This window comes from Somniosus microcephalus, chromosome 25 (genome assembly GCF_052327205.1).
Source record: "Somniosus microcephalus isolate GS21.2 chromosome 25, FLI_Smic_1.0, whole genome shotgun sequence".
Lineage (NCBI taxonomy): Eukaryota > Metazoa > Chordata > Chondrichthyes > Squaliformes > Somniosidae > Somniosus > Somniosus microcephalus.
The window spans coordinates 34,412,255-34,484,343 of NC_141011.1; the positions used below are offsets into that span (position 1 = coordinate 34,412,255).

Here is a 72,089-nt window from a genome sequence, read left to right on the forward strand (position 1 = left end):
GTAGCATTTCTGGCCTTGGGATACTGCTGTCTGGCTTTGGGACACTGCTGCGGTGGTTGGGCTGTTGTTGGGCTGTGGCTGGGGTGGCACGGTGCTATGGGGCTGTCCTACCGTGTCCCAGGTTGTCGTTCCCCGCGGCGTCCACGGTGCAGAGGAGTAGGCATCCATGCCCCGGTAGGCTGCGTCCAGCGTTAGTGCGATTTCGGAGGCTTTGTCGAGGGTGAGGTCACTCTGCTCCAGCAGTCGCTGTCGGGTGTAGTTGGACCTGTGGCCCGCTACGAAGGCATCCCGGATCAGTTCCTCCGTGTACTTAGTGGGCGTTACCACCTTACACCCACAGGCCCGGCCAAGCACGGACAGTGCTTGGAGGTATTCTTCAGTCGATTCCCCAGGTTGTTGCTTGCGACTCCCCAGGAGGTGCCTGGCGTAAACTTCGTTCACAGGGCGCGTGTACTGGGTCTTGAGGAGCTGGAGGGCGGCTGTGTATGAGGTCGCGTCCCGGATGACTGAGTACACTCGGTGGTTCACCTTGGAGATCAGGACAGACAGTTTGTTCGCATCCGTTACGACCGCAGTGGAGGCAGTCAGGAATGCCTCGAAGCACATGAGCCAGTGAGCAAACTTGGTGGAAGCGTCTGCTTCCCGACTGTCCAGGTCCAGGCATGCTGGTGTGAGGATCTTCTCCATTATAAAAAATTTAGTTAATAAAATTGATGCGCCATCAATTACTCAAAAGACTGAGGTTAAGCGAGTAACAACCAGGCTTTTATTAACTAAAGAATGAAGGTCTAGTCTCGAGTGGTCGACCCGTCCAGAATACTAAGGGACTGGGAGGTAGTCACTTATATACCTGGAATAGTGGGAGGAGTCAGCCGAGGCATGTCCAGACCTGTACCTAGTGGAATACACATACACATACAGACAGGTATAACAGTGGTTTACCACAGACACTAGGTGATGTTAGGGTGTTATGGTGCAGTTAATGGACACGAGGTGATGTTAGGGTGTTATGGAGCAGTTAATGGACGCTAGGTGATGTTAGGGTGTTATGGTGCAGTTAATGGACACGAGGTGATGTTATGATGCTGATAATGGACGCTAGGTGATTTACAATGTAATGGTGCTGATTATGGACACTAGGTGATGTTATGGTGCAGATAATGGACACTCAGTGTTGCTATGTTGGAGGAGCAAGTGAAGCCCTGAGGAAATTTCCGGCATAGTTGAGTGTTACAAGTTTAAGGTCTGCTGTAGATACCTCCTTGGTTCAGTGGCATCAGTTGCTCCTGTAAGTAATCCCACGTCCTTTATCCTTCTTCTTAGGCAGTCCCTCGGAACCGAGGATGACTTGCTTCCACATTAAAAATGAGCACGCAGGTGACCGATTAGTCCAATGCGGGACCTACAGTCTCTGTCACAGGTGGGGCAGACGGTGGTTGAAGGGGCGGGTGGGTGGGGTGCTTGGGTTGACGTGCACTCCTTGTGCTGCCTGCGCTTGGCTTCCGCTTGCTCCCAGCGAAGAGACTCGAGGTGTTCGGCGCCTTCCTGGATGCTTCTCCTCCACTTTGTGCGGTCTTGGGCCAGGGATTCCCAGGTGTCAGTGGGGATGTTACACTTTTTCAAGGAGGCTTTGAGGGTGTCCTTGAAGCGTTTCCTCTGCCCACCTGGGGCTCTCTTGCCGTGCCGGAGCTCCGAGTAGAGCGCTTGTTTTGGGAGTCTCGCATCGGGCATGAGGACAATGTGACCCGTCCATCGGAGCTGATTGAGCGTGGTCAGAGCTTCGATGCTGGGGATGTTGGCCTGAGCAAGAACACTGACGTTGGTGCGCCTATCCTGCCAATGGATTTGCAGGATCTTGCGGAGGCAGCGTTGGCGGTACCTCTCCAGTGCTTTGAGGTGCCTGCTGTACATGGTCCATGTCTCTGAGGCATACAGCAGGGCAGGTGTCACTGCTGCCCTGTAGACCATGAGCTTAGTGCCGGGTTTGAGGTCCTGGTCTTCAAACACTCTCTTCCTCAGGCGACCGAAGGCTGCACTGGCACACTGAAGGCGGTGTTGGACTTCATCATTGACGTTTGCCCTTGTTGACAGTAGGCTCCCGAGGTATGGAAAGTGGTCCACGTTGTCCAAGGCCTTATCGTGGATTTTGATAATCGAGGGGCAGCACTGCGTGGTGGGGGCAGGTTGGTAGAGGACCTTTGTCTTACGGATGTTTAGTGTAAGGCCTATGCTCTCGTATGCTTCGATGAAGGTGTTTACGAGAGAGGTACTCATCAAGGACAGGGAAGCAGTCAGTGCCCGCTGGAAGGAGCACTTCGAAGATCTCCTTAACCACGACTCTGTCTTCGACACAAGTGTCCTCAACTCCGTCCCACAGCATGCTACCCGCCACCATCTCCGCACAACCCCAGCCCGGCATGAAGTTGAAAAGGCCATCCAACAACTGAAGAACAACAAGGCCTCAGGAGCAGATGGCATCCCCGCCGAGGCACTAAAGCATGGCGGAGAAGCACTACTGGCGCGAATTCACGAACTCATTTCTCTTATCTGGAAGGAGGAGAGCATGCCAGGGGATCTCAGAGATGCCGTAATTGTGACCATCTTCAAGAAAGGTGACAAGTCCGATTGCAGTAATTACAGAGGAGTTTCCCTGCTATCTGCCACAGGGAAAGTCATCGCAAGAATCCTCCTCAATCGCCTTCTCCCAGTGGCCGAAGAGCTCCTCCCAGAGTCGCAATGTAGATTCCGCCCACTAAGGGGCACAATGGACATGATCTTCACCGCACGTCAATTACAAGAGAAATGCAGGGAACAGCACCAATCGCTGTACATGGCCTTCTTTGATCTCACAAAGGCCTTCGACACTGTCAACCGTGAGGGATTATGGAGTGTCCTCTTCAAATTTGGCTGCCCTCAAAAGTTTGTCACTATCCTCCGCCTGCTTCACGACGACATGCAAGCCGTGATCCTGACCAACGGTTCCACCACAGACCCAATTCACGTACGAACTGGGGTCAAGCAAGGCTGTGTTATTGCACCAACGCTCTTCTCAATCTTCCTTGCTGCAATGCTCCATCTCACCCTCAGTAAGCTCCCCACTGGAGCGGAGCTAATTTACAGAACAAACGGGAAACTGTTCAACCTCCGTCGCCTCCAGTCCAGATCCAAGGGCATCCCATCCTCTGTCGTCGAATTATAGTATGCAGACGATGCTTGTGTCTGCGCTCACTCGGAGGTCAAACTCCAAACCATCGTAACCACGTCCTTTATATTCTGCAGTTGACTCCCACGGCCCAGTATCTACTTGTAGCTATGTATCTCCATTGAAATACGAATTGGACACCGTAAACTTGCTCGTGTCCCCACTTGTGCTTTTTCAATCCTACGATGGGGTGAACTAATGAATACATTGGAGAGATGAGGTCGATGACAAATCATTGAGTTGGTTTATTTTGCTGAATACATGTAACTGAACAAAAGGACCATACCTAGTTATTTTTAAACTTCTCCTGCAGCGCTTCCTGTAACAATACTAAACAAAGAACCATGCTACGGTTTTCCGAAAAATAGGTAGCATATTCACTTTTAGTTTTATTTCCTTGAACTCAGCTTCTAGGTTGGACAAACCAACCTGCTGTAGCTTAACTCCAAGCTCAGGCCTAGCCCTGCCTTCTCAGCCTATGTTAGCCCTGACTGAAACTCAACGTGATTTTTTCCCCTCTCCTTTTTGTCAATTCTGATTGCAGGAAGCACTAGACAACCCTGGAAACTACCCCTGCTGAGCTTAAATTAATCCAATCACCTCAACCAGGACAGGCATGAATGATCACAGAAAAATGTCCAAACCAACTTGTATTGTCTGAAGCATGCTGGTTCGGACACCCCAATTGAATTCTAATCTACATCTCCCAACCCTGCTACCCTGTGACTACAATCCCTTGAGAGCGAAGATTAGCACAGTAATAGCACTTTTAACATATTACGCCAAGGTCCTGATCCCGGAGACATAGTCAGAAATCCTGAAAGTGAGAGTGACATTTAGATGGCATGGCGCAGATAAACGTTTATAAACAAAGCAAAATGGAAAGCGGGAAGATTTATGATATCAATACCTCACTGACAAGAAGCAACCCATATGACGCCACTTGCTTAGCAACATGAAAACACCCAGTAACCTGATTGGGTAAGCAACATGACGCGCGCACCTACCAGACCAACTTGTTTCTTCAAAGAACACCTGTCAGTCGGGATTCCTGTGGATTGTAAATGAATGAAAAGAAAAGGCTGGAACCAGGCTAATGGCATCCTGAGGGTGCCTTGTTTCAATCTATTTATAGGTTACTGGTGGAGGGAGGGTGGGGGTGACATGTTTGACAAGCTTGTGATGCTGCTTTGATGCTTAGGGCTTACAGCAAAGATGCAGTACAGAGCGAGGGGGTGTAGCATGGTGGTGAGGCAGAGCAGGAAGGGCACACCCTCAGGCCTACCTCTCGGCTCTCTTTATACCTTCGCTCCACACGTAATTTATCGGGGTTCCTCCAAGAACGTGTGAGCCCAGCGGGAGCCAGATTCTATGCGATTGCTGATGTGAATGAGGACTGTTGTCATGGAATAACCAAAGATCAGTAATTTGGAGGGCTGGAATACGCATCATCCAAGTGCGGGTGACACATTATTGAAGCACTGCTTCCCAGCACTAGAGGCTTCTGTGCATTGTCACTCCTTCAGGGTCCTGTTGCCTAAACTTATTGCTTTTTTCTGATAAATATCAGGTGTACAAGCAAAACAAACTGGGTAAATCACGATTTCCAATAGGAGGATCGAGGATCCAGCTGCACCCAGTAAATAGATTTTAAATTCAGTTGGGATAGTGGTCCCAATAAATTACATTAGGGTCATAAGGAAATGCAACAGATCAAACGCTAGTGAACAAACAGCTTGCATTTGTAGAGCACCCTTAACATAGCTAAGAATTACTGTACAAGGTGCTGCACAGGACTACGGTGGGGATAGGCTCCACGTAGGAGGTTAGGAATAGAATTAAGTGAGGTGATCAAGGGCATGGTTAAAGGAATGGCTTTTGATGAGACTCTTGAGGGTAGAGAGAAAGCAAGGAGGAATGGGAGTTACAGAGACTGAGGCTGAAGACCGGAAACCCCAATCTTGGAGCAGAGGGAAGGATGGCCAGTGTTGGGTGACTAAAGGGTGTGAGCTGAGACAAAGGGGTGGAGGAGAAGAGCGTGTGTGTGTCTGTATGAGTGTGTGTATGTGTATGAGTGTGTGAGTCTAGCTGTGTATGTGTGTGGAACATAGGGACAGGAGTAGGCCATTCAGCCCCTTGAGCCTGTTCTACCCTGAATTAGATCATGGCTGATCTGTTTCTTAACCCCATTTACCCGCCTTGCTTCCATATCCCTTCATGCCCTTATCTAACAAAAATCTAATTTAGAAATTTTCAATTGACCTAGCCTCAACAGCTTTTTAGGGAAGAGCTTTCCAAATTTCCACTATCCTTTGTGTGAAGTCCTTCCTGACATCACCCATAGCTCTAATTTTAAAGTTATACCCCCTTGTCCTGGACTCCCCCACCAGAGGAAATAGTTTCTCTATCTACCCTATCAAATCCTTTATTCAGCTTAAGCACCTCAATTAGATCCCCCCTCAATCTTCTATACTCGAATGAGTACAAGCCTAATCCATGCAACCTGCCCTCATAATTTAATCCTTTTAGCCCCATCATTCTGGTGATTCTGCGCTGCACTCGCTCCAAGGCCAATAAAAAGGATGCGACTGCTGCCAACAAACCAGAAGCGGACTGCGCTTGCGTGCTGCTGGTTCGTCACGGGAGCGGGTTTGATAAAATAAAATTTTAAATGCTGGGAGGGAGCGGGCTGTGAGGAAAAATGCCAGGAGGGAGCGGGCTGTGAGGAAAAATGCCAGGAGGGAGCGGGCTGAGGAAAAATGCCAGGAGGGAGCGGGCTGTGAGGGAAAAATGCCAGGAGGGAGCGGGCTGTGAGGAAAAATGCCAGGAGGGAGCGGGCTGAGGAAAAATGCCAGGAGGGAGCGGGCTGTGAGGAAAAATGCCAGGAGGGAGCGAGCGGAGGAAAAATGCCAGGAGGGAGTGGGCTGTGAGGAAAAATGCCAGGAGGGAGCGGGCTGTGAGGAAAAATGCCAGGAGGGAGCGGGCTGAGGAAAAATGCTCTGTGGAAAGAAAAAGCTTCTGGACAAAAAAAGCTTCCGGTTCCAGACTAATGCGGATGCTGGAAACCTGAAATAAAAACAGAAAATGCTGGAAATACTCAGCAGGTCAGGCAGCAACCGTGGAGAGAGAAACAGAGTTTCTGCACAGCTTCCGGTCATTGGCAGCAGTCATTCTGTAAAAAGACAGACTTCTAGATCCATCTTTTGTTCCTTTATTTGTCCCATTACCATCTCCTTTTGCCTCGCACCATCATCCTTTTTGTCTTTTAATCTCGGCCTTCCACCTGATCACAGACCTTCCCTTTTGTTTTTTCTTCCCTTTCCCTGCCCCTGCACTTGCTTAAAACCTGTTCCATTTCCAGCTTTTTTCAGTTCTAACGAAAGGTCATCGACCTGAAACATTAACTCTGTTTCTCTCTGCACAGTTGCTGCCTGACCTGCTGAGTATTTCCAGCATTTTCTGTTTTTATTTCAGATTTCCAGCATCTGCAGTATTTTGCTTGAAAGGCTTGAATTTATATATAGCCTTTCACAACCTCAGGATGTCCCAACATGCTTTACAACCAATGAAGTGCTGTTTTTGAAGTGTAGCAACTGTAGTAATGTAGGAAAGCATGCAGAATGTAGGGAGTTACCCTTTCCTGAGGTGCAGTACCCAAAACTGAACACAGTACCCATGATGGTGCCTAACCAGAGCTTTATACAACAGTAACAGAACTTCCACTGCTTTATATTCCAGCCCCCTCAAGATACAGGCTAACATTCTATAGTCTTTTTAATTATTTTTTGTACCTGTCCACTAGTTTTTAGTGATTGCTGTACATGGACCCCTAAATCTCTCTGCTCCTCCATAGTTCCTAGCTTCTCAACATTTAGAAACTACTCTGATCTATCTTTCTTGGGTACAAATTAGATGACCTCACTCTTCCCCACACTGAACTCCATCTGGCACAGTTTTGGCCACTTAATCTATCAATGTCCCTTTGCAACTTTCTGCTCCCATCTACATTACTAACTGTGCCAACTAACTTAGTGTTGTCAGCAAACTTGGATATATGGCTCTCTATTCCTTCATCTAAATCATTGATAAATATATTGAAAAGCTGAGGCCTTAGTACAGATTCCTAGGGAACACCAAAGTCACATCCTGCCAATTTGAGTACATACCCATTATCCCTACTCTCAGCCTCCTCCCTTCTAACCAATTCCCTACCCATGTCAATAGGTTACCTCCATTTCCACACGTTTTAATTTTTGCCAACAGTATCTTGGGGGGAAAATTTGGTTGCTTGGCGCCTCCCGTTAGCGCCCAGGCGCCGCGCTGCCAACACCTCCCGTGAAATTCAGCGGTGCTTCGCCACCGGTGACGATGTCATCTTTTCCACCTTCTTAAATAATGGAGTGACATTGGCAATTTTCCAATCCAAGGGGACAATTACTGAATCAGGTCTTTGACAAATCTCCATCTTCAGTCTAATTATTTTCTCCTATTATTTTTTAACTTATTAAATTTAGTAAGTTCCTCCCCTTGATTTATTTTTTAGTTTCCCTTGTATCTCTGGCACTTTATCCTCTTCAGCTACTGTGAAGACCGATACAAAGTAATTATTTAGCATGTCTGCCATTTCCTTATTTTCAATTAAAATATCACCTGTGCCTGTCTCTAAGGGGCCCACAATACTCTTAGCCACCCTCTTTCTCTTAATATACTTGGAAAGACTTTTTGTGTATGAGTTTGTGTGTCTGCAAGTATATAGGAGTGTGTGTCTTTTGAGTGTCTGTGTGTGTATGTCCAGATCCTGCTACACTTGATTCCAGTTACAGGGCCGGATATTAAAACCCAGCTCTTTGTTGAGCCGGTTACATCTCAGCACCTTACAATGACTGTTGGTTTTAGATAGGGCTGCAATGGCGATGCTGCTCTGTTTTCCTGTGAATTACATAACACTTCCTGTAACTTTTGCGTCTGACCCTGTCCCAGCACAGTGGAACTTTTTGGGACTTGGTTGCTGAACAATTACAGGCTGTTACTGATCAGTGCCATCAATGATGGGCTGTATCAAGAGGTTTATTCATGTGCATCAACTTCTGCCAGTGAAACATTGGACCAATGGCACTGCACTCTCCTAAAGCTTAGCAGGACTCTGTGTCCTCCCTCAGTTCCCTCACAGCTCAACAGGTGAAAACAGCAAGTAGGTAGACTACACATAGCAGGAAGGGCCTAGGTTGGTTCACCGGCCTGTGCTGGCAGCAGTGGAAGCTACAGTTGGCCTCAGTGCTCCAAGGCTGTGTAGGGGAAGGGTGGGTAATCAGGCAGAGCTCATTCCCATCATTATCCAGTATCAGCTGAATGAAAAGGGCAGGGAATTGGGATTAGAGTAGACAGCTCCACTTGAAGAGCAAATGCTGTCCTCTGCTGTAATTTCTGATGATTCTTTGAGTGTGCTTGTGTGGATGTTGGGTGAGGTAGATTCCGCTGTGATGCCCATCATGGTTGAACCTGCTGTCCAGCATGTTGAGGGATGGCTACTTAGGAGAGGGCCCAGAGGGGAGTCTGTGATGCAACAGTCATGTTGCCATATTCTCCACTCCGTGAGCTCCCAGGCCTGGGCCTTGATAGGTGGGGTGGAAGAAGAGGGTGAGAGTTGGACTTAGACACAAGAGGAAGTGAGAGGGCATCTCACAGCTGGTTCCCTGCTTCATAGGGACCACAGGCAGTGGCCAGTTGGGTATTGCTACCTGTACTCTGGAGGTAGAGAATGGACAAGTAGAACAGGCTGAGCAAAGCCAAACAAACAGAGGAAATATTCTCTTGTATACAAACAATAGATCTCTGGTAATATTGCTCATGGTAAGGCAGATGAAAGGCTGTTCTGGGGGGCAGGAGTGTAATGCACAATGTATTATTCTGCTGCTATGTGCAATTGGACAGTAATATAAATGCAAGTTGTTGTTGTTGCTGCTTCCAAGGTGAAGCTGTGTCCCTCTTTAAGACTTGATTGTTAAGTAAACACAGCCTTGGTCAATTAGGGATTAATTGCTTGGTGAATGAACAGTGTAGATTGGAAATGGAGAAGGTGGGGTTGATAGATATGGTGAGTAGGTGGGGTTGAGGGCAAAAGTGATAGAGTTTAGCTATGAAAAAGGGACAGGTTTATGGGCCCATGGGCATTTAGTTACTAACAATTTCTTATATTCTGAAGATATCTTCAATTTCACAGGTGCAGTAAACATCCCTGGATTTTGTTACATACTCTCCTCAGGACTGCACTCAGCCTGACCTTGTCAAATTACATTCCTTCACCAAGAGAGCAACTCATCTCCCTCCCAGTACACACTGGGTAAAAGGGAACAATTCATTATTGTCCAGTACTGTATGGCTCGTGTGTGTGCTTAATGTCTCAGTTCCTGTACATCTGTAGACACCAAGTAAAAGGGAACAATTCACTCCTGTTGGACACTGTGCAGGTTGTCTGTGTTAAAGGGCCCACCCTGGCACACAACATCTGTAACACATTAGAGCACTTGCTCTCACCACCAATTAGACTATAAGAGAACAGAAATTTTATAACACATCCCAGGGGAGATACTTATCCTGCATCACTGCGGGTCAAGTCTCGAGGTTGAACAGTGCGTAGCTGAATTGTTTATCGTGCATCGGATTTACGTTAGTAAGATTGTTGCAGTAGCAATGAGAGATTACTGCCAAATTTTGTTGGGAGAGTCAAATCCTTTATAGGCAGGTAATCGAAAGCACTGATTAAACACAGCACACAAAATTTAAAATAAGACATTAGGGAAGGTTTTTAAAAAAAAATAAATGTAATTAATGATATCCCAATAATACTGCACAGACCACAGACAAACATCGTTCTGCAGCTTTTCAACAAATATTATAGAAACAAGATACATTACAGCCAGTGAGGATACAAGAGCAGAAATATAGGCCTTCATTTATGTTACATGCAGTTAATTAAGTCACTAACACACAAAACTATTCTCACACACAAGCAACTGCACTGATTCTTCATGTAGGTCCCGAGTCATTATCATGTAAACTAGTCTGCAGGTCAGTACCGAGTTTCTCTCCGTGCTGCCCTTCACTCACCCAATTTTGTTCTATTTTAGTAGCCAACTGTTTACCCAAGTGTCTCCTAGTTTCCCAGTTAACTCCTCAATAATTGCCCATGCCTGTACAGGGGGAGCCGTTTGATTTCTGAGACAGTCTGTGGCTGAAGATGCCTTGCATCCCACTGCCAGTTGACAGGGAGTTTTATGTTGGGATGGGAAGGCTCGACACTATCTCAGTCACCGCTTCGGAATGGTTTCTCGGCTTGACTCCCTCCCAACCCCACCCCACTCCAGCTGATGGAGTGACGCAAAGTGCCGACTCGAGGGAGTCCAAGGCTCGGATCATCTACAGGCTCAAGGGCAGCACATGAGCCAAAGATACAAACTTTGAGTAAACCATATCCCTTCCCAAACAGCACTCAATAGTGATGGCAGGAACTCCTGGGAAGTAGTTGCTGGCTACTATAGAGCTCAGTGCCTCTGGGTAGGGAGCCAGGGATCCTGCACCTGATCACTAGGAATACGTATGCAAGGGCAGGATTGGGCTGAACTGTGATGCCCTTCCAGATCAAATGTCCACCATCACATGAAGAATGGCCACTTGGGTAAGGTATCTGGGGGCAGCTGGAGGAACAGACATTCCAATAGTCTCCTGCCCCAAAGGGCCTCCGCTGCAGTAACTCCTGTTAAACAGCTGCTGACTGTCTGCTGCCTGTTACGGGTTTTTATTAAAAGCTGCAGGTCAAATTGAGAGAGTGTATATTAAAGGTGTAGAATTGGTAAGGTGTAGAATTGGTAAGCTACTAGTGCTAATGAGCAGCGAAAGACAAATTGTGAGCGGACACCCACCACGACAAGCCCATTCTCCAGTCCCACATTCATGGCTGTATCACTTCAATTCCACTCAAAACAGGAAGTGAGCACGCCCTCAGGGGCAGAGGAAAGAAATGATAGCGAGAAGATTGTTATCCTTCTAAAAAAATGGATCACTGACTCCATTCCCTCTGACCCTTGGGCTGCTCCACCTCCCCGATACAAATGCTGTGAATTGTTGGGCGGGGGGGGGGTGGGGGAGGGGGAAAGAGAAAGAGGCAGAGACATGAACTTGTGGCAGTTCTGTGCTTAAAAAAAACTTAAAATCCCTTCACTTTAGCATAATACTTTTCACTTAAAACAGTTAAGTGAGAGGTGACCTTCATTGAGCATCCCTGAGCTGGATTGATACTAAGCACAATCGCCTGTACACTGCCCAGTAACAATTGCTGCAGTTTCTCCCTCACAAGGATCTCTGAACAGTTAGATAATAAATCACAAAAGTTTCGGTCATAAAAACTAGTCTCGACTTTGTTGTGCAGGTTTCACAGGAGATTCACCACCTGGGATGGGCCTCCGTGTCCAAAATGGATGTTGCGCCCTCCCGAGGTATCACAGGGCATTGTGTCGTGCCTGGTTCACTGTCCATTGCAAAGTTCCAAAAAGTACATAAAGTGCAATAAAAACAACCACCAATCATGAGAGGTCCTGGTGAATTAATCACAAAACTACTGTACAGGAAACCCGACTGGGCATTCTGGGCACACTGACTTGTTTAAGGGCCTCTGGTTTACAGTAATTGATTAAGTTAAATTCCACTTTCGTTACGTGGGATTTTCACTGTCAGTTTGGGATCACATTCTGCGATTCCGTTTACTTTACCGTGGAAACTGGAAACCGGAAACCAGCGGTCTCGATTATCCTGGGACTGTCCCTTGTTGCTGCCTTTTTTTCTGCCCCTGGAGGACGCTAAAATCTAAGGAGACTCTACATGGGCAATGGGCTTCCGTTTTACAGTCTCCGGCTTGGTCAATGCAAATGTCTTGATGCTCTCTGCTGTGCAATCGTTCGACATCCATGTGCCTTGGGCCTCCTCAAAATATTTCTGAAACTTGTCCAGGTAGGGAGGCCTCTCGGGGAGCAGGTAGTAGTGAGTGGAGCTCACCTTCTTCCCATCTTCGATGATTGGTAAAATGCACGGCACCCGCGTGGCAGCCCCGTCGCTACTCTGCCGTTGCAAGACTTTGTTGCTGACGTATTTGGGATCGGGTGCAAAGCTTCTTGTGGGTGGCATCACTCCATTAAGGTAGGCTGGAAGGCTTTTGGGACTCGGGGTGCGCGAGTTACTTCTGGACACTGGTTCCCGTGGAGGAACTTTCGGCGGCCTGTCCTCGTCACAGTACATGCCTGACATTACCTCTGCGGACCATCTCCGGTAGTCGTGTTTCACCGGCCGTGGGGGTATGGGGACCCGAGGAGGGACCTCAGGCTTCACCTCGCTGGAGTTTGATGATGAACGCAATAAGCAGCTTGCATTTTTTAACATGGCGGGCTTGTTGTACGATCCAGCCGGGCCTGAATGCGAACGCCGTAATTTGCGGCGAGGCTGAGCGGGTTGCTCCGCGACCTCTTTGTTTTCCAGGTTAGTGTCTTTTACCACATGGCAACTCTCTGGCAACCTAGTCCGACTGGCACACTCAGAGTAGGCATAGTTGGTCTGCCCACACCCACGGAAGCTCCTTCTGCTGGGAGCACCATACCTGAAGCTCAGCGGCCTGGAGTCCTGCAAGAGTGAATCGGTTTCAGAGCTTGTAATGGACTCAACCTCACTGTCCACATCATCGAAGGACACATCACCAGTAACAGGCAGCGGAGGGAGCGGTTTAGAGCTTCGGTCTCCGGCACACCCAGAATTAGTTGGTGGAGTTGCCCCTTTCACCAATGTTTGAGATGGTGACAGCACAGTGCCATTCACGGAAAGTCTCTTAAATGGAGAGAGCAGCTGATCTTTCTCCAGCTGTACAAATGGCTCCTCACTGTTGGGCATTTTCAGAGGAGGCGGTCGCAGCTTGTGGAAGGACGATCTTAGGCAACTCCCGAAACAGCAGTGTCTGTTCAGCCCAAGTGGCTCCATTTCCTGCCCTGTTGGGGTAAGGGGAAAAAAAATGTTTTTTAAATGAGCTGCTTACACCAATTTTCTCCCTCCCCTTCCAAAGGCTCAGGCTCTCGCTGGGGTCTGGGCTGCACAGTCACTGGCCATCTCAGTACCTCACCCAAGTGACCATTCTCCATGTGTGAGCCTGGCCAAGAGAGTGCCAGCATGGTATTCAAGGAAGCACTGGACAGCAATCATGAGCAGGAGCCCCTGCCTGAAGCACAAATGACAACGGTAAAGCCCAATGGAGGTTAGCTAACTCAGCACAGACCAGGGACAGAGCCGGAGACTTTCCAAGTCTGAACGGCTCAGTACCACAGCAGGCAGGGGATTTACTCACTGAGGCATCAGGGAACAAAAAAAAGTTATTTAAAAACACTTTTTATTTAAATTAAGTCTTGTGATGCAGACATCACTGGCAAGGCCCATCACTAGTTGCCTTGTGAAGTTGGTGGTGGGTCTTCTTCTTGAACCATCGGTAGCAGGTTTTTATACAATTAAGTGGCTTGTTAGGCCACTTCAAAAAGGCAGTTAAGAGTCAACCACGTTGGTGTGGGACTGGAGTCACATATAGGCCAGACCAGGTAAGAATGGCAGGTTTCCTTCCCTAAAGGACATTAGTGAATTAGTTGGGTTTTTACGACAATCCGACAGCTTCATGGTCACGTTTACTGATACCAGCTTCTTTTTAAAAAAAAATAAACCGAATTCAAAAATTCTCAAACTTTGAGGAATGTACCCCATCGGGGTGGTATACGTACGATTGGCTGAAGTTACGATGTAGGGCTGTTGATGGGGAGTAGCATTCAAAGTGCAGGTCATGGCTGTGGGGTCTGCAAAGTAGATGCTGAAATCACAGAAAAACATAATGTTCGTCGCTATGTCCGAGTGAACAATCACTAGAATGCCAGATAACAAAGGCCCTTTAATCCCATCTTTCCAGGACATCAATCCTGACCCCATCTCCCCCCCAACCCCTTCCCATTACAAAATCCAACTGTTTCTCAACCAAGCCCAGTGTCCTGGCTCCACCTGGTGGCCAATCATCCTGTGCAAAGCAATACTTCCTGACCTTGTGCCCTGGGGTACCCGATGGTATTGTTCAGGTTTACTTCTCTATCCAGTTAAATACCCCTTGGAGTGTTCTCTTTTTAAGGCTCAAGAGTTTATCTTTCCACCAATTCCCTTTGATCCCAGGGATCAGCCCCATTATTCTGCTCTTTACTGCAGGACCCCTTGTGTTATACCTGTAACTAGAACTGAATCCAGTACTCTAGATGGGTCCTGACCAAGGTCCTTTACAGTGTCAGCGTGGCCACTACAAATATAGACTCAACTGATATGGCAAGATCACCTGGCACCGGTTAATCGTGTCAAAACAAAGTGACCAATGAATCAACAGCACAGCTCTGTTTCCCGCTTGCTAAGTTCTGCCCCAGCCGTGGAGTGTATCTGCTTCCTATTCATTCTCCTGGGAATCAATACCTGCACTCATCTTCACTGAACTTCATTTGCCTCTGATCAGCCCAGATGTAAACCTATTTGAGATTTTTTTTTGTGCAAGACCATGATATCTACAGAGTCCCTTAGTTTGGTGTTATCCATGAATTTAACCACCTTGCAATCAAACTTGCAAAGACCCACATGGCAGCCCCCTAAACACCTCACCAGGGACAGAAGAGGTTCCAGCACAGACCCAACACCACCACGTCAGTGTCTTATCCATGATATCCACTGACCTTAAGTTTGTCAAGCTGACATCTAGCATTCACCCCTTCGATTTACCATCTAGTATGTAAACATCTCCACTGTCAAAGTCTTTTGGAAGTCACACTACACTATCTCACCTGGCCTTCTCCATCATTTGAGATCTCTCTGCCTAAAAAGGTCTGAAGCTGCTCCCTCCCAATTCCAAAATGGTGCTGTGTTGAGGTACTCACTTGATTCCAACAGCTTTTGGTATTAATGACACCGTGACTGCCGCGCATGAAGCAGTTACTCAGCAGATTGCGGATCTCCTGTGCTGCCAGTCCTGCAATTTTGGGAATGCGCCAATCCTTTAAAGTCTTTGTGTTCTCCTCAAGTTAACAGGGCATTGCATTCCTTGACAAAAGAAAGAGAGGGAATTCTTGAATTATTCATCGATTTATTGTCCCTCAGTAATGTCAACGCTAACAGATTGGATCAGTTGGTGAAGCTTCCCTTTAGCTTGGATACCACAGCTGGTTTCTGATGAAAAAGGTACACACCTAAAATATTAACCCATCCTTTTCTCTTTACAGATAATGACTGACCTGCCATGTGTTTCCAGAATTTTCTGTTTTATTTAACGGACTATGAACTCAACATTTAGACAAATGTTATAATATTAATCATTGCTCATTACAAAAATTGGAAAACGCAGATAAAGCGAGTTAAAATCAGAAGACAGGAGCAGTAAAATGTTTGAAAGGCCAGAACTCATCAGCTTGAAGCTTCACCCTAGTACATCTAGCATTCACCCCTTCGAGTTACCATCTAGTATGTAAACATCTCCACTGTCAAAGAAAGGGGACAAGTTCCACAGGTTTGAGATTCTGAAATGGATTGAGTTAGAACAATGAGGCTCGATTTCAACACTGACAACACGGAGGAGGAAGAGAGTGTGTAGGACAGTGGATTCGGACCTCAGGAGGAACAAGAGAGGAAAGTGGAGAGAAACGCTGACCACAATGATATTGATAGAATAGTGAGAGAAAAAGATTGAGAGATAGGTTGGAGGCGAGAGGCATCACTGATTCCATCCTGGTCACGTTCATGATGTGAAATAGGGTACATTCATGATGCGGACTGCTCTTTAACCGAATATTTCAGCCTTGATATTAATGGTTGAAGCAGTCAGTCAGCCTGCCACTTATTTTATAGGTTTCTGTATTGGCCTGATACCTGATCGTTTATACTGCTGGAGAGCCTTTAAAGCGAGTCTCTCCAGCATCCTCACTGACAAAAGTACCAGGCCCCCTATTGTAAGGTAGGGACACAAATTTCAATGTTCTCAATTTAAAGAGATGGTGAGTGACCTTTTGGTAGAGAGGGCAGTGATGTCAGAGGGAGTGGCGCATTACTGTGACACTATTCATCAGCAGCCTGTCCCACTGGAGAAGTGACCTAATTTCCTTTCTGTCAGCTACACTTGCATAACAATTAAACCAGTTAAAAATGAAGACTTGAGAGCAAAAAGAGGAATAGTCACACAAAGGGGGAAATAGAGCCATTGAATAAGAAAGGACACTAGAGGACAGTATAACTGGGATCAAGAGACAACTAAGAGTGTTCGTGAAGAGAGATGTGGGGGAAAAGGTGGGATCGCGGGATAAGGTGAGAAGATGAGATTGAGGGATATGGTGAGAAGGTAGGGTGGAGGGATCAAAAATACTCAAGGTTAATCTAACAGAATGTTTCTACCTTCTAATCAGCTATGTGCAATCAGCAGAGACCAAGAACCTAAACCTCCTGGTCACAGTACATAACTGGCTAGGAGTCCTGGAGATTTCCTCTGTATGGCGGCAAGTGGCAGAACCATCAGGAAATAGATGGAAAAATGGCTGATCAGCCTGTGAAGATCACTCCACCCCACAAAGCCAGTACAACCTGCAGCATCAGAGAGTCTTTCCAACCCCTGGAGGCAAGTCTCCCAGTTATCATTATACCTGTGCCTTGATTAACCATCAGCAATCATATTTTGCAGGCTTTAAACTAAAGCTACCGGTGTTTATATTATTTACCCAGGGCTTTATTTCTCCATCTCTACTCAAATTAACGCAGAGGGGTGGCTGTGATTGGCACTCAAGTTGAACCAGGTCCACATTTTGTCTGTTGAAGAAACAGCAACAGAACCAGTGCAGGCAAGAACTGGAAGTCCTTACTGTAGTGCGATTCACCCGGTATACCGCAGAGGATGGTTGTACAAATTTTACAATTATAGCATGCCCCTACTTTCCATCTGCTACCATCAATGGGCAGACATTTGCAGTGTGCCCTGATCTACTGCCACCTGTGCCCCTGTTCTCCAACCACCCTAACCTGGTGGGCAAGGCTCACTACCAGAAGCAGGAGTTTATATAATTAGCCTTTTTATTTCTCTGTACCTGCTACCAACAAAGATGGCATCACCACAGCACCAGTCAGCCAGTGCCAATACCAGCAGCAACTGCATCCTCAATGTCATTCACATCCCCCAGTGTCCCCACTATGCTCAGCACAACCCCTACACAAAAGGCCAATGGCTAACTTTTTTTTGCCACTTCTCCTGAAGGTGCTGACTCTCACTGGGGTTCAGCTCCCCTCCTCTCCTGAAGGTGCTGACTCTCACTGGGGTTCAGGTTCCCTCCTCTCCTGAAGGTGCTGACTCTCACTGGGGTTCAGGTTCCCTCCTCTCCTGAAGGTGCGGACTCTCACTGGGGTTCAGGTTCCCTCCTCTCCTGAAGGTGCTGACTCTCACTGGGGTTCAGCTCCCCTCCTCTCCTGAAGGTGCTGAATTTCACTGGGGAAAGGAGGAGGACAGGAATTCTGCTGGCTCCACCACAGAGCTGAACTGGAAATTTTCTCCAGGGACGGAAGTGTGTGGTTACACCAGCATATTTGTGGGACCACAAGGTGCATACATGCTCCTTTTAATATTTTTTTTTAAAATCTTGTTTTACTCTAACAGCCTGCAGTGGTCCCTTTAAGGACATCTGTAGTGCACACTCTGCCCATTGATACCCATGTACTTCATAGGACCCTGATTAGCATATTGGAATAAGGCTCCCACCTGAAACAGGCGAGTACCTGGACCACCCATAAGGAGGCCCCCAGGAAGATGAAGGCGGGCACAAATGGGATGGGATTTTCAGGCTACTGCCCCCTTTCTGCCCAGGGGAACGACAATATTGATCAAAGTGTCAGCAGGGCATTCGATCATGTGGGGCATCACAACCAGACCAGGTCCGATCCTCACCTGGCATCCACCCTGACTCACTTTTTGCCTCTCCCTAGCCCATGGTGCACTGAGGCTAACTGAGCTTGGACTGGAGATAGAACCCGAGACCTCCTGGTCTAAGTGATGCAGTGACGTGCATTTATGCATTGAGCCATCGTGAGCAGGGTATATCATAGAATCCCAGAACATTCCAGGCTCCAGGGAGAGGGTGAGATTTTCTAATGCACAAATATACGTCAATGTAATTTAGTTGGACAGAAGGGGAAAGAGGTTTGGGATCACACAGCGATGGACAGGAGCTCCTTCACATCGGGGAATATTTGCACATACTTCACTTGGCTCTGTCACAACCAGAGTTTAATGATGGCACACTGCTCTTTCTGCACAATATCAGAGCACAGTCTAATACTGCAAGGTTGGGGAAATTAAAAAACTTCAAACAAGGGAGAATCAGCTGCAGATTCAGACAACAAGCAAATGTGTGTTTAAAAAAAAAATCATTCTTGGGATGTGGGCGTCGCTGGCAAGGCCAGCATTTATTGCCCATCCCTAGTTGCCCTGAGAAGACGTAATTAGAGATCTTTGAGAAGGCAAAGGTGCCGTTAGTGGGCACACCGCACTAGGGAGTGTAAATAAGGTGACATCCCTCGCTCCAGGTATCTGCAACCTAAATAGAGGACATAATTCTTACAACCTGATTTTGTACCAACTGCCTTTTACCTCAGAATTACACTTTAAATACCCAGTGCTCTCAGCTGGTGGAGGGGTGGGGGTTGGAGGGTGGTGTTTGGGGAACAAACAGCATTACCTAGAAAAGGGAAAAAATGTCACAGTTCCTGCTCCTGATTATCCAGTGACTCCCGCTGGATGTCAGATGAGGACACAATCATGCACATGTCTAGGCCCACACGTGAAGTATGGCTACTTGGGTGAGGTGCCAGAGGGGAGCAGGCAAGAATCTGTGCTTGTAGGAGACAAAATGGGCGACGAAAAAAAATCCCACAAGGGTAGAACACAAACCAGAAGAGGGATCCTGAACTGAAAGATTCAAATGCACGTCTTCAAACTGGCCAAGCACTGTATCCCCCTCATCATAAACCCCATAATCACCAAGATCGACAGGTGCTGGACGATACCCGTGATCCAGACAGCCCCGTCCCACCTAACTCAGCAAGGTCGGCACAACCTAACTGACTGGAAGCAGAGCTCCCTCCAGTAACTCATTTTTACAAATAGGGTCACAGGCAAAACACCCAATGCTCAATTGTGGAGCTGAGATACTGGCAGCGAGAGGACTTCAACTTCATTAATTATAGCTTCAAAAAAAAAAACACTGAAATGTTAAACCCCTTCCCCTCACTTTTAAGTACCTTGGAGACAAAAATCTATAAAAAAGGTACAGAAAGTGGTTCCGCCCAGTCACACTCAGCATTTGCACCAGGGACTTGTCTCCAAGAATTCAGACTCAAAAGATGAGCCATCTGATGATGAGGGGGAAAAAAAGCAGTGACTGTTGAGAGCAGGGTGTCTGTCACACCTGGGAAACTTGCAATTTCCTTTCCTAGTGTTGAGCACGTCTTTGTAATCTCCATTACGTTGGCTGAGCAGTGTTTTCCATGACTGGTCTTGATGAAGCAATGACAAAGTGTGAGTAATAACACCAATAATGTCTTACATTTCCGATGTGGGTGTTGCAGTTTATTGATACTAGCAGGAAAAACAAAACCCAGATCATGTGAGCTCAGGGCCGCTTAATGTGTCCATAGCGAAACTTCCTCTTTGAAAGGAGGGACTGACAATCAACTGTACCCTGAAAGGGCAGCAGAAGCAGATTCAATAATAACTTTCAAAAGGAAATTGGATATATACTTGCAAAGAAAAAATTCAGAGCTATAGGGAAAGATCAATGGAGCGGGACTATTGGATAGCTCAAAGACCCAGCACAGGCATGATGGACCGAATGGCCTCTTGTGCTATAAGATTCTATAACACAACCTCTGCTGCCAAATTAAGCACAGCTCTTTTTCTAAGCACTGTAGTACGCTATTATTTATTGTAGTGTTAAGTTTCCTTTTCAGAACAGCTTTCAGATTAAAAAACTGAATTCAATTTCTCAAACTGCCACGGGTAGGGGGATTTGAACTCACGTTGCCTGGATTATTAGTCTAGTAACATAACCACTACACTACCGTAATGCCCCTGGATTAGGAGGGTGGTTGAAATCGGCCAGTGTTCCTACTCTTGATCACTATCAGAGGTGCTGGTAGATCAGGTGGATGGCAGGATCAGACTCGGTTGTGATGCTCCCCTCGCCCCACCAGCCAGACACCTGTTGATATTCACTGTCTACGTTCCCACATGAAGAACGGCTACTCAGTTGGGAAATAACAACAGAAAATGCTGGAAAAACTCAGCAGGTCAAGCAACATCCGTGGAAAGAAATTTGAGTTGACGTTTCGGGTCGCAACAGTGGGACTGTATCCAGCAGCATCAGAGGAGGAGGGAGGAGGAAACTGAGAGAGACGTTTGTAGGACGATCGGGCTCGGTGTATGTGCCAGAACACATGCTTTGAGCTGCTACCTAAATATCCTCATCCAGTCAGTGCTGGAGCCTTTACTCAGGGCAGCCTGGGAACACCATATATGGTTTGTCACCAGTTTTTAAATTTACCAGAGCCATGTGCTCACAGCTAGTCCCTACTTCACAGGGTTAGAAATTGGTTATCATCTTAAAATGGAACTTACTGGGGTATTTTGGAACAGGTCCAGTAACAGCACAGCCAGACGACTTAAAACTATCGTTCGGCTCCTGTAAACAGACCGTAAAAAAAAACCCTGGGCAACTGCAGGAAACAGGCAGAGGCGAGTAAGCCACTTGAAATCGTTAGTCACTGGACAGTTTCAAAGCGGAGTCTGGGACACCTTTATCATTGACTAGAGAAAAACAAAACTGGTTTACGTCTCAGGAGAAACCAGAAAGGAGATGCACTTCTAACTTACTCCAGAGCCCCAGCCGTGAACTCAGTAATCCTTTAATAGCTGATAGCCTGTAGCAATCAGCTACCACGGATAGACATCCCATAGATTTGAGGAGCACTCTCTCCAAAACATTTGATGGGAGCTGGTTTAATATTTCCCCAAAAGTAGCCATTATTTAAAAAGATCAGCAGACTCGGGCTGTGCCGAGTGTCTCGCTATGGAACTAGGTTAAAAGCAGGATTGTGGAGGGACCCGATTTGAAGAGATGACACAGGATAGGCTGGGCAGCCCCTTGGCTTCAGCCTGCAGGCGAGTGCCTGCCCAGCTCTCGGTAACAGGTTAATTTAACCATAGCAAAATCCAGCCACTTTATACATTGTGACTCAGGAACTGGTCTCAGACCCCACTCGGCTGCAAACAACGTTAAGATCAGTGACAAATGAAGTAGAGCCAATGAGAAAATAGAATTCTAATATATAAAACCCGGAATTAATACTAGTATTTTTAAAAAGACTTGTAACATTATTGCAAACAAAGTAGTTTCTTTTGTAAAGAGTTTTGCAGAAGTTTTGAAAAGGTTTAAAACTTGCTGCAGTTCAGATTATACATTAAACTGATCGGAGTGGCTCCCGGCTAATAATTTATAGGACGATAGTAAATTATATAGGGTTTTTTTTGTTCATCCAGCACCGCGATAAACACGATATCGAGTTTCTTGGAGAATATTGTAGTTATAACAAAAGGAATTAGCGAAATTGAGCAGAAGCAGGAAGGGTTTAAGAGAGAGAGAGGGGAGAAAACAAAAAAGGAAAACGTGAATGGGGATATTTTTTAAAACAGGTAAAAGATACTAGAAGCGTCAGTGAGGTGAAAGGAGTGCGGAGAACGGCGAGCACTGAACGGGGCTGAAACTCACCTACCTCCTGATCCGTTTCGCGGGATAAGAAATCCGGCGCAAATTCTCCAATTGTCCCAGCTCAGTGCAGCGGTGAATACAGCAGCATTTCTCCAGACTGCATTTTATCTCTCCTACTTGCTCTGACTCCTGACTCTAATTAAATGTTTCTCTGTTGCAATGTGCCCCGCAGTTTGCTTAATAAGGCGGGCTCTGAGTCCTGATGTCACCGTACAGTGGGATTAGGACGTATCCCCGCCCACAGCCTGCAGTCAGCACACTTACTTACCTCTGCCTTAAAGGGGAACATCCACAAACAGCCCGAGATCAGCAGCTCAAATTTAAATAGGCGACAGCTCGTCCTTCATTTATAAACTTTTTTAAAGTTCTACCTCTGAGAGCACCGGAGGGAGGAGATGAGTGAATGCAGTTTTTTTTAGGATTTAATTTGGTGGGGCCCACCAACATCCATCGCAGCAGTTTAAACCTTGCAGAACCCAACATGCAAAAATAAAGTTGAACTGGACTCTGTTTAGAGTTGCCATGTCTTGTGCCTGTTCTCAGATTGCTACATAACTCACTTAACAGTCAGTTTTCTGAAATGCATTAAATGTTTTCCCCGCCCTGTGTTTGGCCAGCTGGGTCTATTGGGCTAGTTTTGTTTCACCATAAAATGTTACTTTAACTTTAAGATGATGAGAGATTAATCCAAAAAGATTTAAAATCTAGTTTCAGTATTGCATAGGAACATGTGTAAACTCAGGTGTATTTGTGGCTCCACTCACAACCCCTCCCCGCCTCCCAACCCTACTTTCTTCTGTGTATGCCCCTGGAAAAAAAACTCTCCCCCAAGTCATTTACAATGGCGCTTTCAAATTTCCAACTGTCCAGCCTTTGGCCCTCCATTCACCATGACATTTCTGAAGCTACCAATCTGCTCAATCACACCCTCACCTCCACCTTTGATGCCCTTGTCCCCACTAAAACCATGACTCTAACTCATCCTGATCGTTCCCCCTGGTACGGCCCTCATCTCCACTCCCTTAAGTCCAAGGGTCACAGACTTGAATGTTTATGGCGGACAACTGGTTTAACCAGGATCACCCTGGAATGCAAAGATAACCATCGGCTTCTCTCCACTACAAACCATCTTCTAAATCCCCCCTCCCCTGCCTCCTCCACCCTCACCTTCAACAACAGATGAAAGGAGCTTATGGACTTCTTTGTCACTAAGATTGAGACGATCCATTCAGGTGGCCCTGCTGCTTCCCTCCCTTCCCCATGCCCACCAAGCCATACTTCCCCTTAGCTTCCCCCCACCCTAGCCCTGAGCTCACATCTTTCTCTTGTATCTTTCCTATTTCCCCTCATGCCCTCTCCAAGCTAATCTTGTCCATGAGACTCACCTCCTGCTCCCTTGACCCTATTCCCATCAAACTGCTGATCACCCAACTTCCTTTCCTGGCCCCCATGATGGCAGATATAGTTAACGGTTCCCTCTCCTCAGGTACTGTCCTCCTCCCATCAAATCTGCCATCATCACACCCCTCCTCAAAAAAAACACCCTTGACTCCTCTGTCCTTGCAAACTACAGCCCCATCTCCAACCTCCCTTTCCTCTCCAAAGGCCTTAAACATGTTGTCACCTCCCATCTTTCACATAACTCCAAGTTTGAACCCCTTCAATCAGGTTTCTGGCCCTGCCACAGCACTGAAACAGCCCTTATTAAGTTCACAAATGACATCCTCTGTAACTGTGACTGTGGTAAATTATCTCTCCTCATTCTTCTCGACCTCTCTGCAGCCTTTGGCATGATTGACCACACCATCATCCTCCAATGCCTCTCCTCCGTCATCCAGCTGGGTGGGACTGCCCTCGCCTAGTTCCATTCTTACCAATCCAGTCATAGCCAGAGAATCACCTCCAATTGCTTCTCTTCCCTCTCCTGCACCATTACCTCTGGAATCCTCCAAGGATCTACCCTTGGCCCGCTCCTATTTCTTATCTACATGCTGCTCCTCGTTATCATCCGAAAACACGTTAGGTTCCACATGTACGCTGATGACACCCAGCTCTATCTCACCACCACCTCGCTCCACCCCACCACTGTCTCTGATTTGTTACACTGCTTGTCCGACATCCAGTCCTGGGTGAGCAGAAATTTCCTCCAAATAATTATGGGACAACTGAGGTCATTGTCTTCGGTCTCTGCTACAAACTCCGTTCCCTAGTCACCAACTCCATCCCTGTCCCTGGCAACTGTCTGAGGCTGAATTGGACCATTCGCAACCTTGGCATTCTATTTGACCTGCGAGGAACTTCCGACTACATATCCACTCCATCACCAAGACCTCCTACTTCCACCTCCGTAACATTGCCCGTCTGGCCTTTGTTACCTCGAGACTTGACTATTCCAACACTCTCCTGGATGTCCTCCCATCTTCCACCTTCTATAAACGTGAACTCATCCAAAACTATGATGCCCGTATCCTAATTCACACCTGTGCTCGCTGACCTACATTGGCTCCCGGTCCAGCAACGCCTCGATTTTAAAATTCTCATCCTTGTTTTCAAATCCCTCCATGGCCTCGCCCCTCCCTATCTCTGTAACTCCTCCAGCTCTACAATTTTCTGAGATCTTTGCGTTCCGCCAATTCTGGCCTCTTGCACACCCTCGATGTTAATTGTGTCACCATTGGCAGCCGTGCCTTCAGCTGTCTGGGCCCTAGGCTCTGGAATTCCCTCCCTAAGCCTCCCCACCTCTCTATCTCTCTCTCCTCCTTTAAGACGCTCCTTAAAATCTACCTCTAATATCTTTTTACGTGGTTCGGTGTCAAATTTTGTTTGATAACACTCCTGTGAAGCACTTTGGGACGTTTTACTATGCTAAAGGTGCTATATAAATGCAAGTTGTTGTGTCTGAGCATTGATGCATCTGGGTATGAGTGTTTATACAAATATCTCTGTGCCTTTTCTTTAAGTGCCCAGTGTCACCAAACAAAAAACCTAACAAAAGTGGCCCCTTTTTAGAGAGGCACAACTAATAGGACATTTAAATAAAAACAAAGGAAACTTATAACTTAAATAGTAATATAATTTTCCCCATTACCAAACACTTCAGTGCCGGCGGACATCACATGTTCCCTCTCCAGGACCACCCGGGCGCGGATAGACCGTGGAAGAGAGACAGGCAGCCAGAGCGACCACCCCCACGGGCTGCATGCAACCTGGACCTGTGGATGACCACCTTGGCCAGGCACAGGAGCAGACCATGAGGAGGTCCTCCAAATTGCCCGTCCCCCCTCCCCACCGGTGGTGGTCAAAGATCAGGAGCGTGGGACTGAAGTGGAGCCAGAAGTTGAGGAGCAGCCCCTTCAAATAGTGAAACAGGGGCTGCAACCTCTCCTACTCCATGTAGATGTGAAACACAGACTCATCCATGCTGCAAAAGTTACAGGTGGCCTGGGAGTCCATGAAGTGACTTAAAAACCGGTTTGATGGAACTGCTCCATTAAACACTCTAAATATGTGTGTGTATCAGCATTGGTGTGTGTATGTATATATTTGTGCATTCATGTGTGTATATCCATGCGTGCATTTTATGTGTGTACACTTGTGTGTACAGGAATCTATAACAAGCTGCAGTGTCAGAGGCAGTGGCAAAGTAGAGAAATAGCAAAAGGAAAATAAAGGTGGAAATGGAGTTGCTTTGTGTTGACTTTTCCTAGTGGCTCAGTGTGTAACTGCCTTATTCTGTGTGATATGGAGCCATACAGATCATAGGTCCCAGGTTCCAGCTGTGATCTGTGCTGAGTTAGTTCATCTTTGGCCTCAGTGCTCCTGGAAAAGAGGAATCAGCCCAGGTTCTTGCTCCTGTCCCGTGATCCCTGCTGGAAAGTGCATGTGGGTGGGCATCGGGTGAGTGCAGGATCAGGATCGGCGGTGATGCTCACTTGGCCAAATACCCTGCTGGCACTCATTGTCTAGGCTCACACATGAAGGATGGCTTCCTGGGTCAGATACAAGAGGCAGCTGGCACCTGTATCCCAGCAAGAGTCAGTGCCTCTTGGAGAAGAGGGGAGAAAACTGCGGGGAGGGTAGATTCGTTCATCACTCTTTGTATTGGAGAGGGAAGGGAACCAAGGTCCAAAGACCAACTCACCTATGGAAAGAATATTGATTAAACTCCTAAAAACCAGATCGTAATGTATAAATGTTACTTGGAGATATTGGGAGTTAAAATCCTTGTGTTCTCACCCTGGCGACAATCCCCAGCAGGCTTTGCAAAGCTCTCAGCAGATGAAACCTACTTCATCGCCCCCTCCAATCATGTTCTGTTTCAAGAAACAGCACTTGGGGAATAAATCATTTATTATGGTTTTAAAAAGTAATTTAGACTTTTCCATAATCTGAGAGATGCAAATGCAGAGTGCAAATACCAACCACACATCTGTAGCTGATGGACAGCTCGCCAACTTGTCAGCCAGTGTTGTGTTGGGTTACGCACAGCGCAGTGATCGCCATTTTATTAACTGTTTTAGAAAAACAGGGATTAATTTTGTGATATTCGCTCTCTGTCCAGGACAGTGGGGATTCTAAACCAAAGGGACACCTTGGATCATGAGGTGGGATTTCAGACAAGCTACAATTCTGAAGCAGCTTGCTCTGAAAGCTCAGGGCCACACTCGCCGATGTATTAATACACTAAACCGTCGGGGGAGTTGGCACAAGATATTCTAACATTTCAATCAAAACTGAAGAAAACTCAGCAGAAAAAAATCATAGTGCGTTCACATTTTTAAAAATTCATTCTTGGGATATGTACGTCGCTACCAGTACCAACATTTATTGACCATCCCTAGTTGTCCTTGAGAAGGTGGTGGTGAGTTGCCTTCCTTAACCACTGCAGTCTGTGTGGTGAAGGTGCCCTCACAGTGCTGTTAGGTAGAGTTCCAGGATTTTGACCCAGTGACAATGAAGGAATGGCAATATATGTACGAGTCAGGATGGTGTGTGAATTGGAGGAGAACTTAGAGGTGGTAGTATTCCCATACACCTGCTGCCCTTGTCCTTGTAGGTGGTGTAGGTCGCGGGTTTGGGAGGTGCTGTCGAAGAAGCCTTGGCGAGATGCTGCAGTGCATCTTGTAGATGGTACACACTGCAGCCATGATGTGCCAGTGGTGGAGGGAGTGAATGTTTACGCCAGTGAATGGGCTGCCGATCAAGCAGACTTACAACAGGTATATCAGCAGGGAACTTTTTAACAAGTGTTCAGTGGCTCAGTAGGCACGTGCTGTGTGCACGTGACTGACCATGCACGAGGTGCTGAGGCATCAAAACATCAACAATTAGGGAATAGTTTATGCATTGATCAGGAATTCCACAAAATGGGAAGTGATTTAACCAATTGGAATTCTAGATGATGAGACTGTAAGGTTGTGAGTCTGTATATTGGAATGCTGGGCTTGGAGCTGTAGTCTATAACAGGAATGTGTTTGTCTAGAGTTCATTGTGTTGGAACATAAAGCACAGGAAAAAGTCAACCCCTTTTTCATAGATCAAACCCACTGACCTACATCTCCCACTATTCCCCAACCCTACCTAACCATCTTCTCACCATGTCTCTCAATCACTTCTCTCTCCAAAAACACATCTTGAGCCCATTTACACTGTCTGTTTAAATGTCCTTCTCTGGTAACTTACTCTATAACCCCAACTTCCTTTCTTACTGCTAATGTCCTCACTTTTAACTTGTGTCCCCTTGGATTTGAACCCATTTTTCCCTGGATCACCATTATCAATTCTCTTCATGATCTTGCAAACTTCACTTAGATCACCTTGAGGTCTCTTTTTCCAAAGAGAATAAATCTATCTTCTCTCACCTTTGCTCAGTACTTAAATTCCCAGTACTCAGAATCATTCTTCTTTTGTCCCTCTGGTCCCTCTCCTGGCCTGAAGTCTCCTTCCAATGATTATGTGTTTGGAGCTACACACAGTGCCCCAGAACGAGTCTGACCAATACCTTAATACAGCGCTGGAGTTGAGGTACATAGAGCAGCAGAAGCTATAGGTACCTCAAAGGGGTTCAGCCCCCAGACAGTGCAGGGAGGAGGGAAATAATTTGAGGTGCCAGTTTGATGGCCCACACCCAATGCCTCCACATGTCAAGTTACCAATCTGAGCCAACCCAGCCAGGAGGCAGTGGTGATTGAAGACCCTGGGGGAGAAATTCATTATCGCCCCATTTGGGGCGCAATTATCGGCCGGGCACAAAGATTAGCGCCTGGCGCTAATTATCGCCTCCGACTGCAAACTTGGCTTTTATCGCCCCTGGAGGTGATTGGAGTGCTAAATCAGGCGCTAAGCTCATGGTCTACAGAGCAGCAGTGATACCCGCCCTGCTGTATGCCTCAGAGACATGGACCATGTACAGCAGGCACCTCAAAGCACTGGAGAGGTACCACCAACGCTGCCTCCGGAAGATCCTGCAAATCCATTGGCAGGATAGGCGCACCAACATCAGTGTTCTTGCTCAGGCCAACATCCCCAGCATCAAAGCTTTGACCACGCTCGATCAGCTCCGATGGATGGGTCACATTGTCCGCATGCCCGATGCGAGACTCCCAAAACAAGCGCTCTACTCGGAGCTCCGGCACGGCAAGAGAACCCCAGGTGGGCAGAGGAAACGCTTCAAGGACACCCTCAAAGCCTCCTTGGAAAAAGTGTAACACCCCCACCGACACCTGGGAACCCCTGGCCCAAGACCACACAAAGTGGAGGAGAAGCATCCGGGAAGGCGCCGAACACCTCGAGTCTCTTCGCCGGGAGCAAGCGGAAGCCAAGCGTAGGCAGCGCAAGGAGCGCACGTCAACCCAAGCACCCCACCCACCCGCCCCTTCAACCACCGTCTGCCCCACCTGGGACAGAGACTGTAAGTCCCGCATTGGACTTTTCAGTCACCTGCGAACTCATTTTTAATGTGGAAGCAAGTCCTCCTCAGTTCCGAGGGACTGCCTAAGAAGGAGAAGAAATCAGGTGCTACACACCTGTCTTAAGGCGCAAAGGCCGAGGAACGAGGTGTTACCTCAGAGCGCTGGTGAAGCTCATGTGATGTCAGTCAGCAATGGAACACAGACACACTGGCGCCAGCCAGTTCTTAAAGGGGAGGGTTGATCTTGCTCTCCATCCACACCCTGCTCATTGCAGGCTTGAATCTTGGCCTGGAGAGACCTGTACATCAAATCTGTTGGAAAGAACAATGGAGAGACCTAGGGATGGAGCTCAGAGTGCAGCCCCCATATTCTCTTCTAAATCGATGCAAGGAAGATCAAATCAGAAAGAACCTGTAAAGTGCTGCTCAGTACCCAAAACTCCTCAAGACAGCTTTGAATATCTCCTGCAGTCTCTCTCTCTCACTCAGAATGCGTGGTGCAAAAATTTCGTCAACAAAAAAAAACAGGAAGCGGTCGTCTTTAAATAGCGCTTCCTCAGTCCCTTCTCGACTGCAAAACGCTCCCCTCAACCTGTCGTTGCTAGCGGCAGGTGGTAAGGCAGGGGGCGCCACTCAATATCCAGTCCGGGGCGTTACCAGGGCATTGCACTCTCGACTGATGTCACGATCTGCCGGCGCAGGAGATCATGGCGGTAGTGTTTAGCGCCGCCGCAAAATATCTAGTTAATTTCGTGGGGCGCTCATTGCTTTGCGCCCCATTCGTGCCCTCTTAAGGCGCTAACGGGAGGTGCAAACCAACCAAATTTCCCCCCCCTGGGTTTCCCATTGAGAGAGATGACGAGCAATCTCTGAGGGGCCTTATCCCAGTGAGTTTGACTCAGGAAAGGCTGGGGTCTGCCACCTTGGTTGTGAATGGTGAGGAGACTGAACAGGGACATATACGTACAGCAGCCGCAATATGAAGCATAGGTTGGTGTTGTGACATTATAGATCACAGAACCTCGGGTCATCAGAGTATTTCTAAATGGAATACAATCGGGGTTCTTTTTGTTTTCATCGAAGTGACAGGCATCACTCCTGGAGGATGGGCCACTTTACTATCATCAAGTACTTCCAGGTCAGACACATCTCGGGTTAGATGCTCCTTTTACTCTCACCTCACAATGTGCTTTATCCCTAACTTTATCAGATCACTATATCCCAGTACTCAGAATCATTCTTCTTTTGTCCCTCTGGTCCCTCTCCTGGCCTAAAGTCTCCTTCCAATAATTTTGTGATTGGAGCCACACACAGTGCCTCAGAATGAGTCTGACCAATACCTTAATATAGTGATAGAGTTGGGGTACATAGAGCAGCAGAAGCTAGTGTGACATTTCCATTTCCTACCTCACACATCTTTGTGGCTTCTCTGAATTAGATTGGAAATTAATCATGAATTCATAGCAGTTTCTATCCCATGAGCCCATCCTCAGTAGGGTTGAGACTGTCCCATACTGTCCAAGACTCATTTCACTACAATCTACAGGCGTCAACTAACCAATGTTTCCTGATTGACCACTCCTGCTGTTTTCAATCTTGGTGGTGCTGAGAACTCTTGGGACTTCACTTGGGTTTGTCCAGAATAAAACAACTGATGGGATACAAGGTAGATGAAGGAATCCAATGGCTGAGCTGATCATTTCTTTTGCTGGTCAAACATGTGTGTGCCTGCAGTCGCTAAATATGTTTGACAATGCAGATTCTTCCTACATTACAACTTCTTCTTCTTAGGCAGTCCCTCGGAACTGAGGATGACTTGCTTCCACATTAAAAATGAGCTCGCAGGTGGCTGATTAGTCCAGTGCAGGACCTACAGTCTCTGTCACAGGTGGGGCAGACGGTGGTTGAAGGGGTGGCTGGGTGGGGTGCTTGGGTTGACGTGCGCTCCTTGCGCTGCTTGCGCTTGGCTTCCACTTGCTCCCGGCGAAGAGACTCGAGGTGTTCGGCGCCTTCCCGGATGCTTCTCCTCCACTTTGTGCGGTCTTGGGCCAGGGATTCCCAGGTGTCGGTGAGGATGTTGCACTTTTTCAAGGAGGCTTTGAGGGTGTCCTTGAAGCATTTCCTCTGCCCACCTGGGGCTCTCTTGCCGTGCCGGAGCTCCGAGTAGAGCGCTTGTTTTGGGAGTCTCGTATCAGGCATGCGGACAATGTGACCCGTCCATCGGAGCTGATTGAGCGTGGTCAGAGCTTCGATGCTGGTGATGTTGGCCTGAGCAAGAACACTGACGTTGGTGCGCCTATCCTGCCAATGGATTTGCAGGATCTTGCGGAGGCAGCGTTGGTGGTACCTCTCCAGTGCTTTGAGGTGCCTGCTGTACATGGTCCATGTCTCTGAGGTATACAGCAGGGCAGGTATCACTGCTGCCCTGTAGACCATGAGCTTAGTACCGGGTTTGAGGTCCTGGTCTTCAAACACTCTCTTCCTCAGGCGACCGAAGGCTGCACTGGCACACTGAAGGCGGTGTTGGACTTCGTCGTTGACGTCTGCCCTTGTTGACAGTAACCTCCCACGGTATGGAAAGTGGTCCACGTTGTCCAAGGCCTTGTCGTGAATTTTGATAATCGGGCGGCAGCACTGTGTGGCGGGGGCAGGTTGGTAGAGGACCTTTGTCTTACGGATGTTTAGTGTAAGGCCCATGCTCTCATATGCTTCGGTGAAGTTGTTTACGATGGTTTCGAGTTTGACCTCCGATGGGCGCAGACGCAAGCATCATCTGCATACTGTAATTCGACGGACAGAGGATCTGACGACCTTGGATCGGGACTGGAGGCGACGGAGGTTGAACAGTTTCCCGTTTGTTCTGTAAATTAGCTCCACTCCAGTGGGGAGCTTACTGAGGGTGAGATGGAGCATTGCAGCAAGGAAGATTGAGAAGAGCGTTGGTGCGATGACACAGCCTTGCTTGACCCCGGTTCGTACGTGAATTGGGTCTGTGATGGAACCGTTGGTCAGGATCACTGCTTGCATGTCGTCGTGAAGCAGGCGGAGGATAGTGACAAACTTTTGAGAGCAGCCGAATTTGAGGAGGACACTCCATAATCCCTCACGGTTGACAGTGTCAAAGGCCTTTGTGAGATCAAAGAAGGCCATGTACAGCGGTTGGTGCTGTTCCCTGCATTTCTCTTGTAATTGACGTGCGGTGAAGATCATGTCCATTGTGCCCCTTAGTGGGCGGAATCCGCATTGCAACTCTGGGAGGAGCTCTTCGGCCACTGGGAGAAGGCGATTGAGGAGGATTCTTGTGATGACTTTCCCTGTGGCAGATAGCAGGGAAACTCCTCTGTAATTACCGCAATCGCACAGAATAAAACAACTGATGGGATACAAGGTAGATGAATTAATCCAGTGGCTGAGCTGATCATTTCTTTTGCTGGTCAAACACGTGTGTGTCTGCAGTCGCTAAATATGTTTAACAATGCACATTCTTCCTACATTACAACAGTGAATACACTTCAAACGTACTTTATTGGTTGTAAAGCGCTTTGGGATGTCCCGAGGCCCGAGGTCATGAAAGGTGCTATATAAATGTAAGTCTGTGGCGGAGCCACTAAGGGACTCCGATCAATTGTATACAATTCCCTTTAATAATATGTTAGCTACAGCCTGAGTCTGTATCTTTGTTTTCACTGTTTACATGTACAGAGCGCGATCACTTTAATAGCGTGGGTAAACGCGATGACGTCACGCCGTTCATCACGTGATCCCCCACCAGCGAGAAAAATGTGATGACGTCATGACGTCAGCCACGGGACCGCCCAAGCAGTCCTCGTGGAGCCTCCGAACTGACTAGACCTATATTCGATGTTCTCCTGTAATTATCCGTTAAACTCTGTTAGTTTTCATTAAGCCTCGTTTGTTTGATCGCCTGAGTGGACCTCAGTCTTTTGGATAGGAACTAGACATTCCTACATTGGTGACGCCGACTTTTGCAAACGGTTTTCACAGAAGTTACTGAACATGGAATCGAACGCCATTGTTTTGCAGCTACCACAGTTCTGGGAGCAACAGCCAGCCGCGTGGTTCATCCAGGCTGAAGCCCAGTTCGCAATCAGGAACATCGTTGCGGATCAGACCCGTTACTATTACGTGGTCTCCGCCCTCGGCAGCGCCACAGCCTCGCGGATCGTCAGCCTGCTTGGTAATCCACCAGAAGATCGCAAGTATGAAACGATAAAGGCGCGGTTGTTACAGATCTTCGGGCTCACGAAGTCGGAGCGCGCCCGCCGGCTGCGCGCTATGCCCGGCCTCGGGGACTCCAAGCCGTCCAAGCTTATGAGCCAAATGCTCACGCTCCTGGGCTCCGAACCGGAATGCTTGCTCTTCAGGGAGCTATTCCTCAGCCAGCTACCGGAGCAAGTTTAGGCTGCCCTAGCCAGGTCAGAAGTCACGGACTGCGCAGAGCTGGCTGCCGAAGCGGACAAGATCTTCGTGGTGACACAGCAGTACTGCGCTGCTACGAGGCGCCCATCCCCCACAGACGCTGCTCCAGCCCCTCAACCTGCGGGGTTGTGCTTCTACCATGCCCGTTTTGGCGCGAAAGCAAGATGCTGCCGCCCTCCCTGCAGCTTTTCGGTCAAAAAAAACAAGCAGCAACCCTGTCGAAAGAGGACCGGTTATAACGAGCGCCCCGCGGCTGTGATGGCAATCGGTAATTCGGGAAAACTCCTCTTCATCACCGACTCACTATCTGGTCGACGCTTCCTCTGCGACACCGGGGCGCAGTGTAGCATCCTACCCGTGTCAAATCTTGATCTACAAGCCGGGGGGCACGGCCCCTCCCTCGAGGCGGCTAATGGCGGGGCCATTCGGACCTTCGGAAGACGGCGGGTCCAGGTGTGCTTCGGCGGCCAGCGGTTTTACTGGGATTTCATCACAGCCAAAGTCTCTCAAGCCATCCTCGGGGCGGATTTTTTGTGCGCCAACGGCCTCCTGGTGGATGTACGGCACCGCCGGTTGATCAATGCAGCCACTTTTCACTCCATCCCGTGCCACCGCGGTAACGCCGTGTCGCGCACTGTCTCCTGAGCGTTCCCACCTCCGGATGACTTCACTCGCCTCCTCGGAGATTTCCCAGACCTGACCAGACCCACTTTCTCTTCCACGGCCACGAAACATGGTGTCGAACATCACATCACCACTACTGGCTCCCCGGTCTACGCACGGGCCCGGCGCCTCGAACCTGGCAAGCTCGCGGCTGCGAAATTGGAGCTCGACACGATGGAGCGGCTAGGGATTATTCGGCGGTCGAATAGTCCCTGGTCTTCGCCTCTCCACATTGTTTCGAAACCTGGCGGCGGATGGCGGCCTTGCGGCGACTACCGACACCTGAACGACGCCACTACTCCTGATCGGTACCCGATCCCTCATATTCAGGATTTCTCTGCCCATTTGGCGGGAAATACAATTTTTTCAAAAGTCGACCTTGTCCGTGGCTACCACCAGGTCCCCGTACACCCGCAAGACGTCCCAAAAACTGCAGTCATCACCCCATTCGGCCTGTTTGAATTTCTGCGGATGCCGTTTGGATTGAAGAACGCTGCACAGGCTTTCCAGCGCTTGATGGACTCCGTGCTTCGGGACCTCAAGTTTCTATTCATCTACCTCGACGACATCCTCATTGTTAGGTCCGTGTATATTAATGTTGTGTCCTTCAATAATCAGACAACAGACTGCAGGGAATGATTCAACAGGTGTTTACTCAACGTGGTTCAAACTGCAACTGAAACAACAGATTACTACTCAGCGTTATATACAGGTGTGGTCACTGCCAGTACTACAGTATACATGAGCTGTAGAAAGTAGTTCCCCCCCTTAAAGGTACATACATTACAATTCCTCCCCTTTTAGATTAACAGTACCATAACACTCATTTAACAATTAAATATCAAACAAATTACAATTAACACTTTTAACATGCAACATTAGCTGAAAATAGTCTATTTATAAATTCAGTCTTTGGGGAGGCTTCCTGATCCTTTCTGGATAGCGCCTTTCCCAAGTGTCTTGCTCTTGGTGCAGAGGCGATTCTGGCCCCCTGTCGTCGGTTGGTTCATCAGCTTCCGATGCCACTGTTTCTGGGGTAGATGCTACCTGTACGTCGGGTTCATCACCAGGTACGTATGGGCGAGGCATGGGGTTGACTTGTTCCTGTGACTCTAGGATCTGGTCAGCATGGCGTCTCACGATGGTCTCCCCAACGTCCACTGTGTACATTAGTGGGCCCTGCCGTGTGCATATTGTTCCTGGCTGCCATTTTTCTGTTCGGTAGTCGCGGGCCAAGACTGGTTGCCCTACATTGAAGCTCCTTGTTGGCTTCTCATGGATGTGCTGGAATTGCTTACTCTCAACATCTCTTCGTACGTTTGGTCTGAGCAAATCCTGGCGAGATCTTAACCTTCGGTTAAAGAACATCATGGCTGGGGCCTGGTTGGTGACTGCATGTGTCGCATTCCGGTAGGTGAACAGGAAATTGTCCACCTTGTGCTGCAGCGGAATGTTGTCATTGTACATAGCCTTTATTGCCTTCTTAAAGGTTTGTACGAACCTCTCAGCCAATCCATTTGTGGCTGGATGATACGGGGCGGATGTGTAATGCCTTACCCCATTCTTTTTCAAGAACCTCCGGAACTCTTCGGACACAAACTGTGGTCCGTTGTCAGAGCAAATCTGTTCTGGCAAGCCATTCCTGGCAAAAATGGTCCGTAGGACTGCAATAGTTTTCTCCGTGGTGGTGGAGGACATTTTGATGACCTCAGGCCATTTCGAGTGTGCATCCACGGCTATTAAAAACATTGAGTCCATGAATAGACCTGCAAAATCAATATGCACCCGTTGCCATGGAGATGAGGGCCACTCTCATGGGTGTAGAGGGGCCTGTGGTGGTGCATTTTGGACTTTCTGGCATCCTGAGCAGCTCTTGGTCAGGTCCTCGATTTGTTTATCGATTCCCGGCCACCACACATAAGCCCTGGCTAGGCTTTTCATTTTTACCCCTCCCAGATGACCCTCATGAAGCTCATTGAGCACTCTATCCCTTAACTTGGGTGGAATTACCACTCGGGATCCACACATCAAGGTCCCCAGGCACACTGACAGCTGTTCTCTCCTTGTCGAGAATGCTGGCAACAGTGAGTCGCCATGTGCTGGCCATCCCTTCACCGTCAAATCATATACCCAAGACAGTGTCGGGTCATTTCGGGTTTCCTTTTCGATACAAGCATTAGTTACCGGTAGGTATTCAACTATAGTCGAATGGAATATTTCGACAGGATCCACTGCTGGTGCTTCCTCCGCAGTAGGCAGTGGCAGGCGTGATAGCCCATCAGCATTTCCATGCTGTTTCGTGCCCTTATATTCAATCTCATAGTGGTGTGCCCCTAGAAAAAGTGACCATCTTTGTAGTCGTTGCGCAGTCATCACCGGAACGCCCTTCTTCGGATTAAAAATGGAGACAAGAGGCTGGTGATCAGTCAGCAAGGTGAATTTCTGCCCGTGCAGATAGTGATTGAACTTTTTCACTCCCCACACTAGGCTGAGGGCCTCCCTGTCAATCTGGGCGTAGTTACGCTCGGCTGAGGTTAGTGATCGTGACGCAAAGGCTATTGGCCTCTCTGAACCGTCCGAGAATTTGTGCGACAGCACCGCTCCAATGCCATAAGGCGACGCATCACATGCCAACCGAATTGGTAATGCTGGGTTGTAATGGGCCAATACCTCTTTCGATGTGATTAGTGTTTTGCTCTTCTGGAAAGCTCATCTACATTCGTCACTCCACTTCCATGGCACCCCAGTTTGCAGTAGGGTGTTCAGTGGGTGTAGTATTGTAGACAAATTTGGCAAGAACTTATGGTAGTAGTTTACCAGCCCGAGGAACGACCTCAGTTGTGACACATTTTCCGGTGCTGGAGCCTTGACTACTGCCTCAATCTTCTCTGGGGACTTATGTAACCCCTCTTTATCGATAACGTGGCCACAATACGAGATCTGTTTTCTAAAAAACTCGCATTTGGGGCGGTTAGCTCGTAGCCCATATTCCTGCAATCTAGTGAGCACCTGCTCCAGGTTGGCAAGGTGATCACTGTCATTTTCGCCCGTGACCAGGATGTCATCCAAATAACACTGGGTCCCTGGGATCCCTTGCAGGACTTGTTCCATTGCCCTCTGCCAAATAGCCGGAGCTGATGCTACCCCGAATACCAGCCGGTTGTATTGGTAGAGACCTTTATGGGTGTTGATTGTGAGGTATTTTTTTGATGCTTCTTCTACCTCCATTTGCAGATACGCCTGGGCCAGATCAATTTTAGTGAAGCGTTTCCCTCCAGATAGCGAGGCGAAAATATCTTCAATCCGCGGAAGTGGATATTGTACGGTGTGACGGACCGGGTTCACTGTTACCTTAAAGTCCCCACAGATGCGAACCTTCCTTGGTTCCCCAGGCGTGCTGCTCAATGACTTTTTCATCACAGGGATGATGGGTGTAGCCCACTCGCTCCAGTCTACCTTGGACAGTACACCTGAACGTTCCAGACTCTTCAGCTGTGCTTCGACGGCTGGGCGGATCGCATAAGGTACCAGTCTGGCCTTAAACAATTTTGGGCTTGCGTTTTCTTCAATTTTAATCGTCGCTGTCATGCCTTTTAGTGTTCCGAGTCCTTGCTGGAACACTTCTTTCGCATCAGTTAGGATCTTTGACAGTCGCCCAGGTGTGACGTCGTCATCCTTTTTGTCAGCCACAGTCAGTGCCTGTATGGAATGCCAATCCAGTTGTATTTTCCGGATCCATTCACGTCCCAGTAATGGTGGTCCTCCATCTTGCAATACATACAGGTCTAGTTTTGGTGTTCCTTACCATTATATATAACAGTCACCCTTATTTTTCCTTTGGGGTAGACTTTTTGCCCCGTGTACGTCTTCAAAATAATTTTTGTGTCTCTCAAGGGTATGTGTGAGAATCGCCGCTCGTAGTCCCATCGGTTTATGACTGTTAGGGCTGATCCTGTGTCCAATTCCATCTTTACCTGGACTCCTGCTATCTTGAGAGTGACCCAAATGGTTCGGTGATCCTCCATTGTGATCACATTATGTAGTTTCAGACAACTCAGTTCCCTGCTTTCGGAGTCGTTATCACTCTTTTGCTCGTCTGAACTATTCTCCGTTATCTTATGTACCATCTTGTACTTCCCTTTGGTCGGTTTCTTATTGCTGGTTTTCTTTCCCGACCTGCAGACTCGTGCTATGTGTCCTACTTTTCCACACTGTCTGCACACTTTGTCTTTGAACCAGCAATCATTCTGGTCGTGTGTTGTTCTGCCGCAGTGATAGCACTTCTCTGTTCCATATGACATTTCGTTTGTGCCATATTCTTGCAGTCTCTGTTGTATCTCTGCAGCGCCCCGTGCTGCTGCTTCATATGATACCGCAATGCTGAAAGCCTTTTGCAGCGTAAGGTCCTTTTCAGATAAAAGCCGTTTCTGGGTTCCTTCACTTTGAAGCCCACACACAAACTTGTCCCTTAAGGTATCTGCTAGTCCCGTTCCAAACTGGCAGTGTTTCGAAACCTTGTGCAGTTCCGTTAAATACTCAGCATTACTTTCATCTTTATGCTGGTTCTTTTTGTGAAACTTAAATCTTTCTGCTATCAGCAGCGGTGTGGGGTTTAAGTGGTCCTGTAGGATTGACACTATGTTTTCAAAATCCTTTTCTACTGGCTTCTCTGGGGTTACTAGGTTTCGTAGTAAGCCATACGTTTTTGCACCCATTGAATTCAACAATACCAGCGCTTTCTTGTCATCTGGCACTTCATTCGCCTTGCAGTATACTTCTATGCGTTCGACATATGTCGTCCAATCTTCGACTTCATTGTTGAACGCTGTGATACTGCCACTCTTCGGCATTTTTGGGTGTGGTTAGACTGGCTTAAAATGGCGTCTCCCGCGCTTTCCTTTCTTCCCCGCTGCGGCTTAAAATGGCGTCTCCCGCGCTGCTGCCAACGCCGCTCTCGGCGGTCCTCGTGGCAAATGGCGACGCCCTGTGGGTTTCGTGTGCTGCTGCTGCCAACGCCGCTCTCTGCGGTCCTCGTGACAATGGCAGCGCCTCGCATTTTCCTGCGCGCCTCTCTGCCCCGTTGACACTGCTCAGCCCTTGAACACCGGCTGCGCTCTGCTCTCTCTCGTCTCTCTCCCCCGTTGACGCCGCTCGGTCCTGAACACCGACTGCGCTCTGTGCGCTCTGCCCTCTCTCTCTCCCCCGTCGACGCTGCTCGGCCTTTTTCTGTGCCGCTCGGTCGGGCTCTAGCCCGTCGCTGTCCGGGAAGGGTCTGCGCAGTTCCTGTTGCCAGCCCATTTCGCTGGACCACCGTGACTGGAAAGCCAAGCCTGGCTCTCGACAGCCTCCCCTGCGATGCTCAAATCTCTGCTGGATGACTGGGCGGTTGCCCGTGGTCGACGCCCGTGCTTCTGGACTCGACCTTCTTCCACTGTTCTCCAGGAGCGAATCCCTGGGAGGTGATGCAGAGTTGCATGTAGGTTCGAATCTGCCTCGTCGCCAATGTTAGGTCCATGTATCTTAATGTTGTGTCCTTCAATAATCAGACAACAGACTGCAGGGAACGATTCAACAGGTGTTTACTCAACGTGGTTCAAACTGCAACTGAAACAACAGATTACTACTCAGCGTTATATACAGGTGTGGTCACTGCCGGTACTACAGTATACATGAGCTGTAGAAAGTAGTTCCCCTCCTTAAAGGTACATACATTACACTCATCGCCAGCCCTAATAAAGAGGAGTACATCTGCCATTTGCGCACCCTCTTTATCCGCCTCAGTCAACACGGCTTGATCATCAACCCGGCCAAGTGCCAGTTCGGCCTGCAGCAGTTTGATTTCTTAGGCCATCGCATCACATCAGACGGCGCAATTCCCCTGCAAACGAAGGTGGAGGCAGTTACTTCGTTCCCGCGCCCGCAGACCATCAAGGCCCTGCAGGAGTTCCTCGGGATGGTAAATTTTTATCACCGGTTCGTCCCTAATGCAGCTCTGCTCATGCAGCCCCTGTACGAGGCCCTCAAGGGCAGGTCCGGCAAGGATCCGATTAGCTGGACGGTCAACATGGACCGGGCGTTCGTCGACACAAAAGGCACCTTAGCCAACGCAACCATGCTGGTGCACCCGCTGCCAGGTGCCACCATCGCCCTTACCACCGACGTGTCAGACTACGCCATCGGCGCAGTGCAGGAACAGTGGGTGCATGGGACGTGACAACCGCTGGTGTTTTTCAGCCGTCAATTACGGCGAAACGAACGGAAGTACAGCACGTTCGACCGGGAGTTGCTGGCTCTTTTTCTGGCCATCCGCCATTTCCGGTTCTTGCTAGAGGGACGTCCGTTCACGGCTTTTGTGGACCATAAGCCACTAACGTTCGCTATGGCCAAGACCGCTGAACCGTGGTCAGCTCGGTAACAACGTCAGCTGACGTTTATCTCAGAATTCACCACTGACATTCAGCATGTGTCCGGTAAAGACAACCTGGTGGCGGATTGCCTCTCCCGCACGACCGTTCATGCAGTCCAGCTCGGCATTGACTATGCCCTCATGGCTGCAGATCAAGCCTCGGATCCGGAAGTCCAATCTTACAGAACCAACCCCTCTAGCCTCCAAGCGGCCGACGTCAAATTCCATGCCGCGGGCACTACGCTACTCTGCGACGTCTCCGTAGGAGATCCTTGCCCTATCGTGCCAGTCGCCTGGCGCCGAAAAGTTTTTGACGCCATACACGGGTTGTCGCACCCTGGCATGAAGGCCTCGCAACGGCTGATGTCGTCCAAATTCGTGTGGCGGGGCATGCACATGGCTGTTCGTGACTGGGCCAACACCTGCGTGGTCTGCCAAAAGGCCAAGGTGCAGCGTCACGTCAGGGTTCCATTGGCCACTTTCGCTGTTCCAGAATGTAGGTTTGATCATGTGCATGTGGACCTGGTGGGGCCACTTCCGCCTTCGCGCGGGTTTACTCATCTTCTTACAATGGTGGACCGCACCACTCAATGGCCGGAGGCGGTTCCTTTGTCATCCACCACTTCCGCAGACGTCGCCAGGGCATTCATCTCCTCTTGGGCCGCCCGTTTCGGGGTACCGGCGGACATCTCGTCTGATCGTGGGCCGCAGCTTTCTTCTGAGTTCTGGAACGCTGTGGCTCAGGGGCTCGGCGTCAAGCTACATCGCACCACTGCCTACCATCCACAAGCGAACGGCCTGTGTGAACGATTCCACAGGTCGCTCAAAGCCGCACTGCGAGCCAGCCTTCAAGGCGCGGGCTGGGTGGACAGGCTTCCATGGGACCTTTTGGGTCTTCGTACGGCGCCTAAAGAAGATCTTCAATCGTCCTCGGCGGAGCTCGTATATGGCCAGCCGCTACGCGTACCAGGGGATTTCCTTCCGACTCCAACAGAGCCATGGTCCGCATCCCAGCAGCTCATCAGCCACCAGGAGGCGGACAGAAGTTTCGCTCCAGTGCCTACGTCACATCACGGCTTGCAGAGCTCCCACGTCCCAGCTGAGCTGAAGAACGCCGACTATGTGTTTATCCGCCACGACACTCATCGAGATCTGCTCAAACCCCCTTACACTGGTCCTTTCCGCGTGATAGAGCCGGGAGACAAAACTTTTTCGGTCGATATCGGAGGTAAACCGGACCACATTTCGGTTGACCGGTTGAAGCCGGCTCACTTGGACCTTGACCGCCCAGTCGAGATCGCACAACTGCCAAAACATGGCCGACCGCCCACAGTCGCCGTGCCAGATCAAACGCAACCGCCCGCCAGCTCGCCCGCCGTCCATCAGCTTCCACTTCAAGGCTACAGAAGTCGATCTGACAGGCTTGTCAGGCCTCCTCGCCGTTTTACTTTTGCTATTAAAGACAATTCTGGGGGGGCGCATGTGGCGGAGCCACTAAGGGACTCCGATCAATTGTATATAATTCCCTTTAATAATATGTTAGCTACAGCCTGAGTCTGTATCTTTGTTTTCACTGTTTACATGTACAGAGCGCGATCACTTTAATAGCGCGGGTAAACGCGATGACGTCACGCCGTTCATCACGTAATCCCCCACCGGCGGGAAAACGTGATGACGTCATGACGTCAGCCACGGGACCGCCCAAGCAGTCCTCGTGGAGCCTCCGAACTGACTAGACCTATTTTCGATGTTCTCCTGTAATTATCCGTTAAACTCTGTTAGTTTTCATTAAACCTCGTTTGTTTGATCGCCTGAGTGGACCTCAGTCTTTTGGATAGGAACTAGACATTCCTACAAGTCTTTCTTTCTTTCTTTCTTTCTTTCTTAAATTGTCCCACTTTTGAAAAGAGCCACAAGTCACTCTTTAATGTTCCAGATGAGTGTTTGTGTACAGATGTGTGCCCAACCTAGCTACAGGTCTGAGTGGAGGCATTCAGTCCTTGTTTCTACAGCTTTCCACAATGTAATTGCGGGATTGATTACCTTTTCCCACACTCTGACTGCCAGGACTTCTAGGGATTTTGATGGGAATTCACAGCTGTTATGTGTGGCTCTGGTAAAAACATGTTTTATTACAGTTCCGGTTTTTCGATTACTCTTTGCAGCTGTTTTGGATTTTTACAAATATTCGAGCTCATGTAGATGGGGCTGTGGGTTCTTGTTGTAAAAAAACAGGTTTAAACAGATAAGATCACTTACATCTGGTGGAATAAAAATGTGACTGAAATCAAACAGCTCACATGAAATCCAGCAGCAAAAGGGTTAAGGCCACACTTGTGTCCTATGGGAATTGAGAGCCAAAGATTGAGAAAGGCTTGCTCCAGAACACTGTGATTTTAGTCTGTTACTCCTTGAGATGAAGCCAACATCTCTCGCGGGGGGGGGTGGTACTGATGAATCTTTTAAGAACAAACCCAACCAAAACAGAACAGAACAGCTTGTCTTAACAAAAGGGAAGGTGTGAGGCTGGAACTGGGTTTTGCTTGGGGCAGCTCGAAGGCAGGGAAGGGAGTGGACTGGTAGAACTGGTTTAGGGAGAGGAAGGACTGATAGGAGCTATTGATAGAGACAGAGGGAAAATATTGCAGAGGGAGCCAGAGGGTGAATATCAGAGAGAGAGAGAGAGCCAGAGGGAAAAGGGAGAAATCAGAAAGAAGGGAAAATTCCAGAGAAATATAGAATGAGAAAATATCAGAGGAAACAGAGAGAAGGGAAATATCAGAGAAAAAGAGACAGGGAGAGAGTAGGGGGAATATCAGAGAGAGATGGGGAGAAAGGGAAAATTTCAGAAAAAGGGAGAGACAGAAGGGAAATATCAGGGAAAGAGGGAGAAGGGTACATATAAGACAAGGAGAGCTTGTGAAAAGAAAAGATTGAGAGAAAAAGCGGTTGAGAGAGAGAAGATTGAAATAGCGAGATTGATTGAGGGAAGAAGGAAACAACAAATGGACAAATGTAAGAAAGATAAGAGAGAGACACCAAGACAGAAAGTCAGATTTAGTACAAAGAGGAGGACTAGTCTGACCTGGTAAACCCAACAGTTATAATCAACAACAGTAACTGGCATTTATATAGGTAGTAAAACATCCCAAAGTGCTGAATCTGCAGTAAAGTCAGAAGGACACAATGAACGGTGTTTTCAGGAGAACTGCTTTACGCTTGGACCTTGTTTACCTGTCCAGATACCTACTTTTGGGAAGTTTGTATTAGATGGACAAGAAAGATCAGATATAACAACAGAAAAAGCTGGAAAAACTCAGCAGGTCAGGCAACATCCGTGGAGAGAAATTTGAGTTGACGTTTCGGGTTTGACCCTTCTTCAAAACTGGAGAGAAAAGGAACTAGATCGAAGGCAGGGCTGCGATCGGACAAAAGAATAAAAGAACCAAAAGAAGTAAAAGAGATTAGAAGCTAGACGAGATGGTAATAGGCTGGGATTAGGTGTAAAGTGTACTGGCAGGGCAAAAGATAGCTGCCAGGTGTGAGAGAGAAACAAAAGGAAAGGGGGGGGGGAGGAAAGGAGTGGAAAAATATAAGTAAAAATGAAATAGGGGCCGAGGTTATGATCTGAAATTGTTGAACTCGATATTGAGACCGGAAGGCTGCAGAGTGCCTAATCGGAAGATGAGGTGCTGTTCCTCGAGTTTACGTTGAGCTTCCGTGGAACAGTACAAGAGGCCAAGGACGGTGAGGTCCGAGTGGGAATGGAGCGGTGAATTGAAATGACAGGCGACCGGAAGCTCGGGGTCACCCTTACGGACTGAACGGAGGTGTTCCGCAAAGTGTCAAGTGAGGCATCAAGAAAGATCAGATGCCTCACTTGACACAGTCAGTGCTCAAGGGTTAACTGAGAGAGCTATCGGAACATAAAGCTCCCTTCCACTGGTCTTCCCTCTAAGATTATGGCACCTGCTCACCGTGGTGCAGTCTGTCTCAGTCCAGTAACAGTGGCCTTTACATGCTCAGCATGCTGATGTTTTTACCTTAAACATCAAATCTGGCAGTGCACACTACACACACAGCTGGTGTCAAATGACCCAGAAATAGGACTTTCTTTTTAAATTGAATTTGTGTCTGGTGCTAGCTGTTGGTTCACGTTCCATTCCTTGTCCTCTAACGGGATAACCTTGTGTCAGGACAGAACTGAAATTAAAAGAGTTTATATATTATTTGAAAAAGACCCACTGCCAGGTGTTGATTTGACACAATAGGGGAATTGTGCAGAGTGTGTCAGGCTGCTACAGACTATTGAACAGTGCACTGAATGGAGTCAAACAGAAATGAGTGACTTGCAGCCCAGCACGTTCATTGACTGCTGCCACGTCACAGCTGGGCAGATCGGATGACTGTCACAATATTTAAAAATTGCTTACTTTATTTGTTTAAAAACTGAGTAAGGGAGGTCTATGGTGTGTGCAGTCACAAAGGTCAGTAATCCTGCTGGATTGATTCAGATTGATGTCTAACAGTTCCTCATCCTGACATCACATAACTGCAGCTGGAACAGGTGTTGTGTAGCTCACCCTCCTTAACAACCAGGATATTCTCTACACTGTAATATCAGTCACCGTACTATAATATCAGTAAGACTAATGTAATATAAATCAGGCCACTGTAATATTAGTCAGGCTACTGTAATATTAGTCAATATATGGTAATATTAGTCAGAATGCTGTAATATAAGTCAGGATACTGTAATATAAGTCAGGATACTGTATTAGTCAGGCTACTGTAATATCAGTCAATCTACTGTAATAGCAATCAATATACTGTAATATTAGTCAGAATACTGTAATATTAATCAGGCTGTAATATCAGTAAGACTATTGTAATATAAACCAGGCCACTGTAATATTAGTCAGGCTACTGTAATATTAGTCAGGATGCTGTAATATTAATTAGTATACTGTAATATTAGTCAGGATATTGTGATATTAGTCAGTATACTGTAATATCAGGCAGTATACGGTAATATTAGTCAATATATGGTAATATTAATCAGTTTATTGTATTAGTCAAGCTACTGTAATATTAATCAGGCTGTAATATCTGTCAGGATACTGTAAAATCAGTCAGCACTCTGTAATATTAGTCAGGCTTCTGTGATATCAGTCGGCATACTGTAATCATAGAATCATAGAATGATACAGCACAGAAGGAGGCCATTTGACCCATCGGGCCTGTGCCAGCTCTTTGGTAGAGCTATCCAATTAATCCCACTACCCTGCTCTTTCTCCATAGCCCTGTAAATCTTTTCCCTTCAAGTATTTATCCAATTCTCTTTTGAAAGTTACTATTGAATCAGCTTCCACCACCCTTTTGGGCAGTGCATTCCAGATCGCAACAATTCGCTGTGTAAAAAAATGTTTCCTCATGTCACCTCTGGTTCTTTTGCCTTAAATCTGTATCCTCTGGTTACTGACCCTTCTGCCAGTGGAAACAGTTTCTTCTTATTTACTCTATCAAAACCATTTATGATTTTGAACACCTCTATCAAATCTCCCCTTAACCTTCTCTGCTCTAAGGAGAACAAACCCAGCTTCTCCAATCTCTCCGCATAACTAAAGTCCCTCACCCCTGGTACCATTCTTGTACATCGCTTGTAAGTCTACTATAATATGAGTCAGGATATTGTAATATTAGTTATGATAGTGTAATATTAATCAGGCTGTAATATTAATCATGCTACTGTAATATTGGTCAGGATACTGTAATATTAATCAGGCTGTAATATTAGTTAGGATACTGTAATATCAGTCAGGCTACTTTAATATCAGTTAGGCTCCTGTAATATCAGTCAATATACTGCAATATCAGTCAATATACTGCAATATCAGTCAATATACTGCAACATCAGTCAGCATACTCTATCAAAAATGTTAGTAGTTTGTGTGGCTGCTTTTTTTCTTTATCCTGCCCTGGTTGTTGTTGAACTGCAGACTTCCTCTCTGATCTCTGTGAGGTAAAATGCAACACTTAATGTCTATTCACTTCTTTTGTTCCCTCCCCAGCCCTGCCTTTCGATCTATTTCATTTCCTTTCCAGTTTTGAAAAAGGGTTTGACCCGAAACGTCGATTCTAATTTCTCTCCACGGATGTTGCCTGGCCTGCTGAGTTTTTCCAGCATTTTCTGTTGTTATTTTAAAATGCAACACTAGTTTGTTCTACACTGTGAGGTTATGCGATCTTGTGAGTTGGGTTTTCAAATTCATTCATGCAGTAGCAAGCTGGCTGATTCGGTAACTGAGTGCCTATCAATGGAACAACAAGGGCTCTCGTGCTGCACAAACACTGGGTAATATGGGCTGCCAGACAGGTTATGCCATAAGTGTTGAATAAATACTTGTGGAAGAGTGATCAGCAGTTTATTTGATGAAGTTTTTCAAAACTCAAGTTTGGTGTCACCTCACCATGACTTGCTGATTTAACGCACCATTTCTCCTATCCTTTCAGCCTTGCTGCTGTCCTGGGCCCTGGGTCTTGGCCCCTCACCTGGGTTTCTCAATCATAACGCTAATATACAGAAGCTAAGAGTATGTGTGTTTACAAATACAATGGAACAGATTGACTCAAAGGGTTACATTAGCTGCAGAAGGTGGCAGTGTTGCTGTGAGAGATGGTTCACTTTCACACCTGGGATCAGCAGCATAGCTGTGTGTCAATCAGAGCGAGTGACCAGAGACGGGGGAGACACAGGGCTCAGGGGAGACACAGGGCTCAGGGGAGACACAGGGGTCAGAGCGAGGGACCAGAGACGGGGGAGACACAGGGCTCAGGGGAGACACAGGGCTCAGGGGAGACACAGGGGTCAGGGGAGACACAGGGCTCAGGGGAGACACAGGGGTCAGAGCGAGGGACCAGAGACGGGGGAGACACAGGGCTCAGGGGAGACACAGGGCTCAGGGGAGACACAGGGGTCAGAGCGAGGGACCAGAGACGGGGGAGACACAGGGCTCAGGGGAGACACAGGGGTCAGGGGAGACACAGGGGTCAGAGCGAGGGACCAGAGACGGGGGAGACACAGGGCTCAGGGGAGACACAGGGGTCAGGGGAGACACAGGGGTCAGAGCGAGGGACCAGAGACAGGGGAGACACAGGGCTCAGGGGAGACACAGGGCTCAGGGGAGACACAGGGGTCAGGGGAGACACAGGGGTCAGAGCGAGGGACCAGAGACGGGGGAGACACAGGGATCAGGGGAGACACAGGGGTCAGGGGAGACACAGGGGTCAGGGGAGACACAGGGGTCAGGGGAGACACAGGGATCAGAGCGAGGGACAAGAGACAGGGGGAGACACGGGTTAGAGTGAGGGACAAGAGACAGGGGGAGACACGGGTTAGAGTGAGGGACAAGAGACAGGGGGAGACACGGGTTAGAGTGAGGGACAAGAGACGGGGAGACACAGGGGTTAGAGTGAGGAACAAGAGACAGGGGGAGACACGGGGGTTAGAGTGAGGGACAAGAGATAGGGGGAGACACAGGGATCAGAGCGAGGGACAAGAGACAGGGGGAGACACGGGTTAGAGTGAGGGACAAGAGACGGGGAGACACGGGTTAGAGTGAGGGACAAGAGACAGGGGGAGACACAGGGGTTAGAGTGAGGGACAAGAGATAGGGGGAGACACGGGTTAGAGTGAGGGACAAGAGACGGGGAGACACGGATCAGAGCGAGGGACAAAAGATAGGGGGAGACACGGGTTAGAGTGAGGGACAAGAGACAGGGGGAGACACAGGGGTTAGAGTGAGGGACAAGAGACAGGGGGAGACACAGGGGTCAGAGCGAGGGACAAGAGACAGGGGGAGACACGGGGGTTAGAGCGAGGGACAAGAGACGGGGAGAGACACGGGGGTTAGAGTGAGGGACAAGAGATAGGGGGAGACACGGGGGTTAGAGCGAGGGACAAGAGATAGGGGGAGACACAGGGATCAGAGCGAGGGACAAGAGACAGGGGGAGACACGGGTTAGAGTGAGGAACAAGAGACAGGGGGAGACACAGGGGTCAGAGCGAGGGACAAGAGACAGGGGGAGACACGGGGGTTAGAGTGAGGGACAAGAGACAGGGGGAGACATGGGTTAGAGTGAGGGACAAGAGATAGGGGGAGACACGGGGGTTAGAGTGAGGGACAAGAGATAGGGGGAGACACGGGGGTTAGAGTGAGGGACAAGAGACAGGGGGAGACACAGGGGTTAGAGTGAGGGACAAGAGACGGGGAGACACGGGTTAGAGTGAGGGACAAGAGACAGGGGGAGGCACGGGGATCAGAGTGAGGGACAAGAGATAGGGGGAGACACGGGTTAGAGTGAGGGACAAGAGACAGGGGGAGACATGGGTTAGAGTGAGGGACAAGAGACGGGGAGACACGGGTTAGAGTGAGGGACAAGAGACAGGGGGAGGCACGGGGATCAGAGTGAGGGACAAGAGATAGGGGGAGACACGGGTTAGAGTGAGGGACAAGAGATAGGAGGAGACACAGGGGTTAGAGTGAGGGACAAGAGATAGGGGGAGACACAGGGGTTAGAGTGAGGGACAAGAGACGGGGAGACACGGGTTAGAGTGAGGGACAAGAGACAGGGGGAGACACGGGTTAGAGTGAGGGACAAGAGATAGGGGGAGACACGGGTTAGAGTGAGGGACAAGAGATAGGGGGAGACACAGGGGTTAGAGTGAGGGACAAGAGACGGGGAGACACGGGTTAGAGTGAGGGACAAGAGACAGGGGGAGACACGGGGGTTAGAGTGAGGGACAAGAGATAGGAGGAGACACAGGGGTTAGAGTGAGGGACAAGAGATAGGAGGAGACACAGGGGTTCGAGTGAGGGACAAGAGACGGGGAGACACGGGTTAGAGTGAGGGACAAGAGACAGGGGGAGACACGGGTTAGAGTGAGGGACAAGAGATAGGAGGAGACACGGGTTAGAGTGAGGGACAAGAGACGGGGAGACACGGGTTAGAGCGAGGGACAAGAGACGGGGAGACACGGGTTAGAGTGAGGGACAAGAGACAGGGGGAGACACAGGGGTTAGAGTGAGGGACAAGAGACAGGGGGAGACACAGGGGTCAGAGCGAGGGACAAGAGATAGGGGGAGACACGGGTTAGAGTGAGGGACAAGAGACGGGGAGACATGGGGATCAGAGTGAGGGACAAGAGATAGGGGGAGACACGGGTTAGAGTGAGGGACAAGAGATAGGAGGAGACACAGGGGTTAGAGTGAGGGACAAGAGACGGGGAGACACGGGTTAGAGTGAGGGACAAGAGATAGGAGGAGACACAGGGGTTAGAGTGAGGGACAAGAGACGGGGAGACACGGGTTAGAGTGAGGGACAAGAGACAGGGGGAGACACGGGGGTTAGAGTGAGGGACAAGAGACAGGGGGAGACACAGGGGTTAGAGTGAGGGACAAGAGACAGGGGGAGACACGGGTTAGAGTGAGGGACAAGAGACAGGGGGAGACACGGGTTAGAGTGAGGGACAAGAGACAGGGGGAGACACGGGTTAGAGTGAGGGACAAGAGACAGGGGGAGACACAGGGGTTAGAGTGAGAGACTAGAGTCAGGGGGCTGGTCAGTGTGAGATGCTCCAAACCATTCATTTCTACTCTTTAATAAATATTTTCAAACTTTGCACAGAACCTTGTGCAGACTAGATACACAAATGGTGAAAGGAAATGCTTTTAATTGCATTTGGTTCGGACTTGGTCCAGGTCTACATACATACAAACATTTGAAAATGACTGTCAGGAAAAGATCAGCTGGTCCATCTAGCCTACTAGACACTTCCTACAAATCAACGCCCCCCCCACCCCCTCCACGGAAACCCCCCAGAAAACTCCAGGGGGGAAAAACAAAAAAAATGCCTCTCCGATCTCCTCAGGCAATCAAAACCAGTCCAAGAGATTGTATTGACCATATGTACATTAACTGTTAATCCAATTATCTTATAAATTATGCAATCTCTGACCCAGCCAGGAGCCGGTCCAGCTCTCTCGAAGGCGTGCAGAGAGTCCGCACCCACTGCACCAGCCAGCAGTGCATTCCAGATGCTCACTACTCTCTGGGAAAAGAAAAACTGCCCAACCTCTAGCCTGTTCCTACTCTTGTGTAGTTTAAATGCATGTCCCCATGTTCCCTCAGATCTGTCAAACTGAAATAATCTATCAATAGGCACACAATCAGCTCTTTCATTATTTTATATATGTAAAAGTTCTGGCACCCTTTTGATAATTAACTGGGGATGCCAAGGCTGAGAGACAGTTTGGCAATGTGATTCTGTCAGACATCCACAACTCCTTCAAATTACAGTGTCACCTTGGTGAGCTTTCCTCTCTTTGAATATTTGGTGGCACTGAGCGGTGGCACTGAGTAATTGCACTGAACAATGGCACTCAGTAATGGGAGTGGGTGATGGCACGGAGTGATGGCAGTGGAAGGGAGAGGAGGTGGGGTGGCTATGTTAATAAAGGAAGGAATCACTATAATACAGAGAAATTATATTGGGTCAAAGGAGCAGGATAGTGAAACAGTTTGGGTGGAGATAAGGAATAATAAGGGGAAAAAAACTAGTGGGCGTAGTCTATAGGCCTCCGAACAGTTGCAACTCTGTTGGACGGAGTATTAATCAGGAAATAGTTGAGGCTTGTAATAAGGGAACAGCTATAATTATGGGGGATTTTAATTATCATATTAACTGGACAAATCAAATTGGGCAGAGCAGCCTTGAGGATGAGTTCATTGAGTGTATTAGGGATGGGTTTCTTGAGCAGTATGTAACTGAACCGACCAGGGGGCAAGCAACCTTAGATTTGGTCCTGTGTAATGAGACAGGATTAATTAAAAATGTCCTAGTAAAGGATCCCCTTGGAATGAGTGACCATAACATGGTTGAATTCCATATTCAATTAGAGGGTGAGAAGGTTGGATCTCAAACAAGCGTGCTGAGCTTGAATAAAGGAGACTATGAAGGTATGAGAGCGGAATTGATTAGAGTGGACTGGGAAAATAGATTAAAGGGTAAGACGGTACATGATCAGTGGTGTACATTTAAGGAGTTATTTTACAACTTCCAAAAAAAAAATATTCCACTGAGGAAAAAAGGGTGTAAAAGAAAAGATAGCCATCCATGGCTAAGTAAAGTAATTAAGGATAGTATCCGACTAAAAACAAGGGCATATAAGGTAGCCAAATCTAGTGGGAGGATGGAAGATTGGGAAGTCTTTAAAAGACAGCGAAAAAAACTAAAAGATTGATTAAGAAAGGGAAGATAGATTCTGAAAGTAAATTAGCAAAAAATATAAAAACAGACAGCAAAAGTTTCTATAGTTATATAAAAAGAAAAAGGGTGGCTAAAGTAAATGTTGGTCCCTTAGAGGATGAGACCGGGAATTTAATGGTGGGAAACATGGAGATGGCAAAAACGCTGAACAATTATTTGTATCAGTCTTTACAGTAGAGGACACTAAGAATATCCCAACACTGGACAAACAGGGGGCTCTAGGGGGGGAGGAACTAAATACGATTAAAATCACTAAGGAAGTGGTACTTGGTAAAATAATGGGACTCAAGGTGGATAAATCCCCTGGACCTGATGGCTTGCATCCTAGGGTCTTGAGGGAAGTGGCGGTAGGGGTTGTGGATGCATTGGTAATAATTTTCCAAAACTCCCTGGACTCAGCAAAGGTCCCGGCAGATTGGAAAACTGCTAATGTAACACCCTTATTTAAAAAGGGTAGCAGGCAGAAGGCTGGAAACTATAGACCTGTTAGCCTAACATCTGTGGTTGGTAAAATGTTAGAGTCCATTATTAAGGAGACAGTAACGGGACATTTGGATAAACATAATTTAATAGGACAAACTCAGCATGGTTTCATGAAGGGGAAGTCATGTTTGACGAATTTGCTTGAGTTTTTTGAGGAAGTAACATACAGGGTGGATAAAGGGGCACCAGTGGATGTAGTGTATTTAGACTTCCAAAAGGCATTTGACAAGGTGCCACACAAAAGATTATTGCTCAAGATAAAAAATCACGGGATTGGAGGTAATATTCTGGCGTGGGTGGAGGATTGGCTCTCTAACAGAAAGCAGAGAGTTGGGATAAATGGTTCGTTCTCAGATTGGCAACCAGTAACTAGTGGTTTTCCGCAGGGGTCAGTGCTGGGTCCCCAACTCTTTACAATCTATATTAACGATTTGGAGGAGGGGACCGAGTGTAACATATCAAAGTTTGCAGATGATACAAAGATGGGACGGAAAGTAGTGAGTGAGGAGGACATAAAAAACCTGCAAAGGGACATAGACAGGCTAAGTAAGTGGGCAGAGATTTGGCAGATGGAATACAATACTGGAAAGTGTGAGGTTATGCACTTTGGCAGGAAAACTCACAGAGCAAGTTATTATCTTAATGGCAAGAAACTGGAAAGTACTGTAGTACAAAGGGATCTGGGGGTCCTGGTGCATGAAACTCAAAAAGTTAGTATGCAGGTGCAGCAAGTGCTCAAGAAGGCCAATGGAATGTTGGCTTTTATTGCTAGGGGGATGGAATATAAAAACAGGGAGGTATTGCTGCAGTTGTACAAGGTATTGGTGAGACCGCACCTGGAATACTGCATACAGTTTTGGTGTCCATACTTAAGAAAAGACATACTTGCTCTTGAGTCAGTACAAAGAAGGTTCACTCGGTTAATCCCGGGGATGAAGGGGTGGTCATATGAGGAGAGGTTGAGTAGATTGGGACTCTACTCATTGGAGTTCAGACGAATGAGAGGCGATCTTATTGAAACATATAAGATTGTGAAGGGGCTTGATCGGGTGGATGCGGTGAGGATGTTCCCAATGATGGGTGAAACTAGAACTAGGGGGCATAATCTTAGAATAAGGAGCTGCTCTTTCAAAACTGAGATGAGGAGAAACTTCTTCACTCAGAGGGTGGTAGGTTTGTGGAATTTGCTGCCCCAGAAAGCTGTGGAAGCTACATCATTAAATAAATTTAAAACAGAAATAGATAGTTTCCTAGAAGTAAAGGGAATTAAGGGTTATGGGGAGCAGGCAGGAAATTGGACATGAGTCTAGGTTCGGAATGGTCATGGCCCTGTGGGTAGTGGAGTGGGCCCAGGGGCCGTGTAACCTGGTTCTGCTCCTACTGTGTTCTAATTCTGTGTTAGATTTCAGGAGATGGTTTTATTCCTGTTCCTGGCTGGGGTGGAGATCGCCTTTACAGAAGGTAAGTACTGTAGAAAATATAGGGACAGAGTGATCTCCTGGAAGAATTTCGATCGTCTAGATGGGTCGGAGAGGAATTTCCCAGATTTTTTTTCTCCCAAATTGGCCATTGGGTCTTTTATCTGGTTTTTCGCCTCTCCCGGGAGATCACATGGGTTCGGGTGGATGGAGAGTGATAGAAGATTTGAGGTTAGGATCAGATCAGCCATGATCTTATTGAATGGTGGAGCAGGCTCGAGGGGCCGAATGGCCTACCCCTGCTCCTATTTCTTATGTTCTTATGTTCTTATGTGATGGCACTGAGCGATGGCACTGAGTAATTACACTGAGCGATGGCACTGAGTAATTACACTGAGCGATGGCACTGAGTAATTACACTGACTGATGGCACTGAGTAATTACACTGAGCGATGGCACTGAGTAATTACACTGAGCGATGGCACTGAGCGATGGCACTGAGCGATGGCACTGAGTAATTACACTGAGCGATGGCACTGAGCGATGGCACTGAGTAATTACACTGAGCGATGGCACTGAGCGATGGCACTGAGTAATTACACTGAGTGATGGCACTGAGTAATGGCACTGAGCGATGGCACTGAGTGATGGCACTGAGCGATGGCACTGAGTGATGACACTGAGTGATTACACTGAGCGATGGCACTGAGTAATTACACTGAGCGATGGAACTGAGTGATGGCACTGAGCGATGGCACTGAGCGATGGCACTGAGCGATGGCACTGAGTGATGGCACTGAGCGATGGCACTGAGCGATGGCACTGAGTGATTACACTGAGTAATGGCACTGAGCAATGGCACTGAGTGATGGCACTGAGTGATGGCACTGAGTGATGGCACTGAGTGATGGCACTGAGCGATGGCACTGAGCGATGGCACTGAGTGATAGCACTGAGTGATTACACTGAGCGATGGCACTGAGTGATGGCACTGAGTGATGGCACTGAGCGATGGCACTGAGCGATGGCACTGAGTAATTACAGTGAGCGATGGCACTGAGTAATGGCACTGAGTGATGGCACTGAGCGATGGCACTGAGTAATTACAGTGAGCGATGGCACTGAGCGATGGCGCTGAGTGATGGCACTGAGTGATTACACTGAGCGATGGCGCTGAGCGATGGCACTGAGTGATGGCACTGAGCGATGGCACTGAGTGGTGGCACTGAGTAATTACACTGAGCGATGGCACTGAGTGATTACACTGAGCGATGGCACTGAGCGATGGCACTGAGCGATTACACTGAGTGATGGCACTGAGCGATGGCATTGAGTGATGGCACTGAGTGATTACACTGAGCGATGGCGCTGAGCGATGGCGCTGAGTGATGGCACTGAGTGATTACACTGAGCGATGGCGCTGAGCGATGGCACTGAGTGATGGCACTGAGCGATGGCACTGAGTGGTGGCACTGAGTAATTACACTGAGCGATGGCACTGAGTGATTACACTGAGCGATGGCACTGAGCGATGGCACTGAGCGATGGCACTGAGCGATTACACTGAGTGATGGCACTGAGCGATGGCATTGAGTGATGGCACTGAGTGATTACACTGAGCGATGGCGCTGAGCGATGGCACTGAGTGATGGCACTGAGCGATGGCACTGAGTGGTGGCACTGAGTAATTACACTGAGCGATGGCACTGAGTAATTACACTGAGCGATGGCACTGAGTAATGGCACTGAGTAATTACACTGAGCGATGGCGCTGAGCGATGGCACTGAGTGATGGCACTGAGCGATGGCACTGAGTAATGGCACTGAGTGATGGCACTGAGCGATGGCACTGAGCGATGGTACTGAGCGATGGCACTGAGTAATGGCACTGAGTGATGGCACTGAGCGATGGCACTGAGCGATGGCACTGAGCGATGGCACTGAGTAATTACAGTGAGCGATGGCACTGAGCGATGGCACTGAGTGATGGCACTGAGTGATGGCACTGAGAAATTACACTGAGCGATGGCACTGAGTGATTACACTGAGTGATGGCACTGAGCGATGGCACTGAGTGATGGCACTGAGTAATTACACTGAGCGATGGCACTGAGTGATGGCACGGAGTGATGGCACGGAGTGATGGCACTGAGCGATGGCACTGAGTGATTACACTGAGCGATGGCACTGAGCGATGGCACTGAGCGATAGCACTGAGTAATTACACTGAGCGATGGCACTGAGCGATGGCACTGAGCGATGGCACTGAGCGATAGCACTGAGTAATTACACTGAGCGATGGCACTGAGTGATGGCACGGAGTGATGGCACTGAGCGATGGCACTGAGTGATTACACTGAGTGATGGCACTGAGTGATGGCACTGAGCGATGGCACTGAGCGATGGCACTGAGTAATTACACTGAGCGATGGCACTGAGCGATGGCACTGAGCGATGGCACTGAGCGATGGCACTGAGTAATTACACTGAGCGATGGCATTGAGTAATTACACTGAGCGATGGCACTGAGCGATGGCACTGAGTAATTACACTGAGCGATGGCACTGAGCGATGGCACTGAGCGATGGCACTGAGCGATGGCACTGAGCGATTACACTGAGCGATGGCACTGAGCGATGGCACTGAGTGATGGCACTGAGCGATGGCACTGAGTAATTACACTGAGCGATGGCATTGAGTAATTACACTGAGCGATGGCACTGAGCGATGGCACTGAGTAATTACACTGAGCGATGGCACTGAGCGATGGCACTGAGCGATGGCACTGAGCGATGGCACTGAGCGATTACACTGAGCGATGGCACTGAGCGATGGCACTGAGTAATTACACTGAGCGATGGCACTGAGCGATGGCACTGAGTAATTACACTGAGCGATGGCACTGAGCGATGGCACTGAGCGATGGCACTGAGCGATTACACTGAGCGATGGCACTGAGCGATGGCACTGAGTGATGGCACTGAGTGATTACACTGAGCGATGGCACTGAGCGATGGCACTGAGCGATGGCACTGAGCGATGGCACTGAGCGATGGCACTGAGCGATGGCACTGAGCGATTACACTGAGTAATGGCACTGAGTAATGGCACTGAGCGATGGCACTGAGTGATTACACTGAGCAATGGCACTGAGCGATGGCACTGAGCGATGGCACTGAGCGATAGCACTGAGCAATGGCACTGAGCGATGGCACTGAGTAATTACACTGAGTGATGGCACTGAGTGATGGCACTGAGCGATGGCACTGAGTAATTACAGTGAGCGATGGCACTGAGCGATGGCACTGAGTGATTACACTGAGCGATGGCACTGAGCGATGGCACTGAGCGATGGCACTCAGTGATGGCACTGAGCGATGGCACTGAGCGATGGCACTGAGTGATTACACTGAGCGATGGCACTGAGCGATGGCACTGAGTGATGGCACTGAGCGATGGCACTGAGCGATGGCACTGAGTAATTACACTGAGCGATGGCACTGAGTAATGGCACTGAGTGATGGCACTGAGTGATGGCACTGAGTGATGGCACTGAGCGATGGCACTGAGCGATGGCACTGAGTAATGGCACTGAGTGATGGCACTGAGTGATGGCACTGAGTGATGGCACTGAGCGATGGCACTGAGTGATTACACTGAGCGATGGCACTGAGTAATGGCACTGAGTGATGGCACTGAGTGATGGCACTGAGTGATGGCACTGAGCGATGGCACTGAGCGATGGCACTGAGTAATTACAGTGAGCGATGGCACTGAGCGATGGCACTGAGTGATTACACTGAGCGATGGCGCTGAGCGATGGCACTGAGCGATGGCACTGAGCGATTACACTGAGCGATGGCACTGAGCGATGGCACTGAGTAATTACACTGAGCGATGGCACTGAGTGATGGCACTGAGCAATGGCACTGAGTGATGGCACTGAGCGATGGCACTGAGTGATGGCACTGAGTAATTACACTGAGCGATGGCACTGAGCGATGGCACTGAGCGATCGCACTGAGCGATTACACTGAGCGATGGCACTGAGCGATGGCACTGAGCGATGGCACTGAGCGATGGCACTGAGCGATGGCACTGAGCGATGGCACTGAACGAGGGCACTGAGCGATGGCACTGAGTGATTACACTGAGTAATGGCACTGAGCAATGGCACTGAGTGATTACAGTGAGCGATGGCACTGAGCGATGGCACTGAGTGATAGCACTGAGCGATGGCACTGAGTAATTACACTGAGCGATGGCACTGAGTAATGGCACTGAGTGATGGCACTGAGTAATGGCACTGAGTAATGGCACTGAGTGATGGCACTGAGCGATGGCACTGAGTAATTACAGTGAATGATGGCACTGAGTAATGGCACTGAGTGATGGCACTGAGTGATGGCACTGAGCGATGGCACTGAGCGATGGTACTGAGCGATGGCACTGAGTAATGGCACTGAGTGATGGCACTGAGCGATGGCACTGAGCGATGGCACTGAGCGATGGCACTGAGTAATTACAGTGAGCGATGGCACTGAGCGATGGCACTGAGTGATGGCACTGAGTGATGGCACTGAGAAATTACACTGAGCGATGGCACTGAGTGATTACACTGAGTGATGGCACTGAGCGATGGCACTGAGTGATGGCACTGAGTAATTACACTGAGCGATGGCACTGAGTGATGGCACGGAGTGATGGCACGGAGTGATGGCACTGAGCGATGGCACTGAGTGATTACACTGAGCGATGGCACTGAGCGATGGCACTGAGCGATAGCACTGAGTAATTACACTGAGCGATGGCACTGAGCGATGGCACTGAGCGATGGCACTGAGCGATAGCACTGAGTAATTACACTGAGCGATGGCACTGAGTGATGGCACGGAGTGATGGCACTGAGCGATGGCACTGAGTGATTACACTGAGTGATGGCACTGAGTGATGGCACTGAGCGATGGCACTGAGCGATGGCACTGAGTAATTACACTGAGCGATGGCACTGAGCGATGGCACTGAGCGATGGCACTGAGCGATGGCACTGAGTAATTACACTGAGCGATGGCATTGAGTAATTACACTGAGCGATGGCACTGAGCGATGGCACTGAGTAATTACACTGAGCGATGGCACTGAGCGGTGGCACTGAGCGATGGCACTGAGCGATGGCACTGAGCGATTACACTGAGCGATGGCACTGAGCGATGGCACTGAGTGATGGCACTGAGCGATGGCACTGAGTAATTACACTGAGCGATGGCATTGAGTAATTACACTGAGCGATGGCACTGAGCGATGGCACTGAGTAATTACACTGAGCGATGGCACTGAGCGATGGCACTGAGCGATGGCACTGAGCGATGGCACTGAGCGATTACACTGAGCGATGGCACTGAGCGATGGCACTGAGTAATTACACTGAGCGATGGCACTGAGCGATGGCACTGAGTAATTACACTGAGCGATGGCACTGAGCGATGGCACTGAGCGATGGCACTGAGCGATTACACTGAGCGATGGCACTGAGCGATGGCACTGAGTGATGGCACTGAGTGATTACACTGAGCGATGGCACTGAGCGATGGCACTGAGCGATGGCACTGAGTGATGGCACTGAGCGATGGCACTGAGCGATGGCACTGAGCGATGGCACTGAGCGATAGCACTGAGCAATGGCACTGAGCGATGGCACTGAGTAATTACACTGAGTGATGGCACTGAGTGATGGCACTGAGCGATGGCACTGAGTAATTACAGTGAGCGATGGCACTGAGCGATGGCACTGAGTGATTACACTGAGCGATGGCACTGAGCGATGGCACTGAGCGATGGCACTCAGTGATGGCACTGAGCGATGGCACTGAGCGATGGCACTGAGTGATTACACTGAGCGATGGCACTGAGCGATGGCACTGAGTGATGGCACTGAGCGATGGCACTGAGCGATGGCACTGAGTAATTACACTGAGCGATGGCACTGAGTAATGGCACTGAGTAATTACACTGAGCGATGGCACTGAGCGATGGCACTCAGTGATAGCACTGAGCGATGGCACTGAGTGATTACACTGAGCGATGGCACTGAGTAATGGCACTGAGTGATGGCACTGAGTGATGGCACTGAGTGATGGCACTGAGCGATGGCACTGAGCGATGGCACTGAGTAATTACAGTGAGCGATGGCACTGAGCGATGGCACTGAGTGATTACACTGAGCGATGGCGCTGAGCGATGGCACTGAGCGATGGCACTGAGCGATTACACTGAGCGATGGCACTGAGCGATGGCACTGAGTAATTACACTGAGCGATGGCACTGAGTGATGGCACTGAGCAATGGCACTGAGTGATGGCACTGAGCGATGGCACTGAGTGATGGCACTGAGTAATTACACTGAGCGATGGCACTGAGCGATGGCACTGAGCGATCGCACTGAGCGATTACACTGAGCGATGGCACTGAGCGATGGCACTGAGTGATGGCACTGAGCGATGGCACTGAGCGATGGCACTGAGCGATGGCACTGAACGAGGGCACTGAGCGATGGCACTGAGTGATTACACTGAGTAATGGCACTGAGCAATGGCACTGAGTGATTACAGTGAGCGATGGCACTGAGCGATGGCACTGAGTGATAGCACTGAGCGATGGCACTGAGTAATTACACTGAGCGATGGCACTGAGTAATGGCACTGAGTGATGGCACTGAGTAATGGCACTGAGTAATGGCACTGAGTGATGGCACTGAGCGATGGCACTGAGTAATTACAGTGAATGATGGCACTGAGTAATGGCACTGAGTGATGGCACTGAGTGATGGCACTGAGTAATGGCACTGAGCGATGGCACTGAGCGATGGCACTGAGTAATTACAGTGAGCGATGGCACTGAGTAATGGCACTGAGCGATGGCACTGAGCGATTACACTGAGCGATGGCACTGGGCGATGGTACTGAGCGATGGCACTGAGTGATGGCACTGAGCGATTACACTGAGCGATGGCACTGAGTGATGGCACTGAGCGATGGCACTGAGTGATGGCACTGAGTGATGGCACTGAGCGATGGCACTGAGCGATGGCAGTGAGTACACTGAGTGATGGCACTGAGCGATGGCACTGAACGATGGCACTGAGTGATGGCACTGAGGGATGGCACTGAGTGATGGCACTGAGCGATGGCACTGAGCGATGGCACTGAGTGATTACACTGAGCAATGGCACTGAGCGATGGCACTGAGCGATGGCACTGAGTGATGGCACTGAGTGATGGCACTGAGCGATGGCACTGAGTGATTACACTGAGCGATGGCACTGAGTAATTACACTGAGCGATGGCACTGAGCGATGGCACTGAGTAATTACACTGAGCGATGGCACTGAGTGATGCCTCTGAGTAATGGCACTGAGTGATGGCACTGAGTAATGGCACTAAGTGATGGCACTGAGCGATGGCACTGAGTGATGGCACTGAGCGATGGCACTGAGCGATGGCACTGAGTGATTACACTGAGCGATGGCACTGAGCGATGGCACTGAGCAATGGCACTGAGTGCTTACACTGAGCAATGGCACTGAGCGATGGCACTGAGTGATGGCACTGAGCGATGGCACTGAGTGATGGCACTGAGTGATTACACTGAGCGATGGCACTGAGTAATTACACTGAGCGATGGCACTGAGCGATGGCACTGAGCGATGGCACTGAGTGATGGCACTGAGCGATGGCACTGAGTGATGGCACTGAGTAACTACACTGAGCGATGGCACTGAGTGATTACACTGAGCGATGGCACTGAGCGATGGCACTGAGTGATGGCACTGAGCGATAGCACTGAGCGATGGCACTGAGTGATGGCACTGAGTAACTACACTGAGCGATGGCACTGAGTAATTACACTGAGCGATGGCACTGAGTAATGGCACTGAGCGATGGCACTGAGTAATTACACTGACTGATGGCACTGAGTAATTACACTGAGCGATGGCACTGAGTAATTACACTGAGCGATGGCACTGAGTAATTACACTGACTGATGGCACTGAGTAATTACACTGAGCGATGGCACTGAGTAATTACACTGAGCGATGGCACTGAGCGATGGCACTGAGTAATTACACTGAGCGATGGCACTGAGCGATGGCACTGAGTAATTACACTGAGCGATGGCACTGAGCGATGGCACTGAGTAATTACACTGAGTGATGGCACTGAGTAATGGCACTGAGCGATGGCACTGAGTGATGGCACTGAGCGATGGCACTGAGCGATGGCACTGAGTGATGGCACTGAGTGATTACACTGAGCGATGGCACTGAGTATTTACACTGAGCGATGGAACTGAGTGATGGCACTGAGCGATGGCACTGAGCGATGGCACTGAGTGATGGCACTGAGCGATGGCACTGAGCGATGGCACTGAGTGATTACACTGAGTAATGGCACTGAGCAATGGCACTGAGTGATGGCACTGAGCAATGGCACTGAGTGATGGCACTGAGTGATGGCACTGAGTGATGGCACTGAGTGATTACACTGAGCGATGGCGCTGAGCGATGGCACTGAGTGATGGCACTGAGCGATGGCACTGAGTGGTGGCACTGAGTAATTACACTGAGCGATGGCACTGAGTGATTACACTGAGCGATGGCACTGAGCGATGGCACTGAGCGATTACACTGAGTGATGGCACTGAGCGATGGCATTGAGTGATGGCACTGAGTGATTACACTGAGCGATGGCGCTGAGCGATGGCACTGAGTGATGGCACTGAGCGATGGCACTGAGTGGTGGCACTGAGTAATTACACTGAGCGATGGCACTGAGTAATTACACTGAGTGATGGCACTGAGTAATGGCACTGAGTAATTACACTGAGCGATGGCGCTGAGCGATGGCACTGAGTGATGGCGCTGAGCGATGGCACTGAGCGATGGCACTGAGTGATAGCACTGAGCGATGGCACTGAGCGATGGCACTGAGTAATTACAGTGAGCGATGGCACTGAGCGATGGCACTGAGTGATGGCACTGAGTGATGGCACTGAGTAATTACACTGAGCGATGGCACTGAGCGATGGCACTGAGCGATGGCACTGAGCGATGGCACTGAGCAATTACAGTGAGCGATGGCACTGAGCGATGGCACTGAGTGATGGCACTGAGTGATGGCACTGAGCGATGGCACTGAGCGATGGCACTGAGCGATGGCACTGAGTAATTACAGTGAGCGATGGCACTGAGCGATGGCACTGAGTGATGGCACTGAGTGATGGCACTGAGTAATTACACTGAGCGATGGCACTGAGTGATTACACTGAGTGATGGCACTGAGCGATGGCACTGAGTGATGGCACTGAGTAATTACACTGAGCGATGGCACTGAGTGATGGCACGGAGTGATGGCACGGAGTGATGGCACTGAGCGATGGCACTGAGTGATTACACTGAGCGATGGCACTGAGCGATGGCACTGAGCGATAGCACTGAGTAATTACACTGAGCGATGGCACTGAGCGATGGCACTGCGCGATGGCACTGAGCGATGGCACTGAGTAATTACACTGAGCGATGGCACTGAGTGATGGCACGGAGTGATGGCACTGAGCGATGGCACTGAGCGATTACACTGAGTGATGGCACTGAGTGATGGCACTGAGCGATGGCACTGAGCGATGGCACTGAGTAATTACACTGAGCGATGGCACTGAGCGATGGCACTGAGCGATGGCACTGAGCGATGGCACTGAGTAATTACACTGAGCGATGGCACTGAGCGATGGCACTGAGCGATGGCACTGAGCGATGGCACTGAGCGATTACACTGAGCGATGGCACTGAGTGATGGCACTGAGTGATGGCACTGAGCGATGGCACTGAGTAATTACACTGAGCGATGGCATTGAGTAATTACACTGAGCGATGGCACTGAGCGATGGCACTGAGCGATGGCACTGAGTAATTACACTGAGCGATGGCACTGAGCGATGGCACTGAGCGATGGCACTGAGCGATGGCACTGAGCGATTACACTGAGCGATGGCACTGAGCGATGGCACTGAGTAATTACACTGAGCGATGGCACTGAGCGATGGCACTGAGTAATTACACTGAGCGATGGCACTGAGCGATGGCACTGAGCGATGGCACTGAGCGATTACACTGAGCGATGGCACTGAGCGATGGCACTGAGTGATGGCACTGAGTGATTACACTGAGCGATGGCACTGAGCGATGGCACTGAGCGATGGCACTGAGTGATGGCACTGAGCGATGGCACTGAGCGATGGCACTGAGCGATGGCACTGAGCGATTACACTGAGTAATGGCACTGAGCGATGGCACTGAGTGATTACACTGAGCAATGGCACTGAGCGATGGCACTGAGCGATGGCACTGAGCGATAGCACTGAGTAATTACACTGAGTGATGGCACTGAGTGATGTCACTGAGCAATGGCACTGAGCGATGGCACTGAGTAATTACACTGAGTGATGGCACTGAGTGATGGCACTGAGCGATGGCACTGAGTGATTACACTGAGCGATGGCACTGAGCGATGGCACTGAGCGATGGCACTCAGTGATGGCACTGAGCGATGGCACTGAGCGATGGCACTGAGTGATTACACTGAGCGATGGCACTGAGCGATGGCACTGAGTGATGGCACTGAGCGATGGCACTGAGCGATGGCACTGAGTAATTACACTGAGCGATGGCACTGAGTAATGGCACTGAGTAATTACACTGAGCGAGGGTACTGAGCGATGGCACTCAGTCATAGCACTGAGCGATGGCACTGAGTAATTACACTGAGCGATGGCACTGAGCGATGGCACTCAGTGATAGCACTGAGCGATGGCACTGAGTAATTACACTGAGCGATGGCACTGCGTAATGGCACTGAGTGATGGCACTGAGTGATGGCACTGAGTAATGGCACTGAGTGATGGCACTGAGTGATGGCACTGAGCGATGGCACTGAGCGATGGCACTGAGTAATTACAGTGAGCGATGGCACTGAGCGATGGCACTGAGTGATTACACTGAGCGATGGCGCTGAGCGATGGCACTGAGCGATGGCACTGAGCGATTACACTGAGCGATGGCACTGAGCGATGGCACTGAGTAATTACACTGAGCGATGGCACTGAGCGATGGCACTGAGCGATGGCACTGAGTGATGGCACTGAGCGATGGCACTGAGTGATGGCACTGAGTAATTACACTGAGCGATGGCACTGAGCGATGGCACTGAGCGATTGCACTGAGCGATGGCACTGACTGATGGCACTGAGCGATGGCACTGAGCGATGGCACTGAGCGATGGCACTGAACGAGGGCACTGAGCGATGGCACTGAGTGATTACACTGAGTAATGGCACTGAGCAATGGCACTGAGTGATTACAGTGAGCGATGGCACTGAGCGATGGCACTGAGCGATGGCACTGAGTGATAGCACTGAGCGATGGCACTGAGTAATTACACTGAGCGATGGCACTGAGTAATGGCACTGAGTGATGGCACTGAGTAAGGCACTGAGTAATGGCACTGAGTGATGGCACTGAGCGATGGCACTGAGTAATTACAGTGAACGATGGCACTGAGTAATGGCACTGAGTGATGGCACTGAGTGATGGCACTGAGTAATGGCACTGAGCGATGGCACTGAGCGATGGCACTGAGTAATTACAGTGAGCGATGGCACTGAGTAATGGCACTGAGCGATGGCACTGAGCGATTACACTGAGCGATGGCACTGGGCGATGGTACTGAGCGATGGCACTGAGTGATGGCACTGAGCGATTACACTGAGCGATGGCACTGAGCGATGGTACTGAGCGATGGCACTGAGTGATGGCACTGAGCGATGGCACTGAGCGATGGCACTGAGTGATGGCACTGAGTGATGGCACTGAGCGATGGCACTGAGCGATGGCAGTGAGTACACTGAGTGATGGCACTGAGCGATGGCACTGAACGATGGCACTGAGTGATGGCACTGAGTGATGGCACTGAGGGATGGCACTGAGCGATGGCACTGAGTAATTACACTGAGCGATGACACTGAGTGATGGCACTGAGTAATGGCACTAAGTGATGGCACTGAGCGATGGCACTGAGTGATGGCACTGAGCGATGGCACTGAGCGATGGCACTGAGTGATTACACTGAGCGATGGCACTGAGCGATGGCACTGAGCAATGGCACTGAGTGCTTACACTGAGCAATGGCACTGAGCGATGGCACTGAGTGATGGCACTGAGCGATGGCACTGAGTGATGGCACTGAGTGATTACACTGAGCGATGGCACTGAGTAATTACACTGAGCGATGGCACTGAGCGATGGCACTGAGTGATGGCACTGAGCGATGGCACTGAGTGATGGCACTGAGTAACTACACTGAGCGATGGCACTGAGTGATTACACTGAGCGATGGCACTGAGCGATGGCACTGAGTGATGGCACTGAGCGATAGCACTGAGCGATGGCACTGAGTGATGGCACTGAGTAACTACACTGAGCGATGGCACTGAGTAATTACACTGAGCGATGGCACTGAGTAATTACACTGAGCGATGGCACTGAGTAATTACACTGAGCGATGGCACTGAGTGATTACACTGAGCGATGGCACTGAGCGATGGCACTGAGTGATGGCACTGAGCGATAGCACTGAGCGATGGCACTGAGTGATGGCACTGAGTAACTACACTGAGCGATGGCACTGAGTAATTGCACTGAGCGATGGCACTGAGTAATTACACTGAGCGATGGCACTGAGTAATTACACTGAGTGATGGCACTGAGTAATTACACTGAGCGATTGCACTGAGTAATGGCACTGAGTGATGGCACTGAGTAATTACACTGAGCGATGGCACTGAGTGATGGCACTGAGTGATGGCACTGAGTAATTACACTGAGCGATGGCACTGAGTGATGGCACTGAGCGATGGCACTGAGTGATGGCACTGAGCGATGGCACTGAGTGATGCCTCTGAGTAATGGCACTGAGTGATGGCACTGAGTAATTGCACTGAGTGATGCCTCTGAGTAATCACACTGAGCGATGGCACTGAGCGATGGCACTGAGTAATTACACTGAGCGATGGCACTGAGCGATGGCACTGAGTAATTACACTGAGCGATGGCACTGAGCGATGGCACTGAGTAATTACACTGAGTGATGGCACTGAGTAATGGCACTGAGCGATGGCACTGAGTGATGGCACTGAGCGATGGCACTGAGCGATGGCACTGAGTGATGGCACTGAGTGATTACACTGAGCGATGGCACTGAGTATTTAAACTGAGCGATGGAACTGAGTGATGGCACTGAGCGATGGCACTGAGCGATGGCACTGAGTGATGGCACTGAGCGATGGCACTGAGTGATTACACTGAGTAATGGCACTGAGCAATGGCACTGAGTGATGGCACTGAGTGATGGCACTGAGTGATGGCACTGAGTGATGGCACTGAGCGATGGCACTGAGCGATGGCACTGAGTGATAGCACTGAGTGATTACACTGAGCGATGGCACTGAGTGATGGCACTGAGTGATGGCACTGAGCGATGGCACTGAGCGATGGCACTGAGTAATTACAGTGAGCGATGGCACTGAGTAATGGCACTGAGTGATGGCACTGAGCGATGGCACTGAGTAATTACAGTGAGCGATGGCACTGAGCGATGGCGCTGAGTGATGGCACTGAGTGATTACACTGAGCGATGGCGCTGAGCGATGGCACTGAGTGATGGCACTGAGCGATGGCACTGAGTGGTGGCACTGAGTAATTACACTGAGCGATGGCACTGAATGATTACACTGAGCGATGGCACTGAGCGATGGCACTGAGCGATGGCACTGAGCGATTACACTGAGTGATGGCACTGAGCGATGGCATTGAGTGATGGCACTGAGTGATTACACTGAGCGATGGCGCTGAGCGATGGCACTGAGTGATGGCACTGAGCGATGGCACTGAGTGGTGGCACTGAGTAATTACACTGAGCGATGGCACTGAGTAATTACACTGAGCGATGGCACTGAGTAATGGCACTGAGTAATTACACTGAGCGATGGCGCTGAGCGATGGCACTGAGTGATGGTGCTGAGCGATGGCACTGAGCGATGGCACTGAGTGATAGCACTGAGCGATGGCACTGAGCGATGGCACTGAGTAATTACAGTGAGCGATGGCACTGAGCGATGGCACTGAGTGATGGCACTGAGTGATGGCACTGAGTAATTACACTGAGCGATGGCACTGAGCGATGGCACTGAGCGATGGCACTGAGCGATGGCACTGAGTAATTACAGTGAGCGATGGCACTGAGCGATGGCACTGAGTGATGGCACTGAGTGATGGCACTGAGCGATGGCACTGAGCGATGGCACTGAGCGATGGCACTGAGTAATTACAGTGAGCGATGGCACTGAGCGATGGCACTGAGTGATGGCACTGAGTGATGGCACTGAGTAATTACACTGAGCGATGGCACTGAGTGATTACACTGAGTGATGGCACTGAGCGATGGCACTGAGTGATGGCACTGAGTAATTACACTGAGCGATGGCACTGAGTGATGGCACGGAGTGATGGCACGGAGTGATGGCACTGAGCGATGGCACTGAGTGATTACACTGAGCGATGGCACTGAGCGATGGCACTGAGCGATAGCACTGAGTAATTACACTGAGCGATGGCACTGAGCGATGGCACTGAGCGATGGCACTGAGCGATGGCACTGAGTAATTACACTGAGCGATGGCACTGAGTGATGGCACGGAGTGATGGCACTGAGCGATGGCACTGAGCGATTACACTGAGTGATGGCACTGAGTGATGGCACTGAGTGATGGCACTGAGCGATGGCACTGAGCGATGGCACTGAGTAATTACACTGAGCGATGGCACTGAGCGATGGCACTGAGCGATGGCACTGAGCGATGGCACTGAGCGATGGCACTGAGTAATTACACTGAGCGATGGCACTGAGCGATGGCACTGAGCGATGGCACTGAGCGATGGCACTGAGCGATTACACTGAGCGATGGCACTGAGTGATGGCACTGAGTGATGGCACTGAGCGATGGCACTGAGTAATTACACTGAGCGATGGCATTGAGTAATTACACTGAGCGATGGCACTGAGCGATGGCACTGAGCGATGGCACTGAGTAATTACACTGAGCGATGGCACTGAGCGATGGCACTGAGCGATGGCACTGAGCGATTACACTGAGCGATGGCACTGAGCGATGGCACTGAGTAATTACACTGAGCGATGGCACTGAGCGATGGCACTGAGTAATTACACTGAGCGATGGCACTGAGTGATGGCACTGAGCGATGGCACTGAGCGATTACACTGAGCGATGGCACTGAGCGATGGCACTGAGTGATGGCACTGAGTGATTACACTGAGCGATGGCACTGAGCGATGGCACTGAGCGATGGCACTGAGTGATGGCACTGAGCGATGGCACTGAGCGATGGCACTGAGCGATGGCACTGAGCGATTACACTGAGTAATGGCACTGAGTAATGGCACTGAGCGATGGCACTGAGTGATTACACTGAGCAATGGCACTGAGCGATGGCACTGAGCGATGGCACTGAGCGATAGCACTGAGCAATGGCACTGAGCGATGGCACTGAGTAATTACACTGAGTGATGGCACTGAGTGATGGCACTGAGCGATGGCACTGAGTAATTACAGTGAGCGATGGCACTGAGCGATGGCACTGAGCGATGGCACTCAGTGATGGCACTGAGCGATGGCACTGAGTGATGGCACTGAGTGATTACACTGAGCGATGGCACTGAGCGATGGCACTGAGTGATGGCACTGAGCGATGGCACTGAGCGATGGCACTGAGTAATTACACTGAGCGATGGCACTGAGTAATGGCACTGAGTAATTACACTGAGCGATGGCACTGAGCGATGGCACTTAGTCATAGCACTGAGCGATGGCACTGAGTAATTACACTGAGCGATGGCACTGAGCGATGGCACTCAGTGATAGCACTGAGCGATGGCACTGAGTAATTACACTGAGCGATGGCACTGAGTAATGGCACTGAGTGATGGCACTGAGTGATGGCACTGAGTAATGGCACTGAGTGATGGCACTGAGTGATGGCACTGAGTGATGGCACTGAGCGATGGCACTGAGCGATGGCACTGAGTAATTACAGTGAGCGATGGCACTGAGCGATGGCACTGAGTGATTACACTGAGCGATGGCGCTGAGCGATGGCACTGAGCGATGGCACTGAGCGATTACACTGAGCGATGGCACTGAGCGATGGCACTGAGTAATTACACTGAGCGATGGCACTGAGCGATGGCACTGAGCGATGGCACTGAGTGATGGCACTGAGCGATGGCACTGAGTGATGGCACTGAGTAATTACACTGAGCGATGGCACTGAGCGATGGCACTGAGCGATCGCACTGAGCGATTGCACTGAGCGATGGCACTGACTGATGGCACTGAGCGATGGCACTGAGCGATGGCACTGAGCGATGGCACTGAGCGATGGCACTGAACGAGGGCACTGAGCGATGGCACTGAGTGATTACACTGAGTAATGGCACTGAGCAATGGCACTGAGTGATTACAGTGAGCGATGGCACTGAGCGATGGCACTGAGCGATGGCACTGAGTAATTACACTGAGCGATGGCACTGAGTAATGGCACTGAGTGATGGCACTGAGTAATGGCACTGAGTAATGGCACTGAGTGATGGCACTGAGCGATGGCACTGAGTAATTACAGTGAACGATGGCACTGAGTAATGGCACTGAGTGATGGCACTGAGTAATGGCACTGAGCGATGGCACTGAGCGATGGCACTGAGTAATTACAGTGAGCGATGGCACTGAGTAATGGCACTGAGCGATGGCACTGAGCGATTACACTGAGCGATGGCACTGGGCGATGGTACTGAGCGATGGCACTGAGTGATGGCACTGAGCGATTACACTGAGCGATGGCACTGAGCGATGGTACTGAGCGATGGCACTGAGTGATGGCACTGAGCGATGGCACTGAGTGATGGCACTGAGTGATGGCACTGAGCGATGGCACTGAGCGATGGCAGTGAGTACACTGAGTGATGGCACTGAGCGATGGCACTGAACGATGGCACTGAGTGATGGCACTGAGGGATGGCACTGAGTGATGGCACTGAGCGATGGCACTGAGTGATGGCACTGAGTGATTACACTGAGCGATGGCACTGAGCGATGGCACTGAGCGATGGCACTGAGCGATGGCACTGAGTGATGGCACTGAGTGATTACACTGAGCGATGGCACTGAGTAATTACACTGAGCGATGACACTGAGCGATGGCACTGAGTAATTACACTGAGCGATGGCACTGAGTGATGCCTCTGAGTAATGGCACTGAGTGATGGCACTGAGTAATGGCACTAAGTGATGGCACTGAGCGATGGCACTGAGTGATGGCACTGAGCGATGGCACTGAGCGATGGCACTGAGTGATTACACTGAGCGATGGCACTGAGCGATGGCACTGAGCAATGGCACTGAGTGCTTACACTGAGCAATGGCACTGAGCGATGGCACTGAGTGATGGCACTGAGCGATGGCACTGAGTGATGGCACTGAGTGATTACACTGAGCGATGGCACTGAGTAATTACACTGAGCGATGGCACTGAGCGATGGCACTGAGTGATGGCACTGAGCGATGGCACTGAGTGATGGCACTGAGTAACTACACTGAGCGATGGCACTGAGTGATTACACTGAGCGATGGCACTGAGCGATGGCACTGAGTGATGGCACTGAGCGATAGCACTGAGCGATGGCACTGAGTGATGGCACTGAGTAACTACACTGAGCGATGGCACTGAGTAATTACACTGAGCGATGGCACTGAGTAAATACACTGAGCGATGGCACTGAGTAATTACACTGAGCGATGGCACTGAGTGATTACACTGAGCGATGGCACTGAGCGATGGCACTGTGTGATGGCACTGAGCGATAGCACTGAGCGATGGCACTGAGTGATGGCACTGAGTAACTACACTGAGCGATGGCACTGAGTAATTGCACTGAGCGATGGCACTGAGTAATTACACTGAGCGATGGCACTGAGTAATTACACTGAGTGATGGCACTGAGTAATTACACTGAGCGATTGCACTGAGTAATGGCACTGAGTGATGGCACTGAGTAATTACACTGAGCGATGGCACTGAGTGATGGCACTGAGTGATGGCACTGAGTAATTACACTGAGCGATGGCACTGAGTGATGGCACTGAGCGATGGCACTGAGTGATGGC

At 49.4% G+C, this 72,089-nt stretch overlaps 1 protein-coding gene across 4 annotated transcripts; it reads right to left on the reverse strand.

Moving 5' to 3' along the window:
- Positions 1-9,999: 9,999 nt before the first annotated feature.
- On the reverse strand, positions 10,000-22,443 carry errfi1a (ERBB receptor feedback inhibitor 1a). Of its 4 annotated transcripts, none has more exons than XM_085967184.1 (4): positions 22,364-22,443; positions 15,181-15,343; positions 14,002-14,087; positions 10,000-13,227 (listed from the first exon to the last, which is right to left on the reverse strand). In XM_085967184.1, exons 3-4 carry the CDS (start codon positions 14,060-14,062, stop codon positions 12,062-12,064), a joined length of 1,227 nt encoding a protein of 408 aa, XP_085823310.1. In that variant the 5' UTR covers positions 14,063-14,087; positions 15,181-15,343; positions 22,364-22,443; the 3' UTR covers positions 10,000-12,061. The 4 variants fall into 4 exon arrangements, with proteins under 4 accessions (XP_085823310.1, XP_085823309.1, XP_085823308.1 ...); XM_085967183.1 differs by lacking the exon at positions 22,364-22,443 and adding an exon at positions 22,100-22,323; XM_085967182.1 differs by lacking the exon at positions 22,364-22,443 and adding an exon at positions 22,096-22,323.
- Positions 22,444-72,089: the final 49,646 nt, after the last annotated feature.

Coding starts and splice junctions, on each gene's coding strand:
- errfi1a (XM_085967185.1), bottom strand. CDS start 15,228: ATGCGCGGCAGTCACGGTGTCATTAATACCAAAAGCTGTTGGAATCAA. Junction 14,088..15,163: donor CAAGTGAGTACCTCAACACA/GCACCATTTTGG, acceptor CTGTGATTTCAG/CATCTACTTTGCAGACCCCA. Junction 13,228..14,001: donor CATCGTAACTTCAGCCAATC/GTACGTATACCA, acceptor TTACCCCAACAG/GGCAGGAAATGGAGCCACTT.